At 37.1% G+C, this 69958-nt stretch overlaps 2 protein-coding genes and 1 long non-coding RNA gene across 4 annotated transcripts; 2 read left to right on the top strand and 1 right to left on the bottom strand.

The window, feature by feature from the left end:
- Positions 1 to 10423: 10423 nt before the first annotated feature.
- Positions 10424 to 11176, top strand: LOC121738300 (activity-regulated cytoskeleton associated protein 2-like). Its single transcript, XM_042130270.1, has 2 exons — positions 10424 to 10592; positions 10683 to 11176. The coding sequence occupies exons 1-2, from the start codon at positions 10424 to 10426 to the stop codon at positions 11174 to 11176; spliced, it is 663 nt and encodes a 220-aa protein (XP_041986204.1).
- An 11154-nt stretch (positions 11177 to 22330) lies between these two features.
- On the top strand, positions 22331 to 69708 carry LOC121738722 (transmembrane protein 184B). Of its 2 annotated transcripts, none has more exons than XM_042130948.1 (8): positions 22331 to 22610; positions 25751 to 25913; positions 48373 to 48538; positions 56204 to 56430; positions 62774 to 62975; positions 63386 to 63618; positions 63907 to 63991; positions 68824 to 69708. In XM_042130948.1, exons 2-8 carry the CDS (start codon positions 25752 to 25754, stop codon positions 68964 to 68966), a joined length of 1218 nt encoding a protein of 405 aa, XP_041986882.1. In that variant the 5' UTR covers positions 22331 to 22610; position 25751; the 3' UTR covers positions 68967 to 69708. The 2 variants fall into 2 exon arrangements, with proteins under 2 accessions (XP_041986882.1, XP_041986883.1); XM_042130949.1 differs by lacking the exon at positions 68824 to 69708 and adding an exon at positions 66444 to 66759.
- LOC121738724 lies at positions 30671 to 31586 on the bottom strand. Its single transcript, XR_006037328.1, has 3 exons — positions 31378 to 31586; positions 31079 to 31246; positions 30671 to 30964 (listed from the first exon to the last, which is right to left on the bottom strand). It is a non-coding gene; the product is annotated as an uncharacterized LOC121738724 (long non-coding RNA).
- Positions 69709 to 69958: the final 250 nt, after the last annotated feature.

Here is a 69958-nt window from a genome sequence, read left to right as displayed (position 1 = left end):
AGCTGTAACGACAAAACTCAATAAAACTTAGTGCGTTTCGTTTTCGCATTTTTGGTTTCAAACATCTTTTTTTTTTCAATTACCAAAAGTAACGTAAAAGTAACATCTGTAGTCATGTCACATGAATGTAACATGCAAGGGTCAAAAGTAACGTAAAATGTTACAAAAGTAACATTCTGGCAACGCTGGTATAATAGTCAAAGAGAATGTCATATACTACGTAACAAGAGGCCGACCTCTTGTTACGTAGTATATGACATTCTCTTAAGTCCGAACTTAGAAGAAAAAAAAAATTAACATTTATTATTTTTTTAAATTGAAACTAAAGTTAAAATTTTTAAGTGCAAAACCTTCCACTCTAAACATACCAAAAAAAAAAAAAAAAAAGAAATGAGCTCAAATAAATGTTTTATTTCAATAAAAATTATTGTACATAGGTAAATAAACACAAAACAATAAAACAGATTTAATCCACAAGGTTTAGGCAACAAATCCGTCCACTGCTTACGCTCCGATTCCGATCCAGTGGACGCGCATCTTTATACATACACACATAAGTATTATTGCTTTGTTTTGTTACACCCTGTACATACGACAGCTGAAATATATCGCGTGGGCTCAGGCCAGCTGTATACCACCTCACTTGATCAGAGGATTTTCCCTTAGTGGCTGCACCTCTCATAATCCCATACCTTCCTTCTCCTCCTCCTTAAATCTTCTTAACAACCATTGCCTGCAGACTAAAATGTTGTAAACTAGTACAGGGACCTAAAAATCTGAAATTAATGAAAAAATTTTCATTTACTACATTTCCATACATAAATTATTATAGTTCATAACCTTAACGTGCAATTAATTACTACAATAAATCAATAGACACATTTCAACATTTTCGAAATTAATTGCATACATACTGATACATTATAATATTTTCCATGAAATAATAATCTATCTTTTTCATATTATTATAGTTTAAGTTGTAAATTATTATACAAATATGCAAATAATCACTATGACATACTTTGTATTAGAACGCAGTATGACATAGTTATGTTTTGCTTCAATTTATCAATTTACGGTTATATTTACATTTTACAATGGCTTACATTTGTTTTTCAATAATTAATACACTAATTTACAATTTTTGCTACAAATTAATTTTCACTAACTGAAAATCGAACTTCTAGTTTTAAACTTCTTCTTCGTCTTTTTTATCAACCAATCACAGTCGATCTTGCTTAAAAATTGCACAGATTATCCAACTTAATTTAGTTGCTACGTTTAAATTTGGAACCCAATTTTTTTTTGTTCGAAAGTTTCACCCACCTGATAATAGTAGTCTATGTCCTATGGCTAGAGTGAGGTGGGCACTGGCCACAGATAATGGCAGTTATTTAAAAAGTGACCATAGATCAAATGCTTCTCTACATGAGTGGCCAGCGCTGGCCGACCGAATGGCGCATGCGAATTGCGATGGGCCGCCGATGGCTCATGGTCGCAACGCCTCTACATGATGGCCGTGTTCAGCTGTTGTGATCTAAACGTCGTTCAAGATGGACGTGTAAGCATTAGCCATTGAGGCAATAAAAACGTGCATTTTTAATAATTTATAACTTCACCAAATGACCCAGTGAACTTCGTATGACCTATTATGAACCTTCTCTTGAATTCTACGAATAATTATTTCAAGACTAAAATTAAAATAATGGTTTATGGTAGTGATGATGATGACAATGATGAATATAATAATAGCATAATATGCTTTCCGTTCTTAAAACAACGCCGAAATTCCCAAAAAGCCAGGAGTTATGCATATAGTGTAAAAATTGTAAAATTTCATTAAAATCCGTTCAGTAGTTTTTGAGTAAAAGAGTACCTAACAAAAGTTATAAACATCCATACAAAATTTCGCCTTTATCATGAAGCTATATTAAATAGCTTCATTCATTATGAGACCACGTACTCGTCATTTTGAATGAAATTCGTAAATTATTGTAATACGAATTACGACGTCCTCACTCGACCGCGGTCAGGCACTGACCGTCGTATCGGCCACGTGTAGAGGCGTACCGCCATCGCTGGGCCATCATCCTTTGATGTGCGACCGAAAAACCGACACCGCCGCCATTCCACGGCCAGCGCTGGCGCCATCGGCCATCCTAGCCACTACGTCCTCCCCACGCTGGCCCATCGTGATGGGCCACTACGCTGGCCCATTAGCGGCTCTACAAGATGGGCCAGCGTAGTGGCCCATCCATAAAGTTAATTATACCTATAGCGGTATATTCATAGATAAAGTACTATAGTATAGATGTAGTCTTAGCCCGTCATCGCGTGGCCATTTTGTGCTTATTTTCATACAAGTAGTGTGCGTATATTTTCTTGAATATTTCTATTTGTCGATTATTTCGAAGCACATTATTATACAGGAAAGAAAGTCAGTTAGTTCATGATATCGATTAACTATAGTTCAAGTGATGAGAATCCGTAAACACACGTAAAAACCTATGCAATTTTTATAGCCAAATTATTAATTGATGTGACATTTTTAGCATTAATGCCTTATATAGCACGAATAAGAGATTAATAAACTTATAAATTATCTTTTTAGCTTACAAAAATACCGATTGGAAAGCCCAAAAAACGTTGTTCAAAACTTACGTATTTAATGTTAAATCCACGTGTTTGAGGCATTCTTTGACCATTATTATGGTTTATTATTTAGCGGAACCCCAAAACTCAACAATATCTAGCATTAAATGTTCACTAAAAACCTTTTTTACCACTTTTATTACATGAAATAATATGCCGTCCGACTCCTTGTTATGTCCTAGTAAGTAGGACATAACATTACACGCTTTTGACGCTTATACACCGATATAAGGCTCTCTCCAGTATATAGTACCTCAATGGGTATATTAACTTTATAGGCTCATCCAATGATATTCTACGTTACTAACGTAACTAGATTACGGTAGCAACGCGTTGCCACTTCGAAGATGCCTGCAGGCATATCTCACATACATAATGATATAACGAATATATGACTTGACATTGTCTTTTGAACAAAAAAGTGGTTACGCATTTCTGAGAATCTTTTGTAAGACATTGCTACTCTAGTATTTTAGAAACTCATTGGGCTCATCACTCATCAGTGCCGAGCATGTATATATTATGTCTATGGTGCCGAGTGCCGAGCACAGAATACAGATTACTCACGGAGGTGCCGAGTGCCGACTGCCGAGTGCCGACTGCTGACTGTCGAGTGCCGACTAGCTTGCTACATAATATTATAAATTAATCTGTGGTACCGACAGCGAACGACGGATTTTCATTAATATTTTTTAATTTTATTTAAGGCGCAAACATAGACATAATATATACTGTCGTAAAGACCACCTGACAACTCGAAAATGCGTGACCATTTCTGATCTGTCAATGTGTGCGTGTGCTAGTGATGTATATTTTACTATCGATAGTATAGTATTTTGCTATCGATAGTTTAGTCCGTTCGAGTTATTTTACCTGAGTTTCTATAAGAAATAAATAATATGCAACTTTGATAGATTTGTATTTCAAATTAGGTATCATAAATTTTTATTGGCAAAAAAGGTGACGATTGAAAAGTAGATACACATTTTCTTTTGGAATGATTTTTCAATCGTCGGATATGTTATGACACGAGGTTCTTATAGGGGTAAATAATTTACACTTAACACATTATAAAGTTACTTATTTATTACTCAGGTAAAATCTATCTGGTAAATCAGTCCTTACATTGAAAGTAAACGTTGAAAGTAAACAACACACATAGTATTGTGGTAACATTTCTTCGGGTGTAAATCTGCTGAGGTTCAGGCACTTACATGTCTTCTCTCGCAGATTTCATCTCGCTCACACGTGTCCCTCTCGAGATCTCCCCTCTCAGTTTTTATCTCTTTCACACTGTGTTTAATCTTCCCTCTCAATTTTTGTCTCTTTTGTAATATGTATTCCCCTCTCAATTTTTGTCTTTTTCATATGTGATATGTTTTGTCTCTATCTTTGTATATTATATTGTCTCACTCTCACTAACCAAATTTTGTATATATAGCCGTAAGTTTTGTAAATAAATCACTCATTTCTGATCCTACAGTCGAGTATCATTTATCTCCTGTACCAAACTCTTACAGTATATTATATTTTATTCTTAAATTAAATACATATTATAAAATATCATAATATTTTATTACAATTATTTTGAACCGACTTCCAAACAGGAGGAGTCTAGACGTTTGCCTGTGGATATATTTTTATGTATGTTCAACGATTACTCCGCCGTTTATGAACCGATTTTCAAATTTTTTCTTTTGCTGTACATTGTATTGTTCCGAGTAGGTATCATGTTCACAAAAGTGGTGGTCTGGTGATGGAAACAATGAGAAATCGAAGTGACTCCTTGATATTCAAATGGGAACATATGGTCCCAGAAAACGTTCAAAATCTTTCGATTAATAAATTTAAAAAAGTAGTCAAAGAACGTTTTGTGCCAAAGCCAAAATGATTTCATAATTGATGGCACATCTTGGGAGTAGAATGCTGAATGACTGCTTGCAAGGCTACTTCTACATGACTTACAATTATTATATATCTATCTATCTATGTTTACATTGTATAATTTTTAGTTACAGCATTGTAAATTTTGTTTTAAAAGATTATTTTTTTTCCCACTTTTTTTGGTAAAAAGTGGGCGTGCGAGTTTCTTACGCCGGTTCTTCTCGTCGCCTTAGTTACCGAAGCGGTGGTAGGCACCATGTATTCTGAAAATATATTTTATTTTAGATTTGTTCAGAATTAAAGCAATTTTGATTTTGATTTTTTAAAACACCAACTGTAAGTATAGAAAACGTTAAGGACAGCTAAAATGAGTAAAATTATTATTTTTAAACAAAAAATTAAAACCGAATTCCAAGGCAATGACAATAGTAATATTATACTTAAATGAACTAAAAAGTATTAAATAATTCTTATTCTGTAGTCAGTATTAATTCTGTTCTCAATCTTCATTATTTTGCAATCGGTACCAGCTAACCTAATCGCCAGTTCTCTGACAGAATAGGTATAACAGCAACTTATATACTTAGGACTGGTACCGACTTCAAAATTATGAAGATTGAGTACAGAATAAGGATTATTTAATACTTTTTAGTTCATATAAGTATAATCTTAAATGAACTAAAAAGCATTAATTGCTTATAATTGCTTATTTTTAATAATTGCTTCAGTAACAAGTGCAACAGTATGTCAAACTTACTAGTACAAATAAAGTTGGGATAGCTCCTTTAACCAAAATAGTATTTATTCTAATTTTTCTTTAAAAATTTTCAATGAAATGTTTGCCTACATATTGTTGAATTTTTCTTGGGATTCCAACCAACACGGCCAATTAATTTCAGCCATTTTCCTCTTATTAGAGGATCTTGAGGGAATCTGTAAAACAAATGATTATGATATATAAATATAAACCTTCCTCTAGTTTTAGAGTCACTCTATATTATAGTAGTTATATTATATTAGCTATATTATACTATACTATGTTATATTAGTTAAAATAAGATAATATGTCCTTTTTAGTCCGGCCGCACATTTTCCGAATTTCTGATCACAAAAATTCGGACGCCCCGCCCCGCTCATACATTTTGACACGTCAGAAATTCTTTTAGTATGATGGGTCTACAACAAAATGTATGAACAGAGTGCGTTCCGCCGGGCGTCCGAATTTTTCTGATCAGAAATTTCGGATAATGTGCGGCCGGGCTTAAGGTGATAAATATAAAGGTAAATGATTTTTATTTTAGATTTATGTTATTGTAAAATATCGATAAGCATATCGATAAATTTCATTCAAGCACTAGCGTATATGTAAGAAATTTTGATGAAAAATTTTTCTTCAAAATTTGTGTAATATAGGAACAATAGTACCTTTAGTTACGCAAAATATGAAAGTAAAAGGGAGGATTCACAATATTTTATTTGAAATAGAGAACTAAAGACCAGAATATAGCAAAAATAAACACATCGTAGCAATTAGGACATGAAGATTAATTACGGGTGAAATGTATATTTTTCAGGATTATTCCTATGATTTACACTGCAATCACTCACAGCACAAGTTATTATTGTTATATATAATAGTATTTGTTGAAAATAACATACGATTTAAATAATAAATTGCAAATACCGAAAGGGCATAAAAACGATTGACGACTTTTGACGACCTGTCAAATAAAAGTTGTTACAATTTTCATTAGACTGCCTCTCTCTTTTCATCTTGTTATAATTCCATAAAGGATTTTCTTCTCTCTCGCACTCTTTGTTGGTCTTTAGCATTATATTATGTCTATGGGCGCAAATTCGTCAAGTGTGGCACTGACATTTGCCTATTTGTGCAGAGTTAATTGCTGGAATTTTCCTGCAAAGCATAGACTTATTTATATACTGTCGGACGTCGGTGCAAAGTTTGCTCAAACTTTGAAGCCCATGTCTGGCGCTGGCTTAAGGATAAACACTTCTAGATTTTCTATTGGTTCTTCACCGATCTGAAATTATCTGCATGTTGGCATCACCATGGAATTAATATATACTAGTTATACGTAGTATATATTAATTCCATGGGCATCACTGACTACATATGGGTTGGTTGTTTCCAAAAACTATCAGTGTACTGTCAAGTGTGACATAATAATAATAATATAATAATAATAATATAATAATAAATAAGTTTATTTCTCCCACAACAAGTACATTAAGAAAATAAAAACAAAATTAAAAATATGACATACCTACATAATATTATATAGACTTGTGTGGGAGACAGGAGCCCAAACTAGGTTACCCTGTGCCTTGGGAGTTGGGACTCCTGGTTCCCCCTCTATAGTTCTCTTAACGTGAACTAATGACTTAATTATTTACAGTGAGTTTGCAATACATAAAAGTTATAAATAAGAAACGTTGTACCTACATTAAAAATATATATATGTCGTAGGATGATTTGATAAATCCGTGTTTTCGCGAAATCCCTAGAATTTTCGCGAAAATTCTAGGGATTTCGCGAAAACACGGATTTATCAAATCATCCTACGACATATATAAAACAAAAACTAATTTGTATTACTAGCTTTTATAATTATTGTGTGACATAGTAGTATCTCTTCTTAGTCTGTGGTGACATAAATCAAAATATCTTAAACCTAAGCGATCATTGGCCTAAGCGATTAGGCCAGTATACTGGTAATAGTTTAGGAACACGCTGACATCAGACTTATTAAAAACTTGTCAAATTGAAAACTGACAACTGAAAGCATTGACTTTTATAAGTGGACGCGGCATAATGGTCTCTACCAAATGGAAATACTGTGGCCGGTCCGCCATTTTATGTTCCGGTTCTCCGAGGTACATAAACTGTCAAAGTGTCGTATTATAGGGATGTCGAAATTGAAAGAAAATATCGATATATCGATACATCGATATTTGAAAAAATATCAATATCGGTCTCGATATAATATCGCGAAAAACATCGACATATCGGTCAAATTTTTCGACCAATTTGCTTTTTTTAAAATGAATTTATAGTCCGTCAAAAAAGTGAAGAAATTTTAAAAAGTTTGTCCTTGGATTTTTATTAAAATTTTTGTTATTTTACCGATGGCTTGACTTCGTATGTGCTAATTTAGTTAATAATTAGACAAAAAATAAGATTTGTGATAGAATAGTAATATAACATGGCTTGATTTTCGATATTATTTAATCAATATAGAAATAGATTTGACGTTTAGGTAGGTAGGTACTTTTTTATTGATTTTAAAAAATATAAGGTGAAGATTTATTTATTTATTTATTTATTTAAATTTATTTAAAAGATTTGAACCTTAATAGCTCACTTATAACATCTTACTTATCGATATCCTCGACAAATATCAACCGAGTGTCCCATCACTATAGACCGCCATGTATAGTTCTTTAGTTCTTCTTTGACGTTTATCAACCCACTGAGACAGGAGGTCCTTGACATAACAATATGCACAGGCCCTATACGACATCGCCCCTGTAACTGGCATGTACCGGACGATAACTCACTGTCCGATCACTGTTACATTAGGTTTGATATACATGACAGTATGCCTGGGAAAGAGGTAACTTATAGGAATCCAAAGGCCACAAACTGGAGTGTATTCAGAGAGGAATTGCAGATAAACCTCGCAGCAGTCAACAAAGCTGTCAAGACCGTAGAACACCTGGAACTAACGGTGGGAGAGCTGGAGCATAGCTTGAATGATGCTTACCTCAGAAGCTGTCCTGTTAAGAAAACGTCAAATAATCGTAACGTACCTTGGTGGAACGGTACTCTGGCGAACCTCAGGAAAGAGAACCGAGCTCTGTTTAACAGAGCCAAAAGAGACGGGAACTGGGACGCATACAGAACCGCCCTGACGACGTTTAATAGGGAGCTAAGGAAGGCCAAAAGACGCTCTTGGGCAAGGTTCTGTGAGGAAGTGAATAACACCTCGCAAACCTCCAGACTATATAAAATCATATCTAAGGCCCCTAGCTCTCATCCCAGCACTCTGAAAAGGCCAGATGGTACCTATACTAAAACGGCGGAAGAAACGCTAAGATTACTAGCCGACGTCCACTTCCCCAACAGTATCCATCTCGAAACGCACGAAGCCTTCTCTCATACGATTATTAAAATGAGACCATCAGTTGACGACTGGAGAAGAGCTTCCGTGATCTTTAAGAAATGAAAATATACTTTATTGTGCACAATCAATTACATAAAATACAAAGATTAAATAGAAATAATATTAATAAATGCAGAAAGCACACAAAGGCGGCCTTATTACTTAGCAGCAATCTTTAAGCCTGACCGAGTCACTTGGGCAATTGACAGTTTCAAGCCTTACAAGACCGGCGGCGAGGATAATATATTTCCGGCCCTCCTACAGCAGGGCAAGGACATTATCCTTCCTATGCTACTGAAAATATTCAGAGCAAGTTTTGCGTGGAGCTATATCCCATTGGCATGGACAAAGGTAAGGGTGTCCTACATACCCAAAAGTGGGGACAGAGACAAAGTTCTACCAAAGTCATACAGACCAATTAGCCTTACTTCTTTCATGCTTAAAACAATGGAGGAGGTGGTCAACCTACATATAAGGGACACCTATCTCACTAAAATGCCGCTGCATGAAAGACAACATGCCTACCAAAAAGGCAAATCTACCGAGACGGCCCTAATGGACTTGGTAGATCGGATTGATAGAGCTATTGAAGATAAAGAGATTGCGTTATGTGTCTTCCTCGATATTGAAGGCGCATTCGACAACACTTCAACCAGCTCTATCACAAATGGCCTGGCTTCAAAGAATATAGATCCAACAACTAGGAAATGGATCAAAGCCACGCTCGACAATAGGGTAGCCTCATCGACTATTATGGATAATGGACCTGACACTCAAAATCAGGCTGACACAAGGTTGCCCACAAGGAGGTGTGCTGTCACCCCTGGAATGGTCCCTGGTAGTGGATGAGCTACTAAGGGAACTGAACCTAATATGGCGATTATGGTGGTGGGAAAATGCGCATCGGTGGTCGCTGGGTTGATGCAGTCAGCACTAAGAGTCGTCGAGGATTGGTGCCAAAGGGTCAAGCTGACAGTAAACGCTGATAAGACGGTCTTGATACCTTTTACCAAAAAGAGGAAGTTGGAGGGACTAAGACCCCCAACACTCTTCGGGAAAACTATTAAGTTTGCGGGTGATGTCAAATATCTAGGAGTAATCCTAGACAGAGGACTCACTTGGAATAAGCACATCGAGTATATTACGAAAAAGGCTAGATGTGCTCTGGGTTCCTGTTGGAAGCTTGTCAGCTCTAAATGGGGTATTCGGCCGAAGGCAATGCTATGGCTATATACAGCCGTAGTGAGACCGATTACCACATATGGCTGCGCAGTGTAGCATAAAAAGGCTGAACAAGTAAACTGTAATAAAAGACTAAACAGCGTACAGATACTGGCATGTTGTAACGAGGGCAACATATGGCGTGCCCTCTCACTCGCACATTCCGGGAATTTTGGAAAGCCCAAGCGTGCCCCAAAAGGCGACGCGTCCGAGACGCACCCGCCAGATTCCCGCGCGCTTCCGGCTCGACTAGTTCGTAGTTCTTTTATTTTGTTAATAGTAAAATCCGTACTTAATTAAGATTTAAGAGTGATTATTTTTATATGTGTTGAATACAATAAAAGGTGTAATATAGACTTTTTACTAATAATTTATCACACCCCCGGTCAACGCATTAAATTGGCGCCCAGCTAGAGGCCGAAAAAGTGAAAGTTTTGTGTGAAAAGTGAAAGTTACTCATAAAAAACAAAAGGACATCAATGATGACTCGGTCCAAGAACAATACAAATACTTCGCCTAGTCGACCGGTCCAGCCGAATCTCAATAATCCGGAGGATAGCGGCTCGCCTGCCAGCCTCTCGCGTCCGACGCCTTCGCCCCCTCCGCCATGTGCCGGCGGCGCCAGAGTGGCGTCACCTCTCGACGCTCAGAGTTTAACAGCGACGTTGCTCGCCATGCAGCAGAGCCAGGCCGCCACGTTCGAGCTATTCTCCCGAATATTGGAGTGAACGTCATCCCCAGGAATTTCCGTGCCTACGCCGACGCCCGCCGCCTCTGCAGGTAACTTCGCAGGCTGCACGGCACGATACAGCGGGGCGCCGCAAGAGTCATTAGACGCTTTCATAGACGTGGTCGAGTCGTACAAAGATTGTACGAACATTAGTGACGGTAATGCCGTGCTCGGTTTATCAATGCTGCTGACGCTCGACGCCGCTACGTGGTGGCAAGGCTTCAAAGCCACCGTCACATCGTGGGACGACGCGCTCCGGTTCCTGCGTAGTGCCTTTGGAGACCGTCACCCGCCTCACCGCATCCACAGAGAGCTCTTTTCCAATCCGCAAACGGGAGAAAATACGGAATTATACATTTCGAAGGCTCGAGCCCTCCTCGCTCGCCTTCCACCAGGCGACCTTAGTGAAAAGGTCAAGCTGGACATGATTTATGGGCCTCTCCACACGCGGACGAGACAGCGTCTTCGACGTTTCGCGTCGATGGAGACTCTTTTAAAAAAATAGAAGACGCGGATGATGCAGCTTCGCGGACATCGACCTCGTCGACGGCGCGTCCAGACGCCGCCGCCCGCGCCGCCCGGGCTTCGCCCTCGGCGCGCCCCGAGTTCGCCGTGCGTGCTTCGTCTACGCCTCGGCATAATATGCTAGGCGTCAACCCGTCGGAACAGGCAACTTTTCCAAAGAGTAATAACGCTCATAAACGTTTTTGTGTGTATTGTAAACATCCGGGACATAATCGTGACGAGTGTCGTAAACTATTGTTAAAAAGTGCTAGGGACAGTAAGGTTCAAATCGAATTAAATTCTGGCTCGCGGGGTAATGTTTATGTTCCTCCGAATTCCGATGCTAGCGCTGAGTATAGGGTGACCACATTACCTGCCAGGACTTACGCCGTTTCCCGCGTTGTTGAGAACCCTGTTCCCGCTTCGAGTTTACAACCGCCTGCTGCGAATGGTAAGTTAACTTTTGTTGATACTCCAAGTATCGACCAGGATGCAAGATGAAGGTCAGTTGCTGAATGAAGGTGAAAGGCAACAGTTATCGGATCTCTTACACCAGAATGAAGACATCTTCCAAACAGGGGGAGAGCCTACTCCATATGTTGAGCACCACATTGAGACAGGTAACCACACGCCCATTGCTGTTCCTCCCTACAGACTAACGTCTGCTAAGAAGGAGATTATGAAAGCAGAGATAGAGAAGATGTTAGAGGCGGACGTCATAGAAGAGTGTGAATCTCCATGGGCCGCACCTGGTTTGTTAGTCCCAAAGAAGGACGGCACGTTTAGATTTTGTGTGGATTTCAGAGGTTTGAATGCAACAACAAAAACTGATACTTATCCGATTCCTCGCATCGATGACCTCCTGCAGATGACTAAAAGCGCCTGCTACATGTCCTCAATTGATTTGCGCTCTGGATACTGGCAGGTTAGTGTCCACCCTGAAGACAGAGACAAGACCGCTTTCACCACACCATTTGGAACTTATAGGTTCAAGCGGATGCCGTTTGGTCTTAAAAACGCTCCGGCGACGTTTCAGCGGCTCATCGATCGTTTTCGTTCAGGTTCCTCGCTGCAGGATGTCACAATTTTAGCGTACCTTGATGGCATACTGGTAATTAGTAATAGTTTCCTCGGACACCTGCAAGACCTGCAAAAGGTATTTAGCCGTTTACGAAAATTTTAATTATGCGCAAACCGCTCGAAGTGTCATTTCCTTAGGCCAGAAGTAACCTACCTAGGTCACGTTATCACACCACAGGGTATATCACAAGACGGTGCAAAGGTGGATGCAGTGCTCAAAATGAAGGTACCTACCAATTTAAAACATTTAAAATTATTCCTACAAACCTGTGCCTGTTTCCGGAAATTTACTCCGGAGTTTCGTAGCATCTCCGAACCATTAACCAGACTCACTCGGAAGGACAAAGAGTGGTCATGAGACGCCGAGCAGCAACACGCTTTTGAGCTCTTGAAAGGTAAACTTACCGAAGCTCCAATACTCATACAGGCTGATTATTCCAAGCCTTTTGTCTTGCGAACAGACGCAAGCAATTACGCTGTTGGTGCGGCACTTCTTCAAGGAGACGGTAACGACGAGAGACCTATTGAATATGCTAGTCGACTACTTAGTTCAGCGGAGAGAAATTATTCCACCACGGAGTGCGAAGCACTCGCCGTAGTTTGGGCCGTAGAGAAGTATAGGGGGTACATAGATGGTCAACCCTGCATAGTAAAGAGTGATCACCAGCCGTTAAAATTGTTGAGGTAAACCTCTTTAGTGTAAGATGGTGTTGGCCATTCAGATTTTAGAAGATGTTTATTTCCTATGTTTTTGATATTTGACACCTTGTGAGTTTTTCAGTGTTCTGTTGATTGTCTAAAGAAAACCAATATATGATTTACTTTATGTATATTGCTTTTTATTAATTTCACAAAGTACTTCATTCCACCGGAGCCGAATTAGGATAGAAAACGACTCCCTGTAAAAGGTTATGGGCCCAGAACTACTAAAAATATTCATTATGGAAGTAAGTAAAATGCAAATCTCAAAGTTGGATGGTACTAACTGGGTGCAGTGGCGATACAGGATGACTGCACTACTGAGAGGTATGGATGGGCTTATCGATATTGTGAATCGTAAAGTTAGTAAGCCAGAGAAGCCAGCAATCAACAGTGGCGATGCTACTGCTGCAGCGGCAATGGCCGAATACAAGAAGAATTTAGGAGAGTACTTGAAACTAGAAAGTACGGCTCTTTTATTGATTACGAACAATATTTCCGATGAAGCATTAGATAAGGTGATCAGGTTTTCAAGTCCAAGTGATGTCTGGGTTGAACTACATCGGCTATATGACGGCGTGAACGATGACCGTCTGTATCACGCCTGTACGAGCCTATTTCAGTTAAAGATGGACATCTCAGACGACATTGCGACTCATGTATCCAAAGCGAAGAATTTGTGGCATAATCTAAATCAAGAGCTAGTTAAGGCTGATGATGGGAAAGAGCTGCCAGAAATACTACTTATATGCAAGATTTTTGATACATTGCTGGAAGGATATTTTTCCTTCAAGTCTAGTTGGTTAATGATGTCCAAGAAGGACAGAACTATAGACAATCTGACCAGTCAGCTTTGTGCCCATGAAAGGGCATTGACGACAACCTCCAAGGAAGATACTGGATGCGTGTCAAGATCCACTGGTGAAGCTTTGGTTGTTGACCGTACGAGAAGGTCTATAAAGAAGAAACCCAAAGCGTTTAAGTGTCATAGTTGTGGTGAAGTTGGGCACTTCAAGAAGGACCGCCCTAAAAAGGAACGGCGCGGAAAAGCAGGAATGACCAACATGATGGCTGTGCTGGTCAACGTCATTGATTGTAACACGGATCGGGATGAGTGGTACGTTGACAATGGCGCCACACATCACGTTACAATGAGAAGTGACTGGTTCCAGGATTTCGAGCGTTTCCAAGAACCACACATGGTAACCACTGCTGATGGGAAAGTGGTAGATGCGCTAGGAAAGAGTTCGATTCTTATGAAGACAAAGAAAAGAACATTCTTAATGAATGACGTGTGGCTAGTTCCGAAAGTCACGAAGAATCTTTTTTCGGTGCTCTCAGCACATGATATAAACACGGAAAGTTTGTTTACGTCACAAGGCACTACTTGCTCGTTTAGCATTAAAGGAGAATTGTGCTTGACTGGAAGTAGACAAAAACATGGCGGTTTGTACAAACTGAACTGTAAAGCGATTCAACACAAGAAAATGGTGATGTTGAATGCAATTGACACGTTACAGCTTTACCACGAACGTATGGGTCATCAGGACAAACGCCATGTGAAGCGAGTAATAGAACGAGAACTTGATGTAAAGGCAAAGGACAGTGGGAGTCTATGCGAAGGATGCATTTTTGGAAAGACACATAGGAAGAAGTTTGGTGTCCGAGAAAAAGCTGTTAGTCCAGGAGAACGCATTCACTCTGATGTATGTGGTCCATTCCCACCAAGTTGTTCGAAGTCTCGGTATTTCTTTTTATTCAAAGACGAATTCTCCAAGTACCGTTACGTGTACATCATGAAAAATAAATCGGAAATATCTGAGTTACTAAGTCTGATGTTAGCAGATGCGAAGGCAGCAGGTCACCGAATTAAGGAATTTCTGAGTGATAACGGAGGCGAATTCGATAATGAAAAAGTACGTAAAGAATTGGACAAGTACGGGATACACCAACGGTTGGTTATGCCTTACACGCCTGAACAGAATGGCATTAGTGAAAGGGAAATAGTTAGAGCAATCATGTATGCACATGAAGAACTTCCTCAAGTTTTATGGGTTGAGTTGGTGAAGACTGCGGTTTACATTTTGAACAGAACAGGCCCAACTTCTGTGGAAGATAAATCCCCATTCGAGCTGTGGTTTGGTAAGAAACCACAAATTAAACATTTGAGGATCGTCGGTTCTACGTGCTACGTGCATATTCCCAAACAAAAAAGGAAGAAAATGCAGAAGAAGGCACAAAAGTGCATCTTTATTGGCTATGACAACGACGATGGGTACAGACTATGGAACAAGGAATCAAACCCTCTGGTACGATCTCGAGGTGTCACATTCGATGAAAGACCCATAGAATCAAAAATTGACTCCGATGGTTTACAAGTGGAGAAAGATTTGACTGACGGAAGTTCCTTTATATGTTAGAAGGAAATCTACCTCTAATACTGATGTAAATGAGGACGTGCTGGTTGAGAGGCACAGAGACATAGCCCAGGAAGAAAGCCAAGACGCTGTTGAAGCTCCTGTTGCCAGTGATGAGGTAGAATTAGAAAATGTACTTCCAGAGATGCCAGATGAAGATGAATCTATTGAATTAGGAGGGGAGAATGAGGAAAGAGATGAAGAACGAGTCAATGATGAAAATGAAGGGAAGATCATTGAGCAGTTAGCAAGACATGAGATGCGCTTAAGAGACCGCTCTCTCCTCAGACGCCCTGGTAAATTCAATGGTTTCGTATCATATGTCGGTACAGATTCCTATGTAGAGCCTAACACGTAAAAGGAAGCAATAGCCTGCTCTGATAAGGAGTTGTGGATTAAAGCTATGGAAAGCGAGATTGAATCCCTGAAAGAGAATAAGACATGGATTCTAGACAGGTTACCCAAGAACCGGAAAGCTATTCCATGCAAATGGGTTTATAAGGTAAAGCAAAACCCTGATGGTACAGTCAGCAAGTACAAAGCTCGACTAGTAGTAAAAGGCTTTCGACAAAGAAAGGGAAAAGACGTAGTCTTTTCCCTTTCTTTGTCAGACTTTCCCAGACTTTTAGCCCTGTAGCTAAGATGGCAACAGTCCGAGCGGTATTGAGTATTGCAGCTAGTGAAGGCATGAAACTAAGTCAGTTCGATGTTTCAACAGCTTTTCTTTACGGATCCCTATCAGACGAAGAAATATATATGAAGCAGCCAGAAGGGTATGATGACGGGCCGTGTCGAGTCTGCCTGCTAAAGAAAAGTTTATACGGTCTGAAGCAAGCTCCTCGTTGTTGGAACAGGACTATTCTGGATTTCTTCAAGAAAATTGGCTTTGAAGTCAGTGAGGTAGATTCATGCCTCTTCAAAAGAGATATTGGATACGAAAAGCTGATAGTGGCTCTCTATGTCGATGACGGGCTGGTCGCTGGTACAAGTGAAGGTGTAATTGAGAAGTTCCTTGAAAAACTAAAAGAGAGGTTCAAAATTACAACCAAGGCAATCTCTTATTTCCTGGGAATAGAGATAGAAACCAGAGAGAAGGTGGTGATATAAGAATCCACCAGACAGGTTATGTTAAGAAAATTTTGAAACGGTTTGGAATGCAAGAATGCAGGCCGGTATCCACTCCGATTGTTAAAAAAGAAGTAGTTCAGAAACCAGACAAGGACGACGACTTTTCTATCAGGAACTACAGGCAAGTGGTTGGTGCACTCGCATATCTGATGGTTGGCACTAGACACGATATCGCATACGCTATGAGTGTGGTCTCCAGAAAACTAATAAATCCCACTCCAGCAGACTGCGTAAAGTTGAAGCGCATTCTACGCTATCTGCAGTATGCACCCGATTTGGGAATACTTTATAAAAGGAATTTTAAAAGAGGAAACATAGAATGTTATAGTGACGCCGACCACGGCGGAGATATTGCGACAGGAAGATCCACTTCTGGAGTTCTATGCCTATATGCTGGTGGAGCAGTATCGTGGCTCAGCCAGAGGCAACAAAGCGTTGCAATATCTACAACAGAAGCCGATATAGTCGCTGCCAGTGAAGCTGCAAGAGAAAGCATTTGGCTAACTCGTCTTATTGGTAGTTTGGTAAAGACGGAAGGCCTACCTGTACTGTATGTAGACAACTAGGCAGCTGTACGTCTTGCTGAGAACCCTGAGTTTCACAGAAGGACAAAGCACATACGTATTCGGCACTTTTTTGTACGAGAGCTAGTGGCGAATGGAACTATAACTGTGAAGAGGATCAGCACTGAGCTGCAGCTGGCAGATATTTTTACAAAGCCTCTTGCTAGGACTAGGTTTAAACATCTGGCGAACTGTCTTGGCCAGCACATCTAGAGAAGGTGTTGAGGTAAACCTCTTTAGTGTAAGATGGTGTTGGCCGTTCAGATTTTAGAAGATGTTTATTTCCTATGTTTTTGATATTTGACACCTTGTGAGTTTTTGAGTGTTCTGTTGATTGTCTAAAGAAAACCAATATATGATTTACTTTATGTACATTGCTTTTTATTAATTTCACAAAGTACTTCATTCCACCAGAGCCGAATTAGGATAGAAAACGACTCCCTGTAAAAAAAGTGGTTATTTTCCCTCAAGTCACCGAGCGGTCAACTCATCCGCTGGGCCATGAAGTTACAGTCATTCGATCTGAAAGTAGAATACGCTCCAGGTAAAGTAAATGTTCTTGCCGATTTCCTCAGCCGACCAATATGCGAAGGTAATGACGACGATTGTGGTATCTGCGCTGTCACCATCGATCTACCACAGGTTAGTGCCACCGAACTTCGAACCGCGCAACTTGAAGATCCTGAAATAAAGAAAATTATATTAGATTTAGAAAATATAGACGAACTTACCTCAAACCGATGGCTGGAGCGAGGGTATATAATGTCACACGGCGTATTGTACCGATACGACCCAGACGCTGAATCCGAAGAAGCGTTATTAGTGATACCTGCTTCCAAGAAGGAAGAGCTCCTGAAGGAATTCCATAACTCAGCTACCGCTGGTCACCAGGGTATTGAGAGGACGCTCCATCGCCTCCGACAAAATTATTATTTCACAGGAATGCGGCGATATGTAGCTGAATACATCAAACGGTGTGTCGAATGTCAGAAATACAAGGTAAGTAACCTTTAACCAGCTGGTTTTTTGCAGACTCCCGTACTCAGCCAACGCGCTGAAGCTGCTCCTAATATTATAAAAATTCATCAACTCAGCAATGTTAGCACAGGAATAACTCGCAAATTCATGCCAATACGTGACGGTCCTTGCCGCATTAAGGAAGTTGTATCTCCCACTACGTTCAATATAGCGGACACATCAACGGACGCTGTTATAGGCAAATATCATAGCACCGACTTGACCCCTTTCATTGAATCTGGTGACTCTCACCCGCTGATGCCGGTAAGAAGTAGGGGTAGGCCTCGTCAAAGAGTTCCCAAGCCGGACTCGAGACGTGTTTCCAGCTTGGAGGGGGAGTCGGTAACGAGGGCAACACATGGCGTGCCCTCTCACTCGCATATTCCGGGAATTTTGGAAAGCCCAAGCATGCCCCAACAGGCGACGCGTCCGAGACGCACCCGCCAGATTCCCGCACGCTTCCGGCTCGACTAGATAGATAGATAGATAGATAGATAGAAGGTGTAATATAGACTTTTTACTAATAATTTATCACACCCCCGGTCAACGCATTAAAATGTCTAATAATCACGGGTGCACTCTCGTCAACACCCACCGCTTCCCTCGAGGCCCTGATCAACTAAACTCCGCTTTCTCTGCTTGTTCAGATGGAGGCCAAAAAAGTGGCTCTCAGGGCCAGGACGGCGGGTAGGACGAATTGGGTCTCCACCCCATTTCGACAGCTGGAACAGTCTCTCAGTGAATCACCTATCATGGCCATGCCATCAGATGCCATGATCAAGGTGTGCGGGAGCCGGATTCTACGAGGGCAGGCCACCAAAAGGCAAATACGCCTGTTTGGGGGAGTTTGCGACCGTGTTTCAGTCCGTGTGAAGTCTTCGCTATCCTCGGTTGTTCACTAGAAAGCCTGGAGATGGCCCTAGTTAATAAAAACGTTTTTATCTTCTCCGATAGTCAAGCTGCACTTAAAGCACTGACTGCCGCAGAAGTCTCGTCCAAATTAGTTCTGGAATGCGTTGAGATGTTAAACATGCTAGGAAGGAACAACAACATCCGCCTAGTATGGGTCCCGGGCTACAGCAATGTCCCCGGCAATGAAACCGCTGACGAACTGGCTAGGCTTGGGGCCGAGAGTCTCATATATGGTCCAGAACCAGTCTGTGGTATAACTCCCAGTACCACAAAGTAAGTGCTCAAGGAATGGGGTCACAGACTATGCAGGAAGCAATGGGCTGAGACCCCTGGCCTTGAACACTCCAAGGCACTAATTCCTGACTTCAACAAGAAACAATCAGAATTAGTGCTCACCTTGGGTAGGAACCAATTAAGAATCCTTACCAGAAGCCTAAATGGGCACTGCAAGCTCAACAAATACCTAAACAGAATGGGTATTTGTAGCATAACGACTTGCAGATTCTGTGAGGAGGAGGATGAAACACCTATTCACCTTCTCCTCGACTGCCCTGCTCTACTACAGAGCAGGAACAGGCACCTTGGTCGCCACGAATACTCGTCCACAGAGGAAATTCGTGGCACCAACCCCAACCATATCGTTCAATATATGAGCAGTATTGGGTTGGGGAGGATACTCTAGTGCGAAGGAGTCACAATAGATCCTCATGAGTCGCAGTGACGTCAGGGCTACAGCGACCTGCCTTCTTAAAAAAAAAAATGTTTAGTTCTTGGCAATATGGCACCGGCCACACTTTTTTGTAGTTATGTCGCTTCCATCTGTTTCCTTATTCATTGACTGAAAGCATGGAGGTATATGTTTCCTTATTCATTGAAGTATACTCATAGATTAGGTATTATAGTATAGATGTAGTCTTAGCCCGTCATCGCATGGCCATTTTGCGCTTATTTTCATACAAGTGGTGTGCGTTTATTTTATTGAATATTTCTATTTTTGTCGATTATTTCGAAGCACATTATGATACAGGAAAGAAAGTCAATTAGTTCATGATATCGATTAACTATAGTTCAAGTGATGAAAATTCGTAAACACACGTAAAAAGCTATTTTAACGTTGTTCGTGGCGGCTGAAAAGGAAGATCTTCCGACCGAGCGAGATAGCATGCTCGGCCAGGCCGAAGCCCCACTGACGTCATTTCAGACGTTGTATATTTCTTGCAGTTCTCCGAAACTGCGATAGCGCGATGCAGGAATGTTAGGCGAATTGTGGGTACCGCCACATCACTCTCCCCCCCCCGAAGACCTGTGGTATTCTTCGATGTGCTTGTGCTACCAGGAGAGGGACCCCGTGCTCTGCTTGTTGACCGGTCGTTGTAGCCTATGGCTGCCCCGTTCAAGCCAGACACGGGTTCGACCGGCCGGGTCGCATCGACTATAAGCCTAACGCGGCTTATAGTCGATGCGACCCGGTTATGCTTGATGTCTGCTGACGTGGTGTGGATGGGCGGGGAGTGTTGATGATGATTGATGTCCAGAAGGATGCGTGTTCTTGTCGGTGGTCACCAATTTAACGTTGTTCGTGGAGGTCGAAAAGGAAGATCTTCCGACCGAGCGAGATAGCATGCTCGGCCAGGCCGAAGCCCCACTGACGACATTTCAGACGTTGTATATAATATCTTGCCGTTCTCCGAAACTTCGATAGCGCGATGCAGGAATGTTAGGCGAATTGTGGGTACCGCCACACTATGCAATTTTTATAGCCAAATTATTAATTGATGTGACATTTTTAGCATTAATGCCTCATATAGCTCGAATAAGCGATTAATAAACTTATAAATTATCTTTTTAGCTTACAAAAATACCGATTGGAAAGCCCAAAAAACGTTGTTCAAAACTTACGTATTTAATGTTAAATCCACGTGTTTGAGGCATTCTTTGACCATTATTATGGTTTATTATTTAGCGGAACCACAAAACTCAACAATATCTAGCATTAATTAAATGTTCCTTAAAAACCTTTATTAACACTTTTATTACATGAAATATGCAGACCGACTCCTTTGTTATGTCCTAATAAGTAGGACATAACATTACACGCTTTTGACGCTTATACACCGTTAAATAAGGCTCTCTCCAGTCTATAGTACCTAAATGGTTAGTTCCTTTTCTCGTCACGTTCATAAACACTAAACCATAAACTTATTTTTAAGTTTATGCACTAAACAGCCTTGTCTTGTCGAACCACGGAGTTAATACAAGGAGGAGCTGGCCTAAGCAACTGTGCAATGTGATTTTCAACTAGGTCCTGACGTCATCATTGTCGGCTGGGCTTAAGTGAGTACACTTTCAGCGTTTGTCAGGTGCACACGTAACGAGACTCTCAATAAATTGGTGTTTTCTGCATTTTTAACAAGGAAAGGGTGAAGTATTGTGTTTTACAATGTCGACAACACTCAGACAGACGTTCTGATAATATAAATACCATCACATTTCATTTGGAAATAATTTTAAATGTAATTTAAATATAAAAGTATATAAAAGTTCTAGAACATTTCAGCTTTCAGCGTTAATTATACTACTTGACACTAGGTGGCCAAACCTTTGAAAGATAATACAGACGTAAATGCGTATAATTTTGCATAAGTTTATTACAATAATCATACTTGAATACTGAAAACCGTTATACACTTAGTCTTAAACACATTTAATAGCTAAAACCGTGATTATATAGCTTTTATTATGATATTATTTATAAACCGCCATCTGTCGTCACCTATGATAACTATTTGAAACGTAAAAAATATCCAGGGCCGTAGTACGTCCCATAATATTCAAGACAAAATGACATCTAGTGTATATCTAGTCATCTAGTCTATAGTTGAACTCTTAGAGTATACATTAGCAAGCTATAGAGCGCGCGCATCGCTCGTTCCCCGTTGTGCCGATCGTAAGCAGAAGTTCTATAGATACTTGTCAAACGTATAACGCAAGTCTAGTGATGTTCCATGCGCCATCGTTTGACGCTTATAGGAAAATATGTTCACACTCGTGCTTACAGTTCATACCTTGTTAGAAGCACTCTATAGCTTGCTATAATGTATACTCTATGGTTGAACTACATCATCGACCTAAGCTAGTAGTTTGGCTTTTAGCCGATAGATGAAATATTGAGAAGTGGGCGGAGCTTGACACCCCCTCACCCCGCAAATTGTCACGCGTAGTTTCTTATGGAAACTTGATTACAATACCTCCTGTTAGTATTAGCTCCGTGTGTCGAACTTTACTTTAATCTGTGGAAAGTTATTTCACAAATATATAGGTACCTACTAGTAATCTGTGGTTATTTCGACAAGAGCGAACGAATCGTCACGATTTTTGTTGTGTGATGAAAATAAAATTTAAGTTTTTATGGGTCGCTGTAATTTGTGCTAGTAGTGAAAAAATACAGTATTAGTGATAATTACAAGTGTTAGAATCGAAAACTTGATGTTTTAAATTGGATGTGAAAAAATCGATGCGATTGTGTGTACTGCGTTTTCTACAATATGTGCTGTGTTGATTACGATTGACGTAGGAACAAAAGGAAATCGTATCGAATTCTGCAACAAATCTAATAAAGGTAGGTGCTGTGGACGATAAGAAACTGTTTCCCACGAAAACTATTGTAGCGTTCGTCACGTAAACATCTCCCTTCACTACAGTTACAAGTAATTGGTACAAGCGGACAGCGGTATAACATGTCAAGTTTTATGACCTCGGTATACTTCCGTTTTCCAAGTCCGTGATATTATTATGTTATTCTAAATTAATTTGTGCGAATAACCGACTTATTAGAGCAGACTTACTTTGCCCTTTTCAACAGCTGCCCATATGTTTATTTGGATTATCTACCATCTCATGTATCTTATATCTTTAAACGAGCAATTCTTGTATTTAACCTCCTGACACCCGAGCTATAACTGAAATCACTTGCCAATATGGCCGAATGTCCTTTATGAAGCATTAAACTGTTTATGGTGCAAAGGCCGAAACTTTGCAAGTTAAATAAAACATAAACCAGGGGTTTTCGGGAATTTCACTAAAACAAATGTTTTTTGGTATTATTGATCAACACATCAAGCATATTGAAGTTTAGGTATTTTTTTTGTCCTTTGACAAGGACTTTAGGTCATTATGGCATTAATAATAATAATTAAAAAAGTAGGTTAGGTGTTTAAATAATACAAATATTTTTATTTTTTAATATAACTACCACAAAGGAGCGTCTTGTGGCCGAGCCAGCCCTCGACTGCGAGTGCCACCACGTGTACGAAGTACGAACCCGACACCCAGCACATCGTCTGCCCCGGTCTCGACGACCAATATCCCTGCTTGGACTACGAGCACTACCCCAGCCTCTTGGTGAATTGCTATCAGCGCTGTTGGAACTGTCCTTCGAGCCATCGTCTGCTGAAGATAGGAATACGTTGCTAGAAAAGTGTATCTCTCAATTAAATCTTCATCCTCACTTGAGTCTTCAAACTCGAGTTATTTAATAATTCCGTTATATTGCGGTCTTGTAACGCTGAAAATAATAATTATATAAAAATAGAATTATATAACAATATAACATAAATATACTATGTTAAGTACTACGGCCGACATGGATATACAAAGGATAAATTCCACATACTTTAATTTGAAATTGCGTACGAAGTGCCTTTCTAAAGGATTAATTACTTTTTTTTTTTTTTTTTTTTTATCCTCTATTATCTGCTATCGGCTTTCACTAGCCATTATCAGATGGTGTGTTCATTGGTAGTCACTTTTATGAGAGGTGTTCCACTGAACACTCAGCTCTTTCATTACTTTAGAACGATTATTCATTCTCTTTGTTCTAGTATATGCAGACGTTTCAGTCTTCTTATGTCGTGATCCCTTAGCAGGCCCCTAGCAAGTTCATTGGTGTGATTTTCTAATCTTTTCTTGTATGTTATATATATTTATATATATTTAGATACCTCTTCGTTTATGGTGGTAATATTTAAATATTCATGTATCTCAGTGTTTGTTATGAACCAAGGTGCATTGGCTATTGTTTTCAGACATTTATTCTGAAAACGTTGTAATATGGCCAGATTACTTTTGCTTGCGGTGCCCCACAGTTGGATACCATATGTCCATATTGGCTTGATGATAGCTTTGTATACAAGAAGTTTATTGTCTAATGTAAATGTATTAATTTCTTTACGACATATTATTTACTTAATTATGTTTTATTTCTTGACAAAATGACGTATTTTTGTAAGAATATTTAATAATTTACAATTCTATAAAATATCTACAATATGACAAGTGAATAAAACAAAAAAAAAGTAATTTTACTTACTGCGTCGGCCACGCGCCGCCATTGTTGTAAACTCCTGAGCAAATTTCGCGCAAATGAAGGGCACTCAACATGCGATCTCTATCTAAATCCAAGGACAAACTATTGCCATTGGTTAAATTTCATTGGTTGGTAGCATTGGCGGGTCTAATTCTTTTTTAGTGGGAAAATACAACTACCCGGGAATTGATGCTACATAAAGGTTGCTCGTCCGTTGTCGAACTAAGATGTCAATAAATACTCGGCCTTTTGAGTATGGTTTATTTAGCACTTTATAAAGGACGCCAGGTGTCAGGAGGATATATATATAATTGGAATCTCGGAATCGGCTCCGACGATTTTCATGAAATTTAGTTTATAGGGGGTTTTGGGGGCGATATATCGATCTAGCCAGGAATCATTTCTAGAAAATGTAATTTTCATCGGATACCGAGCAAAGCTCGGTCAAACAGCTAGTGTAATAATAAAGGAGACTATTTTTGATACATTCAAAGTCCCGCCGAAAGTAAAGGGTATTTGGTACTAATACCCACTATGAACAGTAGTATTACAAATTAGAAAACCAGAAAATTGTAAAGTTACAAAAATATCCCAACTAAACACCAGAACCCTCTTTAACTCCCAAGCGGTCGAATTCGACTGCAAAACCAATAATTATATTTCCAGGAATCAACAATCGAGGGATTAATTCTCTCAATCCAGCAATTATAAACTCAGTACTGTTTGTTTATTTTCTGTTATCTAAAATCTATTATTATCAACCTCGGGACTAGCCTTTGCCTGCAGTTCCACCAACATTACTACAGTATTCCAAATTGTAATCAGTGTATTTTTCAAGAAAATAATTAGCCAGTGTTCATTCAAAGCCCAAACTATCATACTAATCCTATTAACATTTTTTGCAAGAGTTATAAACCTAAATATTTGGATGTCTATCCATCCTCAGAAAAATTGCATCACTATATTATTTCTAAGTCTTGAATTTAGTATTGGGACTAGCTTTAAACATTCTCATTGATAACAAATAAAATGTATGCCTGCTAGCCAGGAATAAACAAATAGAAAAGGAAGTTGGTTAAAAAATAAATTTTTCTTGATTGACTTTTTGTATTTTTAATACAAAAAGTAAAATAACAAATCATGATTAATTTCACTCTCAAATAATGTAACATTTTACATGCTTTACCCAAGAAATTGTTAAAGTTTTGTTAGTTTAGTATTTCTTATATTTTGTAGTTATAATAAACATTTAAGTGCTATTAAGTGGTTATATACAATATATTGTATTATATTATATGTACTTATATATTATATTTTATAATAAACAAGTAAAATTAACTAAATACCAACTATGATATTTAAATAATTATTCATGATATTTATTTTATCATCAGAATGGGATCAACGGAGGTGATCAATGTCACGGCACAGCCGATATCGGACACCGTGCACGAAATCTTTAAGCCATTGCAAGAGCCGGTGTTCCTCGCCACCCGGCCTGCGCAGGTCATTGCTGGGTTGTTCGTATGGACAGCACTCTTCATCACTTGCCAACAGGTATTTATTGCTTGTTGCATCATAGATTAAAAAATAGTTTATTGACCCAGGTCCATAGTTCTTGCATATATCTTTTTCCATCATTTTACTATTATGCATTCATTATAAGTCACTGGACTAATGTATTATAAGAAGTGAATGACGTCTTTTTCGTGGTATTGTTTAAATAGGAAGAAATGTATTGACTTGTGTGACTTTTACCCAGAACGTGCATAGACCTGTGAGGAACCATATTCAGTAAAAAAAGCATTTTGAATAAAATGCGAGTTATGAGGTTTTTGAAATGACCGATTCAATTCCTGTGAGGTTTTCAGGAGTGGTAGTACCACAAGGGCTTTTTCTTTGGCTTAGTTATATTTAACATTTTCATAACTATATTACTAGATAGTTGACTACTATCAATAACTTATCGCAAATTACGAATTCTTATAAAAATAAATGATTTTATCAATTCAAGTGATTGTACCATAAAATTTTCTCCATAAGGTAAATAGATGATTTAAGCAAATTCAAGTATAAAGTTTATTTAAATCTATTTAAATTGTTTACCTCCCAAATCTACATTCAAAACAAACAAGTTTTTTATAACTCATTTGTTTGATCATAAAACGGTTTTTATTGATTCCTGAAAAAAATAATTTGTGACTTATGAGGTTTTTGAAATGACTGATTCAATTATAAAATAAAGCTATTCTTTGGGAATGCATACTTTTATCTGGAGCGAAGTTGCATACAAAAGGTAGCAAATTCCAAGCTAAGAACAAGCTATAAATAAACAAGTGCCCATTAGGCCAGGTAAACTGGACCATGGCAGGTTTTGAAAGGCAGCGACGTAGACCCTGGCTAAAATAAACCATATAATAACTGGACATTGGATGCTTGACGTTTAAATACTTATTAGTCACGGTTTTTCCTCGGTCATGATAGGTAGCTTGCGTCATTTCGGATTTACGATATTTTTGTCGTAAACGTGAAACTAATCTTCGGTAAAGACGTATTGGAGATAACTTATTAAGTTATAAACCTCAGTTACGTTACATACAAAGGGTAAAAACGGAACCCAGTTATTGGCACTTCGCTGTCTATTACGTATCTCGTGAATCGTTATAGCAAATCGGCCCGTTTTTCTGTTGCCGCTATAACAATTTTTTACAGTGAAGGAAGACCCAGACGTATTGACCTGCTCATTCCTCTGGAGTCTGGACTAGGCCGACTATTATATGTAACGAGAATATTGTATGTGCTGCGCTGGACAACCATACAGACATTTAAAGTTATGTCCCAGACAGTGGTTACTTCACTCAGAAGATACTGTATAATTCACCTACAACGGACGCAAAGGCCTAGTTTTTACAACAAGAAATACTTTTAAAAATTATTTTATTTGGTAAAAATTTTTTTTTGGCGAATAAAATATTAATAAATTTTGTAGAAAAAGCTATTATTGTTTCGATATTATTTACGTAATACAATAACGAACACAATATGTTCATAATAGTTGCATTCAACCTAACAACTGTAGGTAAATATTTTATCAGCAGCTGTTTCACGGTATATTATCTGCGCAGAGCAGACTTTGCCACGTAGAACCTGATAATGTTTTAACAAAGACGGCAGCAGGTGTATGAGATACAAAAAATACGTAATTCCCGCTAGTATGTCATACAACTAGAAAATACCTACACCGACCACCATATTATGCACAGTAGGTTATGTTATATACGGTGCATAACCATTAACCTTAAATGTGTATACTGTAGTCGGTGTAATATCCATACTAATAATATTACCAATAAATACGAAAGTATGTCTGTCTGTCTGTCTCTATCTCCTCACGCCCAAACTGCTGAACTTTGGTATGGGAAATTGGGAATACTTTGAGTTCCGGGAAAGGACAAAGGATACTTTTTGGAACGAAGTTCCTTATCGCGCGTTCGGCGTAAAGGGGGCTAGACAGAACGATATTTGACCTCTATTTGACTTTGACACTTTTTTATTAGTACCTGCATGGTATGGGCAGAGGGCGTTGATAGTATTCTGCATTCCTGTGCGTCAACTAGCTGGCATTTTTTTGAGAACAAACAGCGATGCGTTGGACTTGTGAGTATTCCTGGGCGTCAATAGATGACGTTTTTTAATATTTTTTTTGAGTGTTTATGTTACATACAGGTTTTTGAATATAAGAAATTCGTTCCATTCGGGTGTCCCTTGACACCTCTCAAGTTGTTATCCCAGAAATTTGTACGGTTCCCGCACGATAAACGAATTTTGGCCCCACAGAGTTGCGGCGTCATCTAGTCTGAAAATAATTGTAGTATTTAAAGTGGGGGTTTTACTTATGGGAAGTTATAGGTTTACTTATAATATGTTTTATTTACACCACTGTCGAACTGGCAACCTCTAATTTCGCAACCTCTTGCTTTCCTCCTTGACCTCAAGAGGAGCGAGCCATGGACGTAGGTTGCGAAAGCATTATGTGATATGTCATCTAAGTCCTAGGTTGTTAATGATATATTGTGAAATATGTATTATAAATTATAATGAAAAATATAAAAAGTACATTTAATAACTAACCAACTGCTCAAACAATTTGTAAAGTAAAATCATTGTACATATGACGAAAATTAATTTTTTTCTTTCATTCTCACATAGTGAAATTATGCCAGATAAAATTTAGTTCAATGTGATCTACATTGAACTAAATCTACTTTGTTTATAATGTATTTTACAGTAAATTCATAATATAATATCAAAGTTTACCTCATAATGACGTAAGCCATGTTGGCTGTTGAAACATATATCTGTGGTGGGGTGGTGGTAAAGTTGTAAGGTTTTCCTTTTTGAGTAAGTAATAATAACAACAATGGATGTAAATCTTATATCTTTAAACGAGCAATTCTTGTTACATATTAGAATTGGAATCTCGGAATCGGCTCCAACGATTTTCATGAAAATGTCTTTTATTCGTGTTTTATCGAATACCGAGCAAAGCTCGGTCAAAAAGCTAGTTGTATTATAATGCCTCCTCTCTGTTCCATGTTCCCAGGGCCGGATTTATTTCCCCATGATGTACAAACTACTACGAACGTGTGAGGTAGACTAGGGTAACGTGCATAATCGTATATGATTGTCAACAATGATCGACGTCGCTTATATACATGATTCAATATATTTAGTAAGCTTTGTAGTGTTGTTTGTGAGGTGGTAGGCGTCATGTAGACGCGACGTTCTAAAATTGTTAACTTTGTTAATCTATTTTGATTTTGTAATCGTGGTGGAAAATTGGAAATCATGTTTATTCACCGTGATCCAACATACCATCTCATCCTTTTATAAATAAATAAATAAAAATAAAAATTGTTTTATTTCCGAATAGATTTGTAACAAATACTTTCAGAACGTTGATGCTAATGGTGCCTACCAGAGTTGGGCATAAATGAAATACTGGTTAATCTAATTAGCAATCTAATTGAAAACTAATTAGAATACATTTTATTCTAATTACATTGTAGTTCAAATACTTTAAAATTTAAATATAGAATTACACAAAGCAATCGATTCCTATGTAATCCAATTTGAAAGAAATCTAATTAATTTGAAATTAAGTTCTTTTGTAATTGAATACTTTGGTTTCGACTAATTACTCTAATATTATTACAGTGTCAGGAGTTAAAAACAGAGTAGGTATCTACTATCTAGAGGTATTATTTTTAGGGAATTACTGTAGGTATAAATAAAGCATTAAATATGTGTAGGTATAATAAGTGAATGTGTAGATATAAGAAGAATGATAAAAAGTGGAAAATGAAAATAATAATTTATAATATCATACAAATAGGTAATACAACATGAAGTACGACAATCTCTAAGAAAAATAAAAACATTTACTTAACCAAGAAAAAGCCTTTTCTTTCTGTGGTTTAGGCGTGAAGAGGTCAGACAGATAGAACGACAGACAGACACACTTTCGCATTTATAATTTATAATAAGTATATTTAAATACTTCAAGTAGGTAAGTACTTATAGATTTTAAAACTTGGGACATAAAAGTAGTAGCCAGTTTTATTGTTTGAAATTTTGAGGTTATGTACCTACAGCTATGATATTATTAAAAAGTCAAAAAGTCAAAAGTCAAATTTTTATTCAGAATAAGTTTTTTCAAACGTTTTCCGAACGTTGTTGCTACTGGGGCCTACCACCGGTTCATACTTATACTTACCTAATTATATTACATATTACAATATTATTAAAAAAAACAACATTGACCTACAGTGTGTATCAGTACTTATAGTTTCGTAAAAAGGTAAATAATAAATGTTTTAAAAATAATTAAATTCATAAATTCAATGTAAGTACTTACCTACTTTACATATTTTTACCGTTCTACATAATAACAGTCCGAAGATAATTTGAGATGAGGATGGTATCCACTCAGTGGGATGAACTTGGACATACCTTTAGGTCAGTATAAAAGCAAAGTGCAACAATTCAATACATAATTATAAGTTTAATAGTGGTAGTGCATGGTAGTGCCAAGCTGCTAGACCTGCAGTCAAAATGGACAGCCGTAACCAGGGAAATACTACACTCTCATAAAAATAGTGTTAAATGATAGCTTCAGCTGTTGTTTTGTATGTTAAGTGAGAGAGCTGAACACAAAAATTCCTCTTGGTCTGCAGGACACCATAATCCCTTTGTTTTTAGATCTCACTCTTTAAGCTTGGCAAGGCATTTGTAATACTTCCAGATCTGACCATTCATGTTTCTTTCAGTTACAATAAATACAAAATAAGTTTTTCCAGAACAATGGCAGGACTTTATTTTAGCTTGAAGCACAACAACACAACACAGGCATAAGCAACTCGAGGCACAACATTTTGTTCAGGATTCATGCATTCTTGAAAAACGCAATGTCCTGGTGTTTCAGCTGCTCTTCTTATATTGAACAACACAATATTTAGTTGGGATCTTTCATCAGCTTCTGGAATATGTGACTTTATGTCTCGAGCTTGGTTTCAACAAACTCCAGAAACTTCATTCATAGATGACATCTGTAAATAAATCATTTGATGAGATGGACAGATATCAAAACAACAATAGTAAAAAATTAATTAAACACTGACATAAGTTAATTTTATTATTAGATTAGAGTTTAAACTATATACCTCTTGTTGCTCCAGCAAACGAGTAATGTTTTCAGGATTCCACTCTAAGTCTGAAGTTGTGGTGTCCAGACTGGCCACATACAGTACACATTAAAGCTGAATCCAGATATTCAGGTTGAAAGTCCTCAATTACTTGGACTATTCTGGTTCTTCATCTTGAGACCAAAGCTAAAATAAAAATATAATTAGAGAAAAGCTTGCCATGAATCCTGTATCACGCTGAGGAAATAAATGATTGTGTAAGAATATCCTGTAAAAATTTTATGTGAAAACAAAGATTTGTTTGGTTGTTTGTTTACCTTTCGTGCTTGAATCCAAGAAGATACTATAGAAGTCTTCATTTGCCCCTTCAATTAAAATTCTGCATTGATTTGTTCTTACTATGGATAATCCACATGATACAACACAGATATTATGATGGCCAACCGCTGCTGCTGCTGGGCATATTTTCAGTAGATGCATGATAAGCAAGTTGCCAGCATGCATGGCAAATATGATCAGCAGGTGTGATCTGGAAATAATGATAGTGATTTTCTAATCAATAATAGTAGTAGGTAATAATTAACAATACTTCTGTATTGTTAATTATTACCTACTTTTTCCTTAATAATAGGTACTTTGCTAGATTAGTTTCATGGTTTAAAATGAAAGGAAAACATTTCAACACTTAAAACTTAATAAAAAGTTCATGGTTAGGCTAACACGTAAAATATATTATGTACTTATTTGAAGTAAACTACTTACATAATATCCAGGATATATCCACAGTCGAATAATATTCACAAGATCTTTACTCTCGTCGCATAAGGCAGACCTTCTCAGTTCTCAATTTGAAAACAACAGAAAATAACTCACTATCACAAGTCACAACTCCATAACGCAAATTAATAGGTACATGCTGCTACCGTTGATTGTGTTGAATGTTGATTAATGGTTTCATACAAAGAGAATAATATTATAATAATTACTACGGGTTTCTTAATCTTTGGTTCAAGTTGAGATTAGTGGCGATGAGATTTGAGATTTTCTCATGTTTTTTTTTTTTTTCATATAATGGCACTTCGGCTATAACCATGGCCAGTGTCGAGTAAGTATAATATTATGGCGGGAAAACAATGTTCTTTAATACATTTTTTTCTATATTATCGTCAGGTCAGTCAGGTCTAAAGTCTAGTCAAAGTCTAAGTATGAAGTCAATACAGTCAAGAAGTCAAGTCGGTCGATTCAGTAAAGTGGTAGGACGCTTTACTGAAACTCTTGATGGAGTTTTGGAGGGAACACAAAAGAGCACGTTTCTGGTTATTACATCACTTTCCCACACTTGTGCACGATAACGAATATTTAATGGTTAATATCCTACCAATATTACACATTAAAAACCCAGATAACACAATTTTAGGAAAATAATATAAAAACACAACATCACTCTTTCACATTCTCCCAAAAACCCCCTTTTCTCAAGTTAATGATTTTCTCCATCTGTCTTCTTCGTCTTCTTTATAAATGGCCTCAATAACTGATTGCCATGACAAGAAAAAATATCGATGGAAAAAATTGGAAAAAATTGGAAAAAATACATTCTTAATATTATGTACAATGTAAGTAATGTGATTTTATGTAATATATTCTTTTCATTATGAGATATATTAAGTAAATAAGAGTTTAATAATAATTCATAATAAACGTTTCTATAGTCTGTCAAGAAAGTGAAGAAATTAAAAAAGTGGCAACATCGTAGTGTCATTCCTTTCAAATCAATCTAAGAAAAAAGGGATGACACTACGATGTTGCCACTTTTTAATTTCTTCACTTTTTTGACAGACTATAAATAGTCTAATTGCCATAATAGGTACATAGTAAAAATTCTGTTGAAAAACAACAACAAAATTATCCTGTACGGATCCTGCCATTCGCCTTTATTCGAACCACAATTTATATAATTATTAGTATAAAAGTATTATTTCTGAGTTTATTATGTAATTTTTGTGATTATTTTACGAAATGGGAAGTTCTATTGTGAACTCTCAATCCAGGATACACCGACGTCAAACTAGGGTCTAGGTCACTATGAAAAAAAAAGTAATTCCATGTATTTAAATTACAAGTAATCTGAATAAATTGTAATTAGAATAAAATTTATTCTAATTACATTCGAATCAACTACTGGTTAATTTCAGGTGCACAATTACTTCATCAATCTGATTATTTTGTAATCAGATTAACAACTACAATGTATTTGTAATTGTGTCATCGTTATTCTAATTACTTTTTGCCCAACTCTGGACTGCCTACCACCGGTTCGGGAACTATCCCGGCGAGAAGAACCGGCGTAAGAAACTCGACTTTAGACTCAATTTAACCATGTCAGCTGGTAAAATAGGTTTAATGTAGGCTCCAAGTCACACAATGAGCTCCAAAGTTGGTCAGAAACAGGCGATGTAGGTCATCCAGCCAAGGCTCAGCTAAGTTTGTATTCGGGAGGCGATCTCGGTTAAATGGAACATGAATGAATATACTCTTAAGATTAAAAAGCTGCTCACTGCTCATCTTCATTCTAAACCGTATGCGTATGATCTAAAGTAAGTGACGAGTTACAAAACTTCATATTAAACTAGCTGACCCGGCAAACGTTGTTTTGCCATATAAATTATTTCTTGTATCAACATAAAAAGTAGATAAAATCTATTCTCAGGCCTAACGAATGTACATTATATACATTGATGTTAGTGTAAACACCGTTATCCTTGAAACCATCAAATGAGCCCATCAAAATTCAAAATGAACAACTTTTTCTATAAGAACAATGCTGGGAACTCAAAAAAAATCCGTCTTCATACCCATACAAATTGCAGATCCGGGTATCCGTATGGGTATGAAGATGGCATTTTTTTTTTTAGTTTTCAGCATTATTCTCATAGAAAAAGTTGTTCATTTTGACGGGCTCATTTGATGGTTTCAAGGATAACGGTGTATGCCATCCATGAATCGTGCCTCCGAGCAATGTGCTTTACGCTGCAGCTAATAGTGAACAATATCGCGAAACAACGGTAATGGCGTAACAACAATATCCCGCATTATAGCACGAGAGTAAAGGTCGTAAGTCCCAAAACTGTTTTTGATGATTAGTTGATTACTTAACGCCATTATTTTATAATGTGTGTGATAGCAGTAGTGCAAGTTATTTAAGGATGTATATGTATAAGGTCAAATATCGTACTACATCCAATTAAATTATGAAAGTACTAAATATGTAAAAAAATGGACAACCAGACAGAAACAGACACTTATTATTAATTATAATGATTTTTTATAATATATTTTTGAAGAACTATTCGATATTTAATTATTATTGAAAAAAAATTTGTTGTAATTTGACTACCACAAATGGCGGCCAAGAAAGCTCGGCAAAGCTTTAAATGAAGGTGGCGAAAAAAGGAACTAACGCTGCCACATACAAAAACGACATATTTCACAGTTCTTCTTTACCAGCAGCGCCCCCGCCCAAGTTCATATAAAGTCTTGTCGCACCCTTCGAAGAATATCCTCAGCAACCCTAATACTTATTAGAAAACACAGCAAAATTTGGCAGCCCGCTCTTATAGCATAACGGTCTTCTTCAATATTTCACAGTACTAAAACTACTACCTAAGTACTTTATTAATACAGCTGTATTAGAGCACTAGGCCATAATATAACATTGTAACACCATACTCCGTAAACCGAGATAACAGCATGACGAGAATTGCTCGTTCGCTTTCCAAATTGTTAGATTAGTCAAGCAACTACAATTTTTATGCTTCTATCAAGGTCTAGGACCTAGGTCATATTTCCGTTACTTACATTGTTGTTTCATACTCTATTTTACTTTGTGGAATACCACCATGAGCCTAGTCATAAACTCATAACCTATTATATACTAGACTAGCTGTTCCCGTTCGCTTCGCACGCACAAAATCCCTTAGGAACTGTGCGATGGCGATAAAAATTTGTGCTCTCCTGTGATTGGCTCTTGCTTAATATTTCATGATCCAAATTATTTAATAAAAACGGGCCAGCCATTTATTTACATGATGCTCTGGCCAAGACGAAGAGGAAGTTGCTATGAGTCTTTTGTTCATATTATTATTTACTATCCCTTTTATGACGTCCAGAAGTCAGAACGTAATGTTTACAATGAAAGTGGCCCCGTAATAAATGTTAATATTATGTGTGTATACTGTGTAGTGTGTACCCGAAGATAACCTTGAGCAAGCTTGAAGGACATATTTCGCTACATAGCTCTATTACAAAGCTCTATTATAGTGTTTAGTGTTGTAAATATAAAGTATCGTTATAGCAATGCAAAGTATGTATTAATGTCGTTAATTCGTATTGGGTCCATTTCTATAATTTCCTGATTGCGTCAAGATGTTATTATTTATAATTAGAAGTTGCCTGTAACTGTTTGGGTAGAAGTTAAACCATACGAATTTTCCTTCCTTCCCAAGGACGCAAATTACCACTTCACTCATATCGCAGTTTAAGCGCTTGACAGTAAATAACAGTCATATAATCATCAATCAATATAATACAGCCAGATCAACGTTGGCATAAATTATAATAATAATATTAAATAAATAAATTTATAATTTTCTTGCTATCAATACTATTGATATAAAGAAAATGCATCCCATGAATCGTTTCCCACATTAAATCAATCCACAATAAACTTAAATCAGACTGAAGAGTGCTGAAGATGTCGTCGGCAAAACGACAACTTCAACCTTGTTACTACGGCGCGGCGGTAGTGTCAGAAGTGGTATATTATACCACATCATTCATTCATATCCCAACATCCATATCAATACATCCATACTTCCCTACTAATATTATAAATGCGAAAGTGTGTGTCTGTCTGTCTGTCTGTCTGTTACCCCTTCACGCTCAAACCGCTGAAACGATTTTGCTTAAATTTGGCATGGAGATACTTTGAGTCCCGGGAAAGGACATAGAATACTTTTTATCCTGGAAAAATGTAAATTTCCAAACGGAGTCGCGGGCGTCATCTAGTGAAGCTATAAATCTGTTCCGTGTTTAACAGGCGATGCAAGTACAGCCTGCCTAGCATACTACGCCAACGAGATATCTCACTCTACATGTTTTCTCGATGTTTTATAATTTGTCTCTTCATCTCTATAGTATGACAAACATTTTTTCTTGCGTAGATCTATCATCGAAATAACACATTTTTATAGAGTTTTGTCGAGATAATGTCGAGATTTTGACATTGTGAGACGAGTAGTTTTTAATTATCTCGAGAGTGAGATATCTCGTTGGCGTATGCTAGGCAGGCATGTGTAGCAAAAAGTGTTTCCCTTTAATACGGTTCTCGTGATGTACCGTGTATCGTGAAAGTAGCGGATGATCGAGCGAGCGAGGCGAACGAACACGTTTTTGCGTCATCTTTCCTCATCGTTACGATGCTATTAAGATTGTTAAAGCCATTACTTAGTTATTACGAGCCATTGGGAGCATGACTGGAATATTAGAAAACAATTGAGTGAAGATGGACGATGTTTTTAAATGATATTGATATAAGATTAGTCTGATGTACTTATGAATAATATTCATTTAGGGCGAGGAAACGTCATTTTAAATATATAATTTTGTGAACATTGTATGCTTGCTTGTAATTATTATTTTTTAACAAAAAATTGAAACCGACTTCCAAGGCCAAGGTAAAAACAATATTCCTAAAATGACAAAAATTCGACTAAATCTCAACGAATTCTGTACTCAACTTTCATGTTTTTGAAGTCGGTAACAGCTCACAACTGAGATACTTGACATTATAACTTAGCCAGTACCGACTTCAAAAGAATGAAAATTTAGTAAGTACAGAATTCGTTGAGAATTGAGATTTAGTCGAATTTTGAAAAAGGCACTAATGAAGAATAAGAATTATTTTTAGGAATATTGTTTTTTCCTTGGAAGTCGGGTTCAATTTTTTGTTAACAAATAATAATTTTACTCTTTTTAGTTATCTACAAGACAAGGCTTTATGCGTAGATAATTACTACGAATATTAACTATCCATATTCTATTACTGTAAGCGAAATTGTGGTAAATGCTTGCAGTTATCTAAGCGATGCTGCAATTCCTAAGCTTTTATCTTAAAGATTCAGGAGTTCTGTTCAGTGTCTTTGGACCAAGATACACCTTCGTATGAAATATTTTCTTATTTGTAACATATGCTTAAGTTACTAGAAACAACATTTTAACCACTATGAGTGTTTTCATAAATTTTAAGGATTTTCCTCGATTGCTCATAGATGCCATCATCAGCTCACCGCTTTCGTAATTGTTATTCAAAATAATTAAGATTATATCCTATACGACAACACAAAAATTTTGAAAATCGGTCCATAAACAGCGAAGTAATCATCAAAAACATCTGCTTCGATGCAAAATATCACGAAAAGTACCAATAGTTGGGTTATAATGTGATGGCCCATGGTATAGTTATGGTTGTGATGATGATGATCAATCAAATTGATGCGTTGGCTTATGCTTTCAGTTGTTTAATCAACGCCGAAATCCCCGAACCTGTATCTATAAGGATTCAAAAGTTCTGTTCGGTACCTTCGGATCCAGGGTATAACCTGGTGCGAAATCTTACTTTTTCGTAGCATTTACCTCAAATGCTTCTTAAAAAATCGAAATCACTATATGTTTCCATACAAATTTCGAGGATTCCCCTCGATTCCTCACGGATCCCATCATCAGATCACCACTTTTGTGAACATGGTACCAACCTCGGATTCAACCCTGTACAACAACAAAATAATCCTGAAAATCGGTCCACAAACGGCGAAATTATGGTTGAACATACAAAAAAATATATATGTTCGTCTGTTTATAAACAGACGAACATATAACCTCCTCCTTTTTGGAAGTCGGTTAAAAATAAACTCACATATTAAGATGCGGAACCACCTCATTTACTCACAGCCTGTCACGGTACCGACTTATAGAATAACAAAGATAACATGCCCTTTCAGAGCCTCCTAGCGCTATTTAAATAATCGGCCAAGTGCGAGTCGGACTCGCGCACGTAGGGTTCCGTACCGTTGTAGAGCAAAAATAGACAAACAATTGTGTTTTTTGTATGGGAGGCCCCCTTAAATGTTAATTTTATTTTGTTTTTACTATTTGTTGTTATAGTGGCAACAGATATACACAATCTGTGAAAATATCGGAAGTCTAGCTATAGCGGTTTTTGAGATACAGCCTGGAGACAGACAGACAGACGGACAGACATCGAAGTCTCAGTAATAGGGTTCCATTTTTACCCTTTGGGTACGGAACCCTAAAAAGCAATATCTTTGTAAGTATAATGAAAGGACAGGCTGTTTTTGAGAGCTTCTTACATATAAAGGCGTCTGAGAGTTATTATGCGATCTGTAGAAAACTAGTTCCTTACGTAAATAAAAGCATAATACTGCATAGAGGTAACATAAAAAGAACAGACCCAACCGGTTTAAATGGTCGATTCCACCGCTCTTATTGCCAAATGTCAGATCGATTTGAGCAACTCGTCAAGGCTGGGAAAGGGCGACAACTATTTTTGAACATTCTAGAAATCGTTCGGTAAATGAAATAATATTATCTTGGTTGCTCTCAGATGTTCTGACCAGTTCATTTCTCTGGAATAAACCGGCTATATATTTGTAAAAATGCCGTCGTATGCTTGGGCAATTATACCATGATTTAAAATAACCAGTCCCAGGCATTACAGTATTAAAGAGTGATACTCTGTTCTAAGAATACAGATTACAGTATAAAGCATATTTTATTAAAGGATGTAAGAGTCTAAGTAGAAACAATTATCCCAGTCTTGGACATTAACGGCTTAATAATATGTAACCAAGAATACACAATTTCAAAGCAAGTCTTGGTTAAAAACAGTTTTACCGTGAGAGAACTATGCCTCAGCTTGAGATATTTCCACCGGCGTGATTCACGCCCTAAGCTAATTTTTTAAGTTCCTCTATCTTATCTTATATCTTTAGTATATATATATAGGTGGTTTTGGGGGCGGTAAATCTAGCTAGGAATCATTTTAAATGATTCCTAGCTAGATTTACCGCCCGCAGAAAATGTCTTTTTATTCGTGTTTTATCGATAATCGATAAACTGAAAAATATGACTCTTTCTGACATCTATTGGCGAATAATAATACTATTTTGTGAGCAACTGCTAAAGCATTCCAGCAGATGGCGTTGTTAAGTAACACGAAGTCAATGAGTGTTTGCTATACCGAGCAAAGCTCGGTCATCCAGGTACTATTCAATAATATAGGAAGAATTTTTAAACACCTCATCTATCCATCCAAACTTTTACCAGCGAGTGCCTTAGTGCCTCAGTTTAAGTTACCTATTTTAACTTAGCAAGTTGCTTTTTTCTTGTGTATATCCACTGTTAAAAGATTGGATAGTGTTTAAAAATTCTTCCTGTTAAAAAGAGGCAGCAAAAGGAGGCCAAGATCAAATAAAAAAGGATTAAAATGCAAATGTACGATATAATATGACACATTAATCTCACTGAAAATGTGAAGTGGCCATAAAACGCTCGGAAAACAATTTTCCTGGATGCGAGGAAATGGGGAAATTGAATTTTTGACAGTGACAACTAACACCCGAGTGTGGACGCGTTAAATTGTGCTTGGCTTGGGAATTGGTGGGAATTGGCATAAGTGGAAATCCATTTAGTGATACCATTTAACGCATATATAGATCAAATGTTACAAATACCCACTTTTTGAGGTTTTTGGACAGGAGTTATCTTTTGAGCACTTTCAAAACATTAACCAATCTAAAAGTTCTGAAAAATTCCTGTTAAGAAAACGCAAAAACCAGAAAGAATATAGTATCACGCCCAAAAGGGACGTTGCGAATTTTCAGATCTTAGAAGCCTCTGGTCCAAAGGAGGAGGAAGAAACCCCCTTCTCACAATATTCTACACAATTTATTTATTACGGCCGTTATTTTTTGTAAGAATGAATTAGGGTAAGCCAAGTTCATCCTTCAAAAACCCTTTAATTAGAGAAAACAAAAAATTCATTAATTAATCTTTTACCAAAAAAATATTGGAACCCTTTTTTGGGTGAGATAATGATAAGGTATTTTTCATCGTTGAGCGCCGGACATACAAATATTTAGAATCTTAGAAAACAAAAACGTACTTAGTACCTAAATCTTTTTAGGGCGTTCGCTGCGTTGAGCGTATGCCCGGCGCGGTTGCCCTGCCCGGCTGACCCGCTCAACTCTAAGCTATGGGTGACATCAAACAAGCACGCCTCGCGGTCGCGGGTGGCCGCGCCGGGCGCACGCTTAAGGGCGTTTGTGCACTACATGGACATTTACCATCCGGCGCGGCGCGGCAGCTCGATTTCTACCTTATTTAAATTTATATTATGGGAAACGTGAAAGTTATGAACGCCGGACGGTAAATTTCCGTGTAGTGCACAAGCGCCCTAACGCAGCTAACGCCATTAAAGTAGACAATCTTGTAATAGATCTCTCGGCAGCGCATATATTATCATTATATAGGCGCTGCCGAGAGCCTATATTATTATAGCCTATATTATTCATGAAATTTAGTAACCCCATAGGCTTTAGGAGATGAAATACTAGTTAGTTCTAATCCCTGTGAAACCGCATATTTTTAAGTTATGAAGGTAGGAGAAAAACCTATTTTTAAGGTTATAATAACTTTGAGCTCTGAGCCACAATAGACATAACTACAGCAGTCTCCCAAGTACCTACTTAGCCAAGTCAAGGTCACATTATAAGGACATTTTACTGTCCTGCGCGTCTTTAGATAAGTGCCCCGCTCTGCTATAAAACCCAATTAGGGTCCAACCATAATATAAGTAATACAGTAGACCATCTTTATACCGCAAGAGTACACGCACACATGGACGTACTTTTAGATATCTGGAAGTAGTAAATGTAGCATCACGTGAGTTGTGACACTGTGAGCTAGTTTGATTTTAAGTATGGTTATTATCGCCTCCGTGGCCCAGTGTTTTAGTGCGCGGCTCTTGACTCGGAGGTCGTGGGTTCGATTCCCGCGATGGAAACATGTTATTTCCATATTTGGGTAGGACAATGCAGGCTGATCACCTGATTGTCTGACAACTCTGACAAGTAAGATGATCCATGCGTCGGATGGGCATGTAAAAAGTCGGTCCTGCGCCTGACCTCTCGGCAGTCGTGTCGGTCTTCCGTCCCACTGGGTTATGAGAGTAAAGGAATAGAGAGTACCCTTGTGTACTGCGCACACACTTGGGCACAATAAAATTTGGTTATTATGGTTATAATATTGTGGCACAGGTGGTCCGCAAAAATAATGAACAGTGTACACGCCACACATTTATTATTCAGAAGGTCGCACCGGGGCAAGAGTCAAGACGTTCTTGTTTTGTAATCGAAATCATAATTTTTCTACCGTTACGAGGGCTGCTATTTATGTATCCGGAATTAAAAAAAGAAACAAACATATATCATTTAATATGGTTTTATTGCTTTTCAAAATATTCGCCGCGCTGATCGACACACTTTTGCATACGCTGGAACCAATTTTCATAGCACTTTTTCCATTCTGATTGAGGTATCTCCAAAACGTGCATTTTGAACGCATCAACAGCCTCTTCGCGGCTCGAAAAACGTTGACCACGTAATTTGTTCTTCGCGTATGGAAATAAAAAGAAATCGTTAGGTGCCAAATCAGGGCTGTACGGCGGATGACCAGTCAATTCGATCTTTTGACCCTCCAAAAACTGAGTTGTTTCAGCTGAGGTGTGACAGCTAGCATTGTCGTGATGTAATATGATTCTGCGTTGTCGGTTGTCCTTTCTTATTTCTTCAAAGACTTCTGGTAAACAAATGGTCGTATACCATTCAGAATTAACCGTTTTACGATTCTCTAATGGCACTGTAGCCACATGTCCATTAATTCCAAAAAAACAGGCGACCATTTGCTTCAAAGTACTTTTTGCACGAGTAACTTTTGTTGGTTTCGGCTCATCTTGGAACACCCACACCGTTGACTGTTGTTTAGTTTCGCGGTCATATGCATAGATCCAAGATTCATCACCTGTGTAGATATTATAAACGGCTTTTGACGTACCACGGTTGTATTTTTTTATCATTTTTTTGCACTAATCGACACGAGCCCGTTTTTGATCGATTGTCAAGTTGTGCGGAATCCAACGCGAACATATTTTTTTTACAGCAAAATGTTCGTGTAATATCTTATGGCGGCTCTCGACATATGCGAACGCGTTGGCCAACGCGTCTGCAGACGCGTTGGCCCAATGTGTAGAACGGGCGTTCGCGCGTTGGCCAACGTCTAAATACCTACGGCCAACGCGCGAACGCCCGTTCTACACATTGGGCCAACGCGTCTGCAGACGCGTTGGCCAACGCGTTCGCCTATGTCGAGAGCCGCCATTATGTATGCTCGTCATACTTATGCCTAAGGACGCCTCTATCTCGCGATATGTAACATGACGATCACGCATTATTAGTTCCCGCACAGCATCTATATTTTGTGGGACAACAGCTGTTTTTGGGCGATCTTCTTTATTTTCATCCGTGAGCATAGACCGCCCACGATTAAACTCACTGTACCAGTGATAAACAGTGGTTTTTGATGGTGCTTCATCTCCAAAAGTTGCGGTGAGTTGAATAAAGCACTGTTGTTGATTTAGCCCGCGCCGAAAATCGTAGTAAATCATTGCACGAAAATGTTCACGCGTTAAATCCATGGCAAATGAAGACACGCAATTTTCAAAATGACGCCACAATGGAAAAATAATTGACAGTCACATGAAACAAAATGTATTCTTCAACCAAAGAGTTCTATTTTCAAATGTTGTAATTACTTTTTAAATATTGTTCTTGTAAGTGGCCAGTTCCGGATACATAAATAGCAGCCCTCGTAGACCAAGTTAAGAATTTTCGTTACTTTTTGCTGGAGGTGGCGTTGTTTGTTCATATTATATTATGTATGCGAGTGAGAAGTGTAAATTTTGTTGCTGTCTACTTTAAAAGCTTACTAGATATTGCCACAAAAGTCTTTTTGTCGTACGAAAACTGTACAATATTCAGCATTCTATTTCATCTCCTTTCCCAGAGCTCAAAGTATCCCATATAAAGTTTCCTCAAAATCAGTACCTATGTAACTGGTTTATGCTTGAAGAGGTAACAGACAATAAATGTTATGAAACAAACGTTAGTGATTCAATTAATAAAGTATTTTGAATTTTTAGTCTATGATTAAAATGAAGTCCGCAATCACAGCAATTAAAGACGATTGTTAACATTTCTTGAGAATTCAACATTAATTTAATATCTGATGGTAAAGTATCTGATGGCAAAAAAGTGGAAAAATAAATTGACTCTATTAGCAATACCGGGGTAATTGGAATAAAACATTTTGATCCTTATCATAATATTATTACGCGAACGAAAAACTTTGTAACCCTTTTTACGAAAAATGGGGAAACGTAGGTGCATGAAATTTTGCACAGTTATAGTTTATATGGTGAAGGAGTGCATCGAACTAATATTATTTTGAAATTATGCTTTTATCACACATTTTTTTAACAAATAAAACATTACACACACTACAACACACACACATGAGAAATGACAGATTTTTGAGTGACAAGCCTATACATACGAATTACTTATACTCTTTTATTTATGGTTCAAGTCTGTTGACAACAAGTTGACAAATTGAAAAAGGATTAGAGTTTTTTTTATTGAATTTAAGATACTATTAGACAATTCTTACACGGCCAGTCTGAGATCAGCTAAGTCCCAGAGACAAGAGTTGAAAAAAAATGATAAAGTATATATTTTTTACAAAATATAGGTAGTAGTCCTAATGTCGTTGAAACTAAGGTCGAATTTCGACCATTGGGCGATCTCTAGTTGTTTCTTATAGCGCCTGATTATGTGTGTGGAAACGTGCAAATATAAAAATTTATCCAATGATCAAGGATATTTTTTGAAAATCTGATGTCAAAAATTGCCATTAGATTCTGGTAGATCTTTAATTACCCTTTTAATTAATTTTGATCTAAATGTAAGTATACAACGAATTCATGTGCCATTGTTTTTTATTTATACATTATATTCTGTAATCAAATCAACAATATATTATAATATATTTTATTCTGAAATCTAAGCGCGTAGCAGTGGGTGTTGATGATATGACTTATTGAGAAAGTAATGCAGATAGCTTCTGAGTCTGTCTTTCGGAATAGCCCCTTAATTATGCGGTTAATATTTGACTATTTAAATTTTAAATGGGCGGGTATATACCCGGCTATACTGAGTGCTTTGAACATTTAGTTCAAATTTATCTGAAACGGAGTACGATGCTAATAAGGCTACTACTTAAGTTGTGGTGGACCTTGATACAATTATCAGTTTTAGGGAAAGTCAAGTTTCCAATTTTCGCACGGAGACATTTTCCTAGGTGTGTCACGACTCACGTCGCGTTGGTTTCCGTCGGTCGCGGTGGCCGGTGTCCCCAATGTGGGTAATTTATGTCGTACTACGGTATCAAATGTTATATCGAGTGCCTGTACTTACTATATATGCAGAAGTTATGGACGTCGCGTCGCACTGAAATTAATGCAGATTAAACACTCGTCCAAAATGTTACACAATATGAAATAATGAAATTCTGAAAACATTTTATCACTTCGTTCTATTACCAGTTTCCTGTAAGGCGCTTTGCAGACGACGGGGCGGGGCGGGCCGGTCAATTTCGCCGCGAACGATATACGTAGCACAAAGGGAATCCTATATTACCAACGCCCACGGCGGGCAAAAAGACCGCGCTGAAAGTGCCCGGCGCGCACTGGCGGCGCGGCATTTCAGCCGTCCGCGGCTGACCGGCCCGCCCCGCCCCGTCGTCTGCAAAACGCCTTACGGTTACAGATTTTGGATTGGTGCGGCAAAATATGACGTTACCACTAGCAACGCTGTCGGAAACGCTCGTGACACGAGACTCGAAAACTGTGATGAGTAGATTGTAGAATCATATTTTGCTCGACTTGGCGGGGACACTTCCGTGCCCCCAGATTAAAGCCGTAACTGTAAATCCTGTCCTGACTTCCTAGGAAGGTGAATCTGATAATACTATCAATTTCATCCAACAGTGCCATATTACTTGCATTGGAAATGAATAATTACGGGGAGTGCTCTGAGGGTTTGTTCGGAATCATACCACCTGCAACTTTTCGCCATCGTCCCAAGCGAAAAACATACCATCCTCATCACCTTGATGAGTGGCAGTCTTCCACAGTGCGTTTTTCGTAAAACTCTGGAACGAACTGTCACCAGCAGTATTTCCGGACCTATACGACCTGAAAACCTTAAAAAAAGAGCGTATTTCCTCTTAATAGGCCGGCAACGCACCTGCAGTTCTTCTGATGTTGCGAGTGTCCATGGGCGACGGTAGTTGCTTACCATCAGGTGACCCCGTTTGCTCGTTTGCCCCCTTATTTAATAAAAAAAACATCTCAAGTACCTAACTAGAACTTACTTTTTTATGAATCAAGATAAATACAATGATAGTAAATAATGGACACTGTTGAGCATTTGTGTATCATCCCACAAAAAATACCTATTGATTTATGAATGCAGTCATGTTCTTTAGATCATTTAGAACAATACTTTCATAACTGAATACCATTTTTTTGTGTGTTAATACACAAATGCTTAGCAGCGACCAGTCATAATGGCTCTGTTATTTTAGCTAGATCTAGAATGCGACGTTCGCAGTTATGGTATGTCGGGGAGCGCAAACGATATCGCAACAGTGCAAACAGCTCCAAGTCGCTCCAACACATGTGATACTTTCCATCATTGAGAAATTTCTAGACTTGTATTATACCCTATACCTACTTGTGTTATAAATTTACTAGATCATCGATTGACGCCTGCAACTCCGTAGCGCCGAATTTCGTTTATCACGGCGGGAACCGCACATTTTTCCGGGATAAAAAGTATCTCCATACTCAGCTAAATCGGTTAAGCGGTTGGGGCGTGAAGGGTACAGACAGACTTTCGCATTTATAATATTAGTATTAGGTAAGTAAGTATTAGGTAGTAGGTACATTAGTATGGATATTCCTTGTCTTGTTATTGTTATTTTATGCGCGGAACCGTACACTTTTCCTCGTGACAATAATTCAAAACATGATTATATCTACTGCAGAATATTTTGGTTTGGCCACCTTATGGTAAACATGATTATATTTACTGCAGAATATTTTGGTTTGGCCACCTTATGGTAAACATGATTATATTTACTGCAGAATATTTTGGTTTGGCCACCTTATGGTAAACATGATTATATTTACTGCAGAATATTTTGGTTTGGCCACCTTATGGTAAACATGATTATATTTACTGCAGAATATTTTGGTTTGGCAATCATATGGCGATAACGGCAAAGTAACTGTACCTAATGACGCTAGTTTGTGACGTTTTTATTAACTTTACATTCTTGGAATAACATTATAACTTTTTAAAGGCAAGTAAACATTTCATACAGGCAATTAAACTTGGTCTCGATTCTGAGAATTAAATTCAAATTGTTACTTTGACTTATTATTTTTATTATCAATTTGTTAAAATTAACATTCGATGTTATTTGTAGAGCGAAGTAGAGTTTTGTTAGGTTTGCTGTTTGTAATAACTAATAGGTAAGTATCTGTAGATAGCAATAATTACCTTCGTTTGTAAATTAAAACAATTATTGTAACAGGTTTGCACAGCTAGTTGTTGTAAACAATAATAAACGAAGTTTAAATAATATGCTTTACTTGCAATTTTAAACATGACTGACTAAAATTGGAAGGCTTTTGCTTCCAATTTTAGAGGGGATTACTGAAACTTAGAAATTATAAAATATAGTTACATGTTCAAATAGACAAGCTAAAAGCAATTATTAATAACAGCCCCGGATTTATAAAGAGGCCGTTATAGGCCACGGTTTAGGGGCGGCGGCGTCCATAGAGGCCCTACAATTACGAACATGGAGCGGCGGAAATAAAGTGACCTACTCTCATAAAAGTATTAGTTTGGCACTGACTAATAATAATTTATTAACCTATCGTTTTATTATTATTATCCTTGGTTAATTAATAGTACTCAATCTACGAAAATGACAGGCAATGTATGAAAAAACACGATCCTAAAGGTACAAGTTGGAAGCCGGCTACATGAAACGACAGCAGACGATGTCGTCACGACACTACTGGTTTCTATGTATTTCTATGGAAAGTGTCGCTAGCTTCGTGTCGCTAGCTGCGCATGGTATTTCATAAAAATACATACAAACCACTGTAGTGTCGTCTGCGGTTGCTTCATGTCGCCCGCTGCCAACCGGCACCTCAAAATACAATTTATTATAATGTAACACTCAGTTCCTACTTCTGACCGATAGGCGACAAAGAAGCGTGACTTTTAGCATGCCAAAAGCTGATAAAACGTTAACGATGTCATTACTTGTGATTTGAGTCATGAATCTCATGATTACAATGTTTAGAGTAATTTTACCCTTGTCAAGTTTTTATAACATCGACATAGGGATCACTATCAGAAACTCGGAGTTAAACTGGGAATGAACATGCCTTGCCATTCGGCAAAACTTGTCAACTTGTTTTCTTGATTTTGTCAGCTGGGGTAAGATGAATGGGTAAAAAGATTACCAGTGCCAAGAGTTAGTATATTTCCTTTCACGATGCACCAGAAAAAAAAGAAAATTGCGCCCTTCGACGCAACTAATTACTTGTTTGTATACGAGTGTGTGTAGACTTTGTACTTTGCATTAGTAGGGTGTTAACTTAGCTCTTAGTCTGTTTGACCTAATTGATTCGCTTGAATGACCTGCACTACCTTCAAACGCAATGTACTGTATACATTACTAATTAGTTACTCAACATAATTGATCACCGCGTCATCCATTGCAGATCTACCAGCATCTGCGCTGGTACACGATCCCGTCGAAGAAGCGATGATTAGTTAATGCCGAATTAGTTTGAAATACATTGCTTACTCAACATTATTAATCTCTGCGTCACCCATTGCAGATCTACCAGCATCTACGCTGGTACACGATCCCGCCGAAGAAGCGGTGGATAGTTAATACCTTAACAGTTTTAAATACTATAAGTTCGTACATTGCTTACTCAACATAATTAATCACCGCGTCTTCCATTGCAGATCTATCAGCACCTGCGCTGGTACACGAACCCGTCGGAGCAGCGATGGATAGTGCGCATCCTGTTCATCGTGCCCATCTACGGCTGCTACAGCTGGATCTCGCTGCTGTTCTTCAACGGCGACTCCTACTACGTCTACTTCTTCACCGTCAGGGATTGTTATGAAGGTAACTATTTCGATCGCCTTTTTGTTGCCAAAAGCTTTAGTCAAAAGGTGTGGAATTTGACGTAAGGTTTATGAGACTTTATTTTAAAACGTCGAAACTATGGAATCTGGGAGCACGGCAGTGCTCCAGCCAAGCTTTTTAGCAAAGGCACGGCCGTAGCATACTTTTCTCGAAGCGGTTCGCGGCTTTTTCACACCCGCTTTATCTTCGATGTTAACAAAGCTAGGGATTTAGAATTTCGGTGACTAGGAGCAAGTATTAAAACTAGCTTAACCTCCAAATTACATAACATTTCGATAAATAGTTTAATAGTTACGGATGATCAAAGTTACTACATTTTGTCACTCACTGACTGACAGATCATCAAAATTCTAAGGTACTTCTAGCAGACTTAGAACCTTGAAATTTGGCAACAAGGTAGGTCGTTATCCACAATGAAAGGAAAAATTATGAAACTGGCCAAGTGCGAGTCGGACTGGCGTACATAGGGTTCCATACCGTAAATTTGTATGGGAGCCCTCCTTAAATCACAAGTTTATGTACTTTTTATTACTTATTATTAAAGTTGAAATACAATTAAGTATTTTCTGAAATTTTCAAAAACCTTACTTTTACCATTATGGATATAGAGCAAATAAGGGCAAAAAAACGTGTTTGTTTGTATGAGTCCCCCGATTAATCATATATTTTATTTTAGTTGGACTTTTAGCTTTTATAATTTATAGCAACAACAAAAGTACATAATTTGTAAAAAATTAAAATACATATCTAGCTATTGCGGTTCTCGAGATCTAGCCTCGTGACACACGGACGGACGACAGACAGACAGCGAAGTCTAGACTCATTAGGAATAGGCTCCCGTTTCCATCCTTTGTGCAAGGAAACCTAAAAACTGAAAAGTATAACATAACTTTATTAAATAAAAGAAAAGATTTTTATGTTTGTGGCTTTGCAAGAACATTAAAAATGAGTTTCGACTTCATAATAATTATTTTACGTTCAAAAGGAAAAATAGTGTTAACAAAGTTAACAATGAAACTATGATAATTAAATTCGATTAAAATATAAATGAAATCGGAACTGCGAATTACGATGTACACTCCATAGTCCATACTCGCTCGATAGATGGTGTAGCACTCCCTTTATATCGCGGTATCGCTTGTTTGCGGGGTATAATTATTATGGTTTAAAAAATCCGGGATAGGTCGTAATACTCAATCGAAAGTAACATCGGTGCACGAATAACCTCCTGAAAGTTAAAAAGTTGTTGGGCTATCGTCATAGAATTTGTACTTTGTAGAAGTACCTTCCTGTTATTATCAATCAATTTTACGACCTAGAATATATACCTAGAGATAGAAAATGGGTGCTAAGCTAAGTACAGAAAAGTTTTAACGTGACCTGCCAGTTAGACAAGTGGAAAAACGCTAACGCTAACGCTAGCGCTAACGCTACAAAATGTATGCGATTTGACATAAGTCATCGCTTCGCTAGTGAATACTAATGTAAAGTCCATACATTTTGTAGCGTCAGCGTTAGCGCTAGCGTAATTAGCGTTTTGCCACTTCTCTAGGGGGGCTGAAAAGAAAAGAAACCTTAAAAAAAGAAATGAAATCCCACCAAAACATTAAATGTAAAAAGGAACCAAGCAAAATATTGCATAGCCATGCAATATACCTATCGTAAAAAGTTTTCAGATCACATTCAAGCCAAGCCTTCAACTTATTTTGTAATTTAAATCAACATTAAGTGAATTTATCAATCGTTGGCTTGGCAATGAGCACTAGAAAAATAATCAGCGACTGATTGGATTTATTGGGTACCATCCTTCACATGCGTCGTTACATACTAAAAAACACTTTACGCTTGCCGTTTGTGTAAGTATGAACTACCCCAAATATGAAGTTTTTCTCGTGCTCAATGCCGAGCCACTATAATAATTAAAAAATAAATTCACTAAATGTTGATTTAAATTACAAAATAAGTTGAAGGCTTGGCTTGAATGTGATCTGAAAACTTTTTACGATAGGTATATTGCATGGCTATGCAATATTTTGCTTGGCTCCTTTTTACATTTAATGTTTTGGTGGGATATAATTTGACTAAAGGCTCAGTTGTAGTCAAAAACGTTTTGCTCCAAAGAGCTTAGTCAAAATGCCTTCACCAGTTTCGATAGGGTAGTTAGATGTCAAAAATGTATGGGATTTGATATAACGCGATAAATTATGTCTAATCCCATACATTTTTGTCATCCAACTTTGCTATCGAAGACTCCATGCAGCTGGTGAATACATTTTTACTAAGCAAGATCTGGTATCCTCGGAACAGTAAGGCTGTCCCGCACGATATCGTGCGTGTTGGAGCGGGATACCTTATATTTTATTCAGATAAATTATTATTACGTTTTAAATATATTATGTACTAGCGACCCGCCCCGGCTTCGCACGGGTAAAAAAATATATAGCCTATGTCACTCACTGAAAAAATGATTAAAATCGATTCAGTAGTTTTTAATCTATACTAATATTATAAAGAGGTAAACTTTGTTTGTTTACTCATAGATCTTCTACTACTACTCGACTAAGAGCTGACGACCAAATCAGTCATGTAGCTTCAGCTGTGTTAAAACTCCGTTAGCTACTTCCCTGAACAACCCTTTCTGATAATCTGCAATCTGGCAGGCCGTGGGCGGTGGGTGTGGGAGTGGTGGGGTGGAGAAAAATGAAAAAAATTGACTGTCTGTCTGACTGTATGACTCCAGGCTGTATCACAAGGACCGCTATAGATAGACTTCTGAAATTAATATCTATAGATAGACTTCTGAAATACGGAACCCTTCGCGCGTGAGTCCTTGGCCGGTTATTCTTTATTATCTATGTGAGAAAATTATAAATTAACATTTACCATCGCAAACACTATTAAGTCGCTGAAACTACATTTTTTCCAATTTTTTCCCAACCCTACTACACCCACACCCACCGCCCACGGCCTGCCAGCACGCAGATTATCAGACAAGGTTGTTCAGGGAAGTAGTAAACGGAGTTTTAATACAGCTGAACCTACATTTTTTTTCTTTTTTTCCCCACCCCACTACTCTCACACCCACCGCCCACGGCCTGCCAGCATGCAGATTATCAGAAAGGGTTGTTCAGGGTAGTAGCTTACGGAGTTTTAACACAGCTGAAGCTACATGACTGATTTGACCGTCAGCTCTCCGTCGATACTACTGATAGATCTACATTACTACTTAATAGTCAATACTCAATACTCTGAATAGATCTAAGCTCCTCTGCCGCGAGCGCACCCCCGAGTCCCGACCCCGCCTTGGTAGCAGCGCCCACTTCAAAACGGGCGTAAATCGCAATATTTTAATTTCGCCATAACTTCTAAACCAAACGTCCAATTTAAATTAATCAAAGACCAAATATTGTCTACATAAACTGTGCTTAGAGATGAAATAATTTATTTTGATAAGGATTATAAGCATGAGTAAAATAAATGCGATTAAATGTAGTAAAAAAAAATCAAGATTTTGAAATAAAAAAAAAGGTTGTTGTGCCTCACTTGACATAGATAGGTATAGTGTGTCGCGGACTTTTTTGTAGATATTTATAAGATCTACATTTATTTAGAACATTGTATGGTTATATCTTTATAGTTTAGGCAGCGTACGCAAAATAAGTAAATTTTCTGGTTGTTTCCGAAAAACTGAAATATCTTGCGGAACCCTATATTTTCCAAAATAAAAAGTAGCCTATGTTACTCGTAAATAATGTAGCTTTTAAATAGTGAAAGAATTTTTAAAATCGGTCCAGTAGTTTTTGAGCCTATTCATTACAATTAAACAAACAAACAAACAAAGTTTACCTCTTTATAATATTAGTATAGACAAACGTTTTTGTATGATTTACGTTGTAAAATGTAATAATGTTTTGATGGCGACGCATTAATCTTATCAAACCGGAGCGGCGATAAAGTGCCTTATCAGTACACGTCTTCGCTTACTAATTAATAGCTACGTTTATTCCGCATGTTGAAAAAACTAATTACTTTTAACTAAGTGGCTTTTAACTTTCAAGCGGTTATTTTAAGAGATGACGAATACATTAATGAATAAGGCTACGTATAGGCTTCTAAAACATATATTTATTTGCTGCCTATTGAGTATGCTGAATATGAGTTCTAATACCGAAAAATTTTAATGTTACTTGAATGTGTCTACAGAATACATTTTCAAAATCTGTAGAAGTATCTGATCTATGTTGTTGGGTCAAGAAATAGATTTCTAGAAGCCCTTTGAATCAAACATAGAACTTTAGCCACTACCACATAATCAAATATTGCTTAGAATTGCTAGTTCTTTGTTTATATGTTAGTCACGTAGTCTACCTGCAAGATGTTAAACTTGCTACTACATTATACAAGGTTTCTGAATTATATATCGTTACCATAAAACAGGGTTCCGTACGTGACGTTATATAGCCATCTAATGTAATTTAATACTATTTCTCGCTGCTCTGAGTAACTGATCGCTTTCGCGCAGACTTTGTAGGTTGCCTATACTAAAAAGCTGTCACTTTTGTTGAAAGAGCTGATTTTTGTAAGTTGGGAAGTTGTTGCAAAACAGAATGTTCGGACCAATACGACCTACAATTCTTCAAGAAGAGAGCGCATTCCCTCTTGAAAAGCCGGCAACGCAACTGCAACTCTTCTGATGTTGATCGTTCTTCTGATTTCATAAAAAAAAAGTTATACTAAAGGTATTAATTATTTTATTTCATATATATCTATTGTAAGGCATTGAAAGATGTAAATATTCAATCTATAAAAGGTAGTTGTGATTTATATCATATTTCGGCCTTAATTGATAATTATTATGATTAAATAATAATATGATTAATACAAACTATAAACGCATTAATTACCCTCACGTCACGCAAAGGTTTAATTATTACAGTATCATATTTTTTTCACAAATGCAGTATGCACTTTGTTGGTATTTTCTCAATGGTTGTATGAGTTAAAATTGTTATTTAAAATTTATATCAGAAATTCTGTATACTTATAGAGCCAGGTAGACCCTAAGGCTGTAGTGGCTACCGAGTCCTCAGATACTTGTACACACTGGCCTCTGTTTACTAGAGTCATAGAAAAATATGAAGCCCAACGTATCGTCCACAAAAATGCAATTAATGTATTTTACCTAACTACATAATGTTTTAGTTACGGTTTCGCTTAACGATTAAACGCATTGCGCAATCATTTGGAATGTGTTAAATGTTAATGGTAGGTGAACGTGTGGTTTTAAAATTGTTTATAATATTTCGACATATTATCGGGGATATAATATAATCGTAGATAAAATGGGCATAAAATGCTAAGAACACTCTCGATTATGCTAGCTTTCAAACAAGAAAAAACTAAATCAAAATCGGTCCACCCGTTTGGGTGCTGTGATGCTAATTGCTATCGACACACACAGACAGAGATACACGTCAAACTTATAACACCCCTCTTTTTCTTGGGGGTTAAAAATTAGATTAAAACCGTCTTACCTATAATTTAAGAGATGTGAAGCCACGAATAGCTGATATAAGACATTTTTTTAACCATCGCGTCGCCTTGTGTTAGGGGAGCAAAAAAGGTTACTTATTTTGACGTGGTACTTTAGAAAATAATTTAAAAAAAGAAGGGGACGGTATAAAAAAAGGTTACCGAAACCATTTTGACCTGATACTGTAATTTATGCCATTTCTTCAGTTAGAAATCTCGTTAGGTCGTAAACGACCATCCGGTTAGCGGCTATGACCGGGCTAATACAATAATAGCATGACCTATATCTGAGGCTGCCCTTATCCTTAACATAATGCGTAATTACTACCTACTAGCACCAGTTAAACTTAATACTGATTAAATGTCATGTTCTCTCCCAATTCATAGTATAATAATAATTAATATTATGTACTATCAGAGAAGTTGATTCATAGGCAGATGGCGAACCTGCGTAGATTGCTCGCGTTATGTCAAACCCAGACTACAGATCAAACTGAAAAAATTGACATAGTCTGACCAAATGACGTAGGTCCGTCAACTGCCTATGAATTAATTTCTTCGATGGTACTGGTACATAATATGAAATTAGATAGACAGAGATACGAAATAAGAGTCAGGAATTAGAATGCAAAATATTGAACCGATCGAATCCAAATTTTCCAGCGACCAGCGTGCTGATGATAAACTATTGCTAAGAACACTCTCTGGGTACTTTTAGACCAAAAAATTGGATCAAAGTTGGTTCGCCCGTTTGGATGCTACGATGCCACCGAGTACCGACACACACTGTCTCTGTGCGTGTAGGTACTGACAGACAGAGAGACTGTCAAACTTATAACCCCTCTTTTTCGTCACGGGATAAAAATAAGTCTTATTTTTATCCCGTTCTGGCACAGGATTTGCAGTATCACAAATTGGCGCACCTGACCTTTATACAACACTTGGTTATAAGGATGTTAAGTAAATGAGGAAAGTCTAAATCAGCTTAAGGTTTCGTCGACCGAGTTGTGTATTATCTTATATCGTGTTACCTTTTTCGGCACCTTAATTTAGCTCTATGTAGGTGTAAAATCAATAAAATATCTATATATTAATACGTGAGAGAAAAACTTTGTAACCCTTTTTACGAAAAATGGGGAAACGTAGGTGCATGAAATTTCGCACAGTTATAGTTTATATGGTGAAGGAGTGCATCGAGCTAATATTATTTTAAAATTATGCTTTTATCATATATATTTTTAACAAATAAACCGTTACACACACTACGACACTACCTACTACTAGGGAAAATGACAGATTTTTGAGTGACAAGCCTATACGTACGAATTATACTCTTTTATTTATGATTGAAGTCTGTTGACAACAAGTTGACAAATTGAAAATGGATTATAGTTTTTTTTATTTAATTTTAGATACTATTAGACAATGCTTAAAACGGCCAGTCTGAGATCAGCTGAGTCCCAGAGACAAGAATTGAATAAAACTATGATGAAGTCAATATTTTTTTACAAAATATAGGTAGCAGTCCTAATGTCGTTGCAAGTAAGGTCGAATTTCGACCATTGGGCGATCTCTAGTAAAGTTGAAAGCCACATTTTTAATATTAGTACTTAGATCAAGAGATGGCCTGGCTGCTTGACTGCTAAATATAAAGGCTCTTTTAAATGTTGGTCCATGATGGACAACAACAATATCAGTATGTATGCACCACAAATTTTAGAAGTCCTGTTCTGAGGTATGCACAATGTACGTCGATCATGTGCGATTAAAAATAGAAATTATGCTTTTATCCATCATGAATCATGAGTCATTGTGAAGAGACCGTATGACACAAAGGCCAGTCAAAGTAAAATAATATTCAGGGTTTATCTGTTTCTACTCTACATTGCTCTACATTGCATTCATAAAAGTAGACTCATACAGCACCTTAATAAAAGAAAACATAATGATATTCACCACTTTCTGATAAGTGCCGGATAAGTTATCCACAACTTATATGACAGACACTTCACTCTATCGAGCTAAGTTGTGGATAGCCTATCCGGCACTTACCAGGAAGTGGTGAAACAGCCCCATATTATAGTCAACTAACAATAATAACTCATATTTCAGCGTTCGTGATCTACAGCTTCCTCTCCCTCTGCTACGAGTACCTCGGCGGGGAGGGGAACATCATGTCGGAGTTGCGCGGGCGGCCGGTCCGAGCGTCCTGCGTCAACGGCACGTGCTGCCTCTCCGGCGCGACGTACACCATCGGCTTCCTCCGCTTCTGCAAGCAGGCGACGCTGCAGTTCTGTCTGGTGAAGCCCGTGTGCGCGTTCATTATTATCTTCTTGCAGGTGAGTTGATGGTTTTAATGAGAAAGGTTTTAGTCAGTAAGTAGCGCCATTATGTGAGGAAGGTATATTGTTTTATTAATATACTAGCTGTTGCCCGCGACTTCGTCCGCGTGGACTTCAGTTTATAGCGCGCGATGTCAACAAAATTGGTGTCAAAAGCTTTTATAAAAAAAATCCTGGTATCCCTTAAATCAAAACAGCTGTGCAGTGTGCACATAATATTTCATTTTTTTTAATTAAACTTTATATTTTATGCCAAATTTTAAAGCTTATTTAGCCCCCCAATTACACAACTTTACCCATAAACTATTTATCATTGATAGGTTTAAGGTTACGTCACTGTATATAATATAGTATAGCACTGACTTATTAAATAACGTAAAAAAGAAATAACAATCGAAAAAAAACGGAACGCGAATGTATGATGATACCACCTCTTACAGAAAGATGTTGGGCAAGCGTTAGCGCGATGTAAAACACGCACGGCGCCATCTAGTATGAATTTTTGGAACTAACTTAATTTGGACAAATTTTCGTATTTTCACCCCCTTACAACCCTTTTTTTCCAATAAAAAAGTAGCCTATGTCCTTTCTCAGGCTTTAGTAGTTTTGGCGTGAAAGCGAGACAGACAGACAGACAGACAGAGATACTTTCGCATATTTCGCATTTATAATATTAGTATAGATTTCGTCGATATCGGTCTAATATCGGATCCGATATTATAGGTAACGCTCTAACAGTCTCTATCACAGTAGCCAGGTGTAGCCAGGTTTAGAATAAGAGTTACTGCCGAACTCAGACGAATGTAATAACTTAACTGTAATTAAATGCAGATTTTGACATAAGCCATTAACTGTGAACCATACGTTGTCTCTTCATTAAATTTAGTTAGCATGCGGCAGTAAGGCCTACTCTAAATGTACCTTCAAAGTAGAAGTTTAACTTCGCACTCGCGTCGCTTGTGTCGCCTTGAAATGACACTCAATGCGCATAAAGTTGAAATAAAAAAAAAGTACAATAAACCGGTTGCAACTTCGTTATAATGTCTATTTACTCAGTTTCCTTATAAGAAGCACGGTACTGTTTGAAACAGTATAGTATGTGTATAGGGCGGTGAAACCCTATAAGTGCATAGATTTTAAATTATAATCCCGATACTTTATCGCTGCGTAGATTACGAATGTGGTACAAATCGATACTCGTGAGTCGTGCTACATACCTATACCTTCCGTTTTAACAGACTTCCAGAAAAGGAGGTTATTACTAAATATATTTTTATATTATACTTAAACTGTGTATTGTATGTTACATATTTTTAGATACTATTCGCCGCTTTTAAGACGGAAACCGTAACAAAATAAATAATTTATCAAGGGGTTGTAATATGAGATTTTCTGTTTATTTTATAGTTTTGCATGTAAGTCAGAAAAATTAATACACAACTAAACTTGTTAAAAACATTTTATTAAATGAATGAAACGTGTCACTAAGAATTTGTATGTTTAAACCTCTAGGGGTCAGTCAACTATTAAATGCTGACAAATAAACTAATATATTTTTATGAACAATAAAATCTCATTGTAATTTCTTCATAAGTTGCAAGAAAATAATATTTCGTTTGTAACTTTTTAATAATGTATTCCAATGGTAAACATTTGAGGGGTGACTCAAGGACTTTTTTCATAAAATATATAAGTGCTCTCCACCTTTTGTGTAGCTGTCGTTTGATATTTTGACTTTCCCTCAATTTTTGGTGATATTATTGTGTAAAACCTGAAATGTAAATATAAATATTTAGTACTTGAATGCATCACAAGAAGGATTAAATTTTTTGAGTGATGTATTAAATATACACGATATATGTGTGTATTATTCTCTGGCATGCTCTTGGTTCTAGAACATGTCTTTTTAACCGCCTTTAAAAAAGGAGGAGGTTATATATTCGGTTGTATACAGGACGAACTTTTGCCCGCGGCTTCGCTCGCGTTAAGAAGTATTATTATATACAAACTTTCATCCCCTATTTGAACCCCTTGGGGTTGGAATTTATCAAAATCCTTTCTTAGCGGATGCCTACGTCATAACATCTACCTGCATGCCAAATTTCAGCCCGATCCGTCCAGTGGTTTGGGCTGTGCGTTGATAGATCACTATGTCAATCAGTCAGACAGTCACCTTTGAGTTTTATATACTTATATAGATGTAACAAAACTAAGTGATAATATTTTAGGTTGTGTATGTGTTCCTTAATATAGAGTTAACTGTGGAAGCAGCACTGAAATGGCATTTTTTTGTGATTTGTATGGGCAAGCGCCCCAGCGCACAGTGGAAAATTTGGGTCCGTATCGGATCAAAAATCTGTAACTTCAAGGTTTTTCATCGTATTGTATTGAGATTTGGCACATGTATACAGTGATATACAAATATTTAAAAAATAATCAATTTTTAATTTTTTTTTAATGTATACATATTTATTTTAGGTTAAAAAAAGAAAAGAGAAAAAAGTAATATGAGTAGTTATATTATGTTTATTTTTTATAAATGAGTACTAATATTATGAGTAAAATTAAGAAAACTTAATCAATGACTTATCACACAAGCATAATAAAATACACAAAATTATAAAATCGTATAGTACCTATCTATACCTCACACCAAACTAATTGATCTCAGATTAGACAAATCTTATAATATTATTGGTTTTATATAACTAGGTTTTAGTTACTTATAATGTTGTATCTAATTGTTATTATCCTCACTATTCCTAACTAAAATTACTTCCGGTGTAAATGTAGGATCACCTTCAGGTACCACCTTCAAAAGACTCTGTGCCTCTTCATCAAGATCCTTCACATTTCTCACATAAGGGTTTATATAGATCTGAAGTATATAGAAGTGTTTTAAATACGTCTTCATTTGTAGCTAACCGGGAACATTTTCTGGCATGGTGCAGGCGCATATTTTTGTAGTCTTTATTGCGCGACTACTGTACATCTTCCGACATTTCACCGTGTATAAGTAATTTGTGCACGGACGATGGCATGTAGTACCAATCATAGTTACTAACATAAATAAGTTTCTAAGGCATAAACTCCAAATTTTTCGGGATCGATCATCATTCCAGAAGATAGAGCTTGTAAAATAATATACAAGCGTTTAGTCAATTGATGTTTCATCAACACCTGTTATGTTCGCCGAGCAAGTGTAATTGTAAAAGAACCTTCGTGCTGTATTTCCATCACTTGAGTTTCCACTTATCTTCTTCGTTCACCAGAAGTTGATGGCAGTGAATGTGCTTCAGACTCCGAAGCTGTACTGAATATCCTGACTCCAGTCAGCTTGTATTATTCCGAATAAATTTGTCCTTTTTCCGTGATGCTTGAGCCCAGCGCTTATTGAAAGAAGGCAGAATATGTCTTTGAATGTCACCAATTACAAAACACGAGTTGTTTTCAGAAACATTTAATGTTTGCTGTAGAACTATGGACAACGATTCCAAGGTTCTGCCACGCTCCATATAGGGAATGATGAAATCGCCCTAGTACAGTTGAAAGTTGACATTTTAATGGAAATAATCAATTTAAATAAGTGTCACTTAATATGAAATATTCGCTGAAGTGTGCAATTTGAAGATAATTGCTTCCCCTTATATACTGTTTTTTTAGATATGAAATACGTACTAATAACAATGTTATGCATAATATTTACTCACGCAGGAGTGCAGAATAGAATATAATAAGCTATTGCTATCAAAATATTGTGATTAATATTGATTTTGCAAACTATATCAGCAGTAACCGCAAAAGATACCGAATTATCTACTCCGACCTCTATCACATTTTTCCCCATAACTTCCAGGACCGCAAACTTCCGCAATTGATTTCTTTAATTTTTCATTTATGAATAGTTAGGCTATCAAATAACACATAAAGTTGAGCGTGGGGAGACGTGGGTAAATGTGAAAACCTTCGACGAAAAAAAAGAAAAGTGAAAAATAGGGTATGTCAATTTTTAAGTACCTACTCAAAAATAAAAAGCATATTAAAAAAAGTTAATAGCTCATTATTATGAACATAAAATATCCTTTTTAAAAATGTATAAAACCGCATGCATGTGCTAAATACTTTTTTCACAATATTCATTTGAATTATGTGTATGCAAACATTTTAATGAGCCATCCGCTACTACAACTTACTTCAACCTATGAAAAAAAAATATTTATGCAGTTTTAGTACAAAAAAAAAGTCTGATTAGGATTATTTAGTTATTAGAGTATCGAATGCAATAAATATTTCATTCAAATTGTGATATTTTTAAAAACCATTTATGATATGCTGTAGTTCTACCATTTTCCATAGTGCAGCGTCTTAACTTTGCCCATACATGAAAAAATTTGCTTGTTCAAATGTTTTCGTATGTTAAACGATTACTCATAGCCGAGTCAGTCTGTCCAGTTTTTACTTGAGTAAGTTCTAGGTGACTATTTCTATAATATATTTACTCGCAGGTGGTACCTACTACAAAGTTTCATAATGTAAAAATATCTAGAATGTTTATAGACTTATGAGTTATATTATTATTATCTTATCAATACGTGTTGTTGAATTAGTCACCTTTGCTTATATTATTATTGCACGGTATCCATGTACGTTATTGTTACCTTATTTGAAATTATATCATTGGTCATATCCAGTTACCTGTTACATGATAAACTTTCGCACGGATATAATGTTATATTTAGATTATTTAGTATTTATAAACTTACTAGTTACTGCTGCATAGATTAAAATCTTTTAACATAATATTATTTTCACAATACGAGTATTATGCCATTGAACGCCTCCGTGGTCTAGTGGTATAGAGCGCGGCTTTTGACTCGGAGGTCGTGGGTTCGATTCCCGCGTTGGAAACATGTTATTTCCAAGTTTGGTTAGGACAATGCAGGCTGATCACCTGATTGTCTGACAAGTAAGATGATCCATGCGTCGGATGGGCATGTAAAAAGTCGGTCCTGCGCCTGATCTCTCGCCAGTCGTGTCGGTCGTCCGTCCCACTGGGTTATGAGAGTAAAAGGAATAGAGAGTGCTCTTGTGTACTGCGGACACACTTGGGCACTATAAATTACTCCTGCGTAGCTGGCCTGGTTTCAATGAAACCGGCCACCGTCACCGAAACCGGTGTGGGAGCTATTATTATTATTATTATGCCATATACGTTGCATCGTTCTACAACGTAACTACGTTTACCATAATGCAATGCAATAGATTTGCCGGTTGACTAAACCGGATACACCATCAAAAAGCTATAATATCTCACGGACCCTGACAACCCTATGACCTATTATTATAATCCCTTTTTAACTAACTTCAAAAAGGAAGCGGTGTCTCAATGTGACAGATTCTTAATGTGCTGCGCCTAGTTTGGGATACTATAATCAGAGTAGACAGAATTATAGAGTATACCGACTTAGAACTGAGGTTGAAATTTTAAAGTTTAACGTATTATGACAAAAGTCGTCGCTAGGGTCGTTACCTACTAATTTAGTTGTTGTTTATATTTTGGCACATGCAAAGAAAACTGTCAGATTTCAATTTCAAAATCTCCATTTTAAAAATAAATTATATCAACCAGCGCGCCAGCCCTTAACTTATCCTGGCGAAACCCGTAATACTCTATTTACACTCGAGCGAGTCACGAAGCGAGCCGCGAGTCGCGCCGCGAGCCCTGAGTGTAAACTCGAGCTCGCGGCTCGTCTCGCGGCGCGGCTCGCGGCTCGCAGGGCTCGCGTCGGGAGCGACTTCCAAAGGAGCTCGAGGGGGACGCGAGCTTTGTGTTTACACTCGCGCTTCGACGCGAGCTGCGAGACGCGAGCTGCGAGACGCGCCGCGAGCCGAGCCACGAGGCGCGAGTATAAATCTCGTATAAGAAATGACAGGTATTAATACTCGCCCGTCTCTTTGCAGTCGAAGTACTGGTAGTTCTGTCTATTGTGCTATAAGTTTTGAAAACTCAGTAGGTTGAACATGAATAGTGATTGGACAGTACTAGTCATTGGACAGAGCATAAAAACAATATTATATTTATTAAGGTTGCTTTAAAAACTACCCGTTTTTCTTAAAAATCAGGTGTTCTATTACTTTAAAAACAGGCAGTTTTTAAAACAACCTTAATAAATATTGTGTTTTTATGCTCTGTCCAATGACTAGTACTATTCAATGTACTAGTCATTTACCCTACTCAAATTATGTACAACAAAAAATAGACTTAATTTTTTTTATTTCCAGTCGGCAGATACCCGCCAAAGTCATGTTACCATAGACAACTTTTGTTTTAAATTTCCAGTCGGCAGGCCACTACCATGACGGCGACTGGAGCCCCAACGGCGGGTACCTTTACATCACGATCGTGTACAACTTCTCCGTGAGCTTGGCGTTGTACGGCCTGTTCCTGTTCCTTGGCGCCACTCGCGAGATGCTCAAGCCGTTCGATCCGGTGCTCAAGTTCTTTACCGTCAAGTCTGTCATCTTCTTGTCGTTCTGGCAAGGTGAGTTACCGTGAATTCTTAAATTTAATGACTAATGTATTAATGTTGAATTAAAAATCAGAATCAAGGTAATCAATGTGCAAAGAATTTGATTAAAATATAGATAAAAAAATGTATACGTATTAATTTTGGCTCTTTTCTTCTTGTAAGGTTGTACCAGTTTTGGAGTCCAATATTGTTATTAATAAAATGCAACATAAAGTGCAAAGTCGTAAAGTCATAATTCCAACGTAGTAAAATTTGAGTCAGTTTGACAATGATTTTAATGATTACTTAAAAAGTAATATGGTTACTTGACGTAAAAAGTGTATGTTTTATATTAAAAACGTCACTAGGCAGCTCCTAAAGTAATCCTACGATATCTTCGAGTGCGTCAATTAACTTAATTAATAATCACTTCACATCCTCAGGTGTAGCGCTCGCAATACTCGAGAAGGCCGAGGTGATCTCGCCGATCATCGACGCGGGCGGCGTGCCCACCACCGCGGGTACGGTGTCCGCGGGCTACCAGAACTTCCTCATCTGCCTGGAGATGTTGGCGGCGGCGGTCGCGCTCCGGTACGCGTTCCCCGCCGCGCCGTACGCGCCGCACCAGCACCCGCACCGCTCTGTCACCATGCAGTCCATATCGTCCAGCCTTAAGGTATGATCATGATTTCATGTTTGTTCGGAATTGAAAAAATATACATTTTAATTCGTATAAGTAGAGAACAACTAATAGTGAAAATTCACATAATATTTTTTTAGAAAAAAAGAAATGCGCGTTTTCCGCTTTGTCTGAATAAGCACTAAGTTGTGACTTCTTTGTAATTTGAAATCGCAAATTGTGTATTCACTATTACTTTTAAACTATCGGTTAGAAAATATTATGTGTATTCACTGTTTGTACTCTAACTAATATATAATTTATACATAAAATATGTAATTTCAGGAGACGATGAACCCGAAGGACATAATGACGGACGCGTTCCACAACTTCCACCCCCAGTACCAGCAGTACACGCAGTACAGCTCCGGTGAGTGACCGCCTGTTTGTTGCATGATATTTATGCTATATATTATAGTATGTGTATTATTTATATAGATAAACCAGAGTATACATAACTAAGGAGTACCTCGACTTCAAACAAACGAACGAATCTACGCGAGTTGGGCGCGAGTGTCACTTTCGACATATTTCACAATGCTGAGTAAGAGCCAGTTCACACGGCGCTTTGCGTTAGCGTTGTGTCGACGCAACGGCAGCGTTGCGTCGACGCAACGGTGCCGTTGCGTTGTTTTACATATAAATAACCCCAAGACGAAGCGAGAGGGGGTGTTGACATTAATAATGCTTCGTAATAACGCTGCGATGACGCGGCGATGGCGATGGCGCGGCCCTTACACACGGCCGTGTGTAAGGGCCCATAGAAATACAAGGATGAGTATTGCCGCGGCGTGTGTGTAAACAGCCTAATGCAGAGCCTAGCCAGAGTTTGACGCCTAGCCGACCACACGGGCGCCGCGTCATCGCAGCGTTATTACGAAGCATAATTAATGTCAACACCCCCTCTCGCTTCGTCTTGGGGTTATTTGTATGTAAAACAAAGCAACGGCAGCGTTGCGTCGATATAGCGGTAGCGCACCCGATGCGGCGTGTGTATAAACAGCGTTAGGCTTAGGCCAAACCTACTAAATATGTGTTTTGTATTGACGCTCCCGCTTCGCAGTCGCGTGGTCGCGTAGGTTTGTTCAAACCTTTAGTACGGCGCGCGCCGGCCGATATGACATACTATAGTTTGTGCATTTTAAGATGATATGGGTGACACATTATAATTGACAATAGTAGGGAAGTTACCTAAGAAAATTAATCGATAATTTAAAAATATCGAATCACTTCGTAAAGGAATTGCAATCGAAATTATCGATTTCGTACTGAAGTTTCAGTACGAAATCGATAATTTCGATTGCTTTTATCGATTTGATTTCGATTCAACGATTTCATGCATCTGACATTTTTCAAATATTTTCGTAACAATAATTTTCACAGTTAATATTTATAATTTTATATTAATAAGTTAGCATTTAGCAACTTTTTATTTTTATTCATTTACAATTATAGGAAACATTTGTTTTTGTAGATGGAATATAATTTATTACATTTTGATTTTTTTTGTTTTCTTGTAAAAAAACCCGTAGCAAGGAATATGAGAAGTGTCACCCATATCATCTTAAAATGCACAAACTATACGTCAAACGTATAAATTTCGAGATATCTCTTCTGAGTTTTGAGTCGGCCTACTCGTTAGTTCTGTTTACTCTGATAAAACCATGAGACGGGGCGGAATTATTTATAGCAATCAACCTTTGAATTCCTTTCTCCGTCTTGATCAACAATATTTCTATGAAATTTCGTGCCACGTCTTACCGTTTAGTCTATATGCCTGTATTGTTGTGTTGCTACAATATTCATGTTGCTACAATATTCATGTTGCTAATTCCATTCGGCAATTTTCCTTTGTCTATCGGACATATAACAATAATATAAACAATAGTCCAATTCTACCTAAAAGTGCAATAAGATAGACGAAGTCAGCGTGCGTAACTACTTAGCTCTACAAGGTACTGATTATAAACACGTTCATATCAATGGTACATGTCTAAAATCAGAGCTAATAGTATAAAGTTGCTTGAAAGACCACCTGTTTAACGCTCGCACCCTCGAGTCAACATTATCCAAGCATCATTCTTGCACGTGGCCGAAAAAGTGATGTTGTGTCAATTTGAGTGACAACCGATAACTGTCAAACAAGGGTCAATTCAGAGTTCAGACCGCAACGCGACGCGTAGATGCATTTCTTTTGTACTGATTGACAGACTCCAATTGCGTGAGACGTCTTACTAATCTGTCAAATTCATACAAATTTAGAAACGCACATCTACGCATCGCGTTGAGATCTGAATTGACCCATAGACTGTATGTGGCAAGGAAAATTTAATTTGTCTCTGAATGTTTTTATTCTTTATTTTCAATTAATTTTTTTATCAACAATTAACCTGAAAAATAAACACTAGCACGATTCCATTTTTCACTGTAGTGTTTCAAGCATTATATAGTTTTTTATTGTTGTCGTAGAAGCTTTATTATTATTATTTGTTACTACACTACACACACAGCTGCAGTTTACTAATACAGTAGTGAATAATACTATAGCCTAAAATAAATTATACTTATACTAAATATTAAATAACCGTAAGAATTTCTGTAATGGCATAATTTGTTAAAATTTATTTTATATTACTAATAAATAGTGCATATAAAGTAGAAAAAGTACTAAAAATTTTCAAATTTCATTACAACTAATATTTATATTTTGGTACTAACAAAAGCCCAATTAGGTTTTTACTAACTTTATTTTTAAAAATAACTAGACATAAGTTTTTGACGGGGCGATTTTTATTTTTTTATTTTATTTCCTTTCCTTTCAGATGTCACTTCTCATCTGCCTTATGAGAAACTATAAACTGCCATAGCTGTGCTCTGCATGACGTGCATTGTCTGTCTGTCACTATATACATACAATTGAAAATAACCCTCATATCGCAGTAACATACGGCATCATAGTATATTATGGGGAAATGTTATATTCGAACTCATTGAACCATTTGTATACTCTTTCGCGAATATACTAAATGGCAAAAACATTAAGATTGTAATATCAGAGAAGTTGATTCCTAGGCTGATGGGGGACCTACGTAGTTAGGTCGCGTAACGTCAAACCCAGCCGAAAGATTACAATTAACATTGTCCGAATAAATTATGCTTAGGAATTAATTTCCTCAATGGTACTTATGTTGAACGAAAATATAATTTAAATTGCAATCTTAATAAGTCGTCTTGAATTAAAAAAAAAAAAAACATTACCCCGTAACTACAAGAACACACATAAAAAATATAATTATTATAAAAAATAAGGTTTGATTTTTTTATCTGTCATCGCATGTTACATACTGAGCATGAAAACACATTTTTTAATTAAAATTAAAATAATAAAATGGACAGATGTATTAATAAATATCAGTATACGGAAACGAAAAAGTTGTTTCATATCAAACTATTTTCTAAGATTTACTATATTGTGCCTTATTTGTCACTATACGAAATAATTATTAAGTAACAAAAGAAAAAAAAAAAGAAAAAAAGTTTTGTGATTTGGTGCTCAGTTTTGACATAATGTGTACCCAATGAGAATAGTTTTTATTTAATTTCTTGTTTAATTTATAATAATAATAATTATGTGGTAAGTCCGTAGATATGCAGTAATTTCCGTCTGATTAAAAAAAAAATATAAAATGTAAAAAAAAAACCGGTAAATAAAAAAATGTTTCATTAAAAATTTAAATCGGACTAACCACTAGATAAGATTTTTTACGTGTTGTCTAATGTCTGAACATTAGTTAGCTAGATTTTTTTACAGTATTGTGATTTTTATTTTTTTGTTATACTTTCTTCAGTTGGTCGAAGGATTTAATCCTTTTTGATGTATTTGTAAAATCTCTTATTATGTATTTGTAAAAATGTAAAAAAAAATGTTTTTTTTTCATAACTTTTCTATTTAAGATACGTCTTGAGCGTTCAGTTCGTAAATATTTTACCTGCCAATTGAAAATAGATTAAAAATTGTATAAATGTGCTTTGTATGTTTGCGGCTTAAAAACTCATTAACAATCTATCTAATATTATGTTTAAGTCAGATTATAAAGTAAAATTATTGCTTTTTTATTATTATTAAATAATATTATATTCAAAAGTTCAGGTTGTAGTATATTATAATAATTTAAGATGAGATTAACATTAAATATTCAAAATTGTCCGAATTAAGGTTCATATAGGCACGTCCTACGATTAGCATAAGTTTCGTTTTTCTTATTGTAAACTTTTTACTACTTATCTTAATCTTTGATTTTAGCTTTTTATTTGGCATTACTAATAAACGTTTCTGTCCATTTTAGTTTCTTTATTTGCTCCGTTTAAAATATTGTAAGTTTGTGAGAAAAAAGTTTTTTTTAACAAATCATCATTGCATCATTCTTGAATGAATGTTATGAATAAGTGAATGTTACACTTGAACAAAATAACATTAACATTGGGACACCTAAGGTAAGTACTAAGGATTTCTTTTTTGTTGCATACGCTAGCATGCTTGTCATGTGAAAGTATATTTTGATAGTTATTTATAAAATGCTGCATGTAATATCGACTTTTTAATTTAATTAATGATTTAGTAACATAGAAAATATAAAGTCTTATACTTACAATAAATATTTCTAATAAAATATAATTTTTGTAATGAGTTATTGGAGCTAAAATTGTTATTTGTCATAATATAGGCAACAAAACCAACCAAACTGACTGGTTCTTCAAGATTTAGCGACGGGGTTTTTTTTGAAAACTGAAACTTGAAAGCACTGAACTGATATCTTGTGTAGATCACATGAGAGATATAATCGCAAACGGGCCACCAAGAACTATACAGTGTGTAACAAAAATAAGTGATAATACTTTAGTGTGTGTACGTGTTCCTTGTAGAGAGTTCACTGTGAAAGTAGCAGCTCTGAAAGACGAAAAAATTTTTTCACTTTTGTATGGGCAAGGTTCCGAGCGTCAGGAGTTTCCCCATACAAAAGTGAAAAAAAATTTGGTCTTCCAGCGCTGCTACTTTCACAGTGAACTCTCTACAAGGAACACGTACACACCCTAAAGTATTATCACTTATTTTTGTTACACCTTGTAGACAGTATCTCGTTTGTACAAGACTCAAAATAGATTATAAAATTACTCGGTTATTCTTACGTTATGACATTCCAGTGATGCGAGGGGCGGAGCTAGGCAAGCGCGAGGAAGGGGCGGCGCTCGCGCCCCGCCCCCCGCCCCAGCGGGTCGCCACCATCAGCCACACCAACTACCACGAGAAGACCACCCTGCTCAGCTCCGATGATGAGTTCCAGTAAGCGGCTCCAGTGGCGTAGCTAGCCGTAGGCCCGTACCAAAAAAAATAAAGGTTAAAATATTTTTTCTACACACGTTTGGAGGTCCCTAGCCTAATACCGATACCGTATCAAAAAAAAAAAAGTGAAGCGTGCAAGTTTAAAAAAAATTGAGGCAAGTAAATCAAGATTATTTCCTATACACGTTTTCGGTTTGGACCCCTATACTATATGATAAAGTAGCCTTTGCCCGAATAATTTTTTTTTGAGGATAAAAAAATCTACACACATTTGGAGGCCTATGGTAGGCTAGCTACGCCTATGAGTACAAACCACTGGCAGTCTGACACTATATCATGAATAGGGTAAAGTCTCTAGTTATTGGCACTTTCCTTTAATAGACAAAAGAGCTAATAAGTACTGTTGGAATGTTTTGCCCTATTATTCTTCTAAAATGATTATAATGTAAAGGCTAATCAATACCAAATCTTATCACTAAGTAATGAATAGAAAATTATTACAACACGTTAACTAAAGGTTGCATATACGGAAATTTGAATGCAAAATATGCCTTACATCATTCCGGTTAGGAACAGCCTTACGAGCGAAGTATAAGTATGCCCTAGAGTCTAGACAGATTTCCTGATCTTTTAAACTATAAAACAGCTAAGAGGTAAGTAGATACCTATTTCACTATAAGAACAATCCATAAATTGTTTTTAAAAACGTCATTTAAAACGGATAATTAATGCATTTCAAAAAATTCCATCTTTTATATCTTTTTTTTTTACTTACCTAATGTAAGTAATTATAAAAAATATATTAATCATGCATTTGCATTTATTGGCACATCTAAAACTATGTACTTTCAGAGAAGTAGATTCCTAGGCAGATGGAGGACCTAAGTAATTTGGTCGGGAGTCAAAGTCGTCCGACCTATATAATATTGACAAAAGCCGACCAAACGACGTAGGTGCGTCAATTGCCTAGGAATCAATTTGTTCGATGGTACATTA

The sequence above is a fragment of the Aricia agestis genome, chromosome Z (genome assembly GCF_905147365.1).
Source record: "Aricia agestis chromosome Z, ilAriAges1.1, whole genome shotgun sequence".
Classification (NCBI taxonomy): domain Eukaryota; kingdom Metazoa; phylum Arthropoda; class Insecta; order Lepidoptera; family Lycaenidae; genus Aricia; species Aricia agestis.
This window is presented reverse-complemented; position numbering and strand designations above follow the sequence as displayed.

What these genes read in the sequence shown, in the direction of transcription:
- LOC121738722 (XM_042130948.1), top strand. Translation starts at nt 25,752, where the DNA reads ATGGGATCAACGGAGGTGATCAATGTCACGGCACAGCCGATATCGGAC. An exon ending in CGTCAGGGATTGTTATGAAG is followed by an intron (nt 48,539 to 56,203) that starts GTAACTATTTCG and finishes CTCATATTTCAG; the next exon opens with CGTTCGTGATCTACAGCTTC. An exon ending in CCATATCGTCCAGCCTTAAG is followed by an intron (nt 63,619 to 63,906) that starts GTATGATCATGA and finishes ATGTAATTTCAG; the next exon opens with GAGACGATGAACCCGAAGGA.
- LOC121738300 (XM_042130270.1), top strand. Translation starts at nt 10,424, where the DNA reads ATGACTCGGTCCAAGAACAATACAAATACTTCGCCTAGTCGACCGGTC. An exon ending in GTCACCTCTCGACGCTCAGA is followed by an intron (nt 10,593 to 10,682) that starts GTTTAACAGCGA and finishes CGTCATCCCCAG; the next exon opens with GAATTTCCGTGCCTACGCCG.